Here is a 71,031-nt window from a genome sequence, read left to right on the forward strand (position 1 = left end):
ATTTCAGTCTGGCTGCACATCGTGATTCACACTCCATTCCAGTAGTTGGCGGTAATGCCCTTCCGGAAACAGAAGAAGAAGAACAACTCGAAATCGAAATCTTCTCCACGCAACATTTTAAATAATGGCATTCTAAATACTAACACGAAAGTACAGCAATAATAATCAAGCATAACTTTCTGTGACTGTTCTCCCTGCTGCCCTCTGGGAAGAGGCTTCACAGCATTCAATGCAGGACCAGCAGGTTCTGCAGCAGCTTCTTCCCCACCGCCTTCAGACTGTTGAACTGTTAAAGTCTAATCAAGACTCTGCATCACACTAAGAAACATATTTGAATTACATTGCTGATTTTTTTCATAATCCCTTCAATTAGAACTCTACTCAATATTCAACTGCATTTTGTACCATATTTATTTGCACTGCACTGAACCTGTCTATAATAATGCGCTGGTGAAGATTCTCAGTCATCCAGGTCATAGTCATTCCAAAAAAGTTAAAATCAATCCACTGGGTTTCCAAGTTTAAAGACATTTTTCTTTCCATCCAGGAAGCTTTTTCAATTTAAAATGTCAGAAATATAATAAAAAACAAAGCCTTGTTTTGAATTAGAAAACTTTCCATATCAATGTCTTTTTCACCATGACTTTAAAGTGGTTTGTCTCCTACAATGTTTTGATCACTGCTGCACTTTATAAATGGAAAGGTTCATTTCACTCTGTGTTTACCAGATCACAACGTTTGTTTAAGACAACAGAAACAGGACTCACAGTCAGAGAAAAAGAAGAGCAGGTCAGCAGATAGAGGAACCATCACAATTACAGACTACATCACAGAAGCAGACATAGAAAAAGAAGCATAGATACAAAAGGCAACTGTCAACCAGCTCCACAGGCGGCCCCGTCCAGGAAACACACAGCCAGGCAGACGAGCTCCGAGCCAGCTCCCATGTCAGAGGATGAAGAGAGCACATCCAGTTAGTCACAGTCAGAGAAACAGGACTACACTGGAAAACAGGCCAAGCTCCAACATCTATAAACAAAGGTGTTGATGGAAGCAGCACAGCTGATATTTCTCTCCAGGATGGAGTCACAGCCAAACAGGAACAGACCAGATGAAGCTACCTTGAGAAAAAGCAGAGAGAGCAGAACGTTAGAGATTGAACTAACAGATTCTGCAGAGTGGGAGAATAGAGATAGAATGAAGCAGAATGATGAAAAAGGGGTCCCTATGTCCTCCAGCAGTCTAAGCCTATAGCAGCAGAACTATAGAGATAGCTCAGGATAACCAAAGTATTTTGGATGAGGTATAAGAAAGGTAGAGCAAAGGAGAAATGTTTCCTTCATCAGAACTCATATAAAGTTCTAATAAAATACATACAAATCTAAAAGAATTTCTCATATACAAGAAGTGTTAACACTACGGGAATGGAGTGAGCTCAAAAGACTAAGACAAAAATGGAAAGAGTATCATTTGAGCTAACAATAGAGGCTCATTGCCAGCCACTGGAGTTTGGATCAGACCAAGAAAGTGTTAGCGTTGTTCCCAGAGCCGAAAGTAACTCTGAGACTTCAGCGAGTCTCTGAACATCTCTATTATTCAAAAGATACAAGAAACCCAATGAAAACATAAGATGTAATGTTGTTCTTATGGATGTGTGTGCGTGGCATGGTTCCCCTTCATCTCACAGCTCTCTAGAAAGCTTCATGTATTTAGTGTATAATTTAGCAGTGTTGCAGCTGTGCAGACTTTGGGATGGAATAATTGTTCAATGGAAATAACTGATGTGTAAGTAGTACATGTGCACCGATGTACTCTGGTTGTAAGCGACTTTTTTCCACAGTACCTGCCTTTATGACATGATCATCCGGGCCTGGGACACCTTTTCTGCTCTTTTCAATTATCATCATCAAAAATAGATTTTCAGACTTAAGCGTTATTTGGTTTATAGGTTATTAATCTAATGGTCCATTTATGGATATTGCTGGAAACAGACATCCTTTTTTAACATTTGTTTGCAAGTTCTGAAGATACCAGGACACAATAGCCTGTCCTAAAATGTGCCTTCTATAAATTCTTACATCTATACGGCCTACATGCAGAATTTAGGCGGGTGGGTGGGGAAGGTAAGTATTTCACTCAGTTGATCATGATATTCTTTTAGAAAGAATTTAATATTTTGTAGGAATTAAAGGAACAGCACTAGACTGGTTTAAATCTTACCTATCTGATCGATTTCAGATTGTTCATGTTAATGACAGATCTTCCTCATGCTCAAAGGTTACCTGTGGAGTACCACAGGGATCAGTGCTAGGACCAATTCTCTTTACTTTATACATGCTCCCAATTGGTAGAGTTATTAGACAGCATGGGATTAATTTCCACTGTTATGCTGATGATACCCAGCTATATCTGTCTATAAATCCAGATGAAGCTAACCCATTACATAGATTACAGGCATGTCTGAAGACATAAAAACCTGGATGACTCTTAACTTTCTGCTCCTGAATGCAGACAAAACAGAAGTTATAGTCTTTGGACCAGAGTCTCTGAAAAAGAAGCTGATTAGTCAGTCACTTCATTTGGATGGGATTAAACTGATTTCAGATAATAAAGTAAAAAATCTTGGTGCTGTTTTTGATCAGGACCTGTCATTTAAATCCCAGATCAAAGAGGTTTCTAGAATTTCCTTCTTTCATCTGAGGAATATTGATAAAATGAGCAATCTCCTGTCCAGGGGTGATGCTGAGAAACTAGTCCATGCATTTGTTACTTCAAGGCTGGACTATTGTAATTCTTTACTATCAGGAAGTCCACAAACTGTAGTTAAAAGCCTTCAGCTGATCCAAAATGCTGCAGCCAGAGTTCTGATGAAAATGAAAAAGAGAGATCATGTCTCTCCTATCCTGGCTTCTCTTCATTGGCTTCCTGTTAAATCCAGAATAGAATTTAAAATCCTCCTTCTCACATATAAAGCCTTAAATGGCCAAGCTCCATCTGATATCAGAGATCTGATTGTTCCTTATGTTCCTAACAGAGCACTTCGCTCTCAATCTGCAGGTTTACTAGTGGTTCCTAGAATTTCTAAAGTAGAATGGGAGGCAGATCTTTTAGTTATCAGGCTCCTCTCCTGTGGAACCAACTACCAGTTTTAGTCAGTGAGGCAGACACCCTGTCTACTTTTAAGGCTAGGCTTAAAACTTTCCTTTTTGAGAAAGCTTATAGTTAGAGTGGCTCAGGTTATCCTGAGCTATCTCTATAGTTCTGCTGCTATAGGCTTAGACTGCTGGAGGACATAGGGACCCCTCCTTCATTCTATATCTACTTGCCCACTCTGCAGTATTTGATTTGCAGACAGGCGTGGAGGCAGGCAGGCAGGTAGGTCAGTCACATTAGGTATAGTGGAGGATTTTTGCAAATTGTTGAAAATACCCACCCTCTCCACTTCAAAAAAAAAATTCACATGCACAACTCTATACCAGCTCCCGAGAGGGAACGACTATGTAGGGGAGTGTGGACCTAGTGGTTAGAGCAGTGTGCTTGTGTTCCGAAAAGGTTGCAAGTACTGGGTTCAATCCCCACAGCCTGAACTCTGGGTCCCTGAGCAGCTTAACCCCAGACTGCTCCCCGGGCGCCGCACAATGGCAACCCACTGCTCCCCACGGAGATGGGTTAAATACAGAGGTACATTAGTCGCTATATTTAGTGACTTTTCAGACCCCTCTAGCACTTTGATTTCTAAAAAGCTCCTAGCGCCAAATCTAGAGACTTTTTTCTGCTACTGGAGACTTTGGAGACAACATCTAAAAGCAGCGAACTCTGCTCTCCAGAGCGAGTAGATTGGTAACCCCGCCTCCTGCTCTCCTCTATCTTGTCTGCTGTCATGATTCATGCAGCTATTATTTCATCCAAATGCAAAATGGAGAACAGAGAAGCAGATCATGGCTTGTCTACAGTGAAAAGAAGGACTGGGTTATTTACTTTGGCCTTTTTGGAAACACAGGAAGGAGCAATCAGCTAAGTGAGCTTAGTGCTTGGAAAAAATCTTTCATTCCTTTAGAGACAGCATGAAAAGTCAGCTGAGTACAAAACATAGAGAGGAAAACAAGAAGAAAAGGGACAAGAAGAGAGGGACACAACCTAGAACAGATAATGGATGTCTATTCTATTAACATTTCTCTATCTGGAGAATGGGTCTGTTCTATGTGTTGTCTTCTCCATTGAGAGGGGCCCCCTCCCTGTCTTTGCCTAGGGCCCCACATTTGGTTATGATAGCATCATTACTGATAAAGGTGGAGTGCTTCCTCAGAGCAGGGGTTGGTCTTAGAGTCCTTCTATGGAGGATCTTGATCTGCATCTGCTGGAGGATAATGTGGCCACTGCTTCAGTCAGTGGTTTTGTTTTTAAATAATAACAACATTTGTATTTGTTTCTGCTGCATAACTGATATCCAGAAAGAAGAGGAGAAACAGATTCAGCTCGTCAGCTGCAGGCGGTCAGCTGCAGGCGGTCTGTTGAAGGCGGTCAGCTGCAGGCGGTCTGTTGAAGGCGGTCAGCTGCAGGCGGTCAGCTGCAGGCGGTCTGTTGCAGGCGGTCTGTTGCAGGCGGTCAGCTGCAGGCGGTCAGCTGCAGGCGGTCTGTTGCAGGCAGTCAGCTGCAGGCGGTCAGCTGCAGGCGGTCTGTTGAAGGCGGTCAGCTGCAGGCGGTCAGCTGCAGGCGGTCAGCTGCAGGCGGTCTGTTGCAGGCAGTCAGCTGCAGGCGGTCAGCTGCAGGCGGTCTGTTGAAGGCGGTCAGCTGCAGGCGGTCAGCTGCAGGCGGTCAGCTGCAGGCGGTCTGTTGCAGGCAGTCAGCTGCAGGCGGTCAGCTGCAGGCGGTCTGTTGCAGGCGGTCAGCTGCAGGCGGTCTGTTGCAGGCGGTCTGTTGCAGGCGGTCAGCTGCAGGCGGTCAGCTGCAGGCGGTCTGTTGCAGGCGGTCAGCTGCAGGCGGTCTGTTGAAGGCGGTCAGCTGCAGGCGGTCAGCTGCAGGCGGTCAGCTGCAGGCGGTCAGCTGCAGGCGGTCTGTTGCAGGCAGTCAGCTGCAGGCGGTCAGCTGCAGGCGGTCTGTTGCAGGCGGTCAGCTGCAGGCGGTCTGTTGCAGGCGGTCTGTTGCAGGCGGTCAGCTGCAGGCGGTCTGTTGCAGGCGGTCAGCTGCAGGCGGTCTGTTGCAGGCGGTCAGCTGCAGGCGGTCAGCTGCAGGCGGACTGTTGCAGGCAGTCAGCTGCAGGCGGTCAGCACCAGGCGGACTGTTGCAGGCGGTCAGCTGCAGGCAGTCAGCTGCAGGCAGTCAGCTGGAGGCGGTCAGCTTCAGGTGGTCTGTTTCGTTTCTCTGAGAGCTTCATGGCTGGTGGGAGCGATGATTCAGAGAGGGTGGCTAAGCGCCGGCCTCTGCTGGGCCCCTTCCATGATCCAGAGGTGTTCATCAGTTCATGCTGCTGCTGGTGAGGGATATCAGCGGAGGTAGATGATCATCTCCTCTGATTAGTCCAAGCCTCTGGTTCCTGGAGGAGGAGCTAGCTCCCTCAGGGGAACTCTGAAAGTTTTCCTTCCCATGAAGGCTCCTGTCAATCAGAAAACGTCCTCCTCATTAAAAACACAGAGTTAATCTCAATGCTGACAGTCCCAAACTAAACTAATGAACCGATTAAATAAAGTATTCTGACTGAGTCCTCAGCTTGATCAGACGTAGAGACAATAATCTGCTCGTCTCTGTTGTCCTGGTCCTGCTGTGTCTTCAGTTTTCCTCTTCCAGCGTTTTCCTCTTTCATCTGTCATTTCATGTTGGGCTCTTTACCTCCTGCTTCCGACCCTGTCAGCTATCACTTTGTGTGCGCCGGTCCAAACCACGCTTTTTCCACTCCCTTTGTTCATGTTGTTGTTGTCCTTTGTGTCCCTCCTCTGTTTGGTTTCTGGGGTTTTTTCTGTGCAGCGCAGGCAGATCAGCGGGTAGCTGTTCTAGTTTTCCAGCCCGGCTGCTAAATGCTTTCATTTTCAACTAAAAAAAGGACGTCTTTAGATTACATTCATTCTCTAATCCTAACGTATACCTTTCCGCCAATGTTTTAAAAAGAATAATCTATGGATTTATGAAGGTTGTGTTAATAAAGCTGCAGGTTCTGCTAGGTCCTGTTTGTAGAAGAGGATTAACTTGGCCTGACAGCAAAAAGGGGTCCATAGGGATGCCATTAGGTATTACCATCTGGCCGGCACATCCATGAGTGACTGTGAGTCAGAAATACACCAACCACAGATCAGCTTTGATAGCAACCAATCATCCTGTAAAAATAATCTTTAAAATGTTGCAAAGATGTTCATCAGGCACCAAAGGGAAATAAATGTCACACGCAGGGAGGATGTGGTAAAAAAGTAAGAGGGAAAGCAGTAAAAGGGCAGCAACACATCAAACATTTGTTTCTCTCAGCTTCACTCCTCTGTAATCATCTCTCCTTGTATGTTCCTCCATCAGCTGCAGGAGCAGAGAACATCCAACCCTTTGGTCTATATCTGCTCTCCCTGACAAACAGGTGGGTGGGTTTATTCTGCAGACCCTGAGATGTTTGGAGGCACAGAAAGCTGCTGTCGCAGATACCTCAGAGTATCAGAAGCAACTTCTGAGGAGAAAAATCCAAGGATCTCGCTGCTCTTTCTGACGTCGGTTTGTTTTCCTCCCCTGGGAGATCTTTTATGTGACTGCAGTAGGATTTCCAACTTTAATTATGCTTAGAAGAAAACAACAGGTGGAGCTGGAATTGCTCCATGTTGTTTTAGCTGCAAGTATTAATGCTTCATAAGTTTTGTTGGCTTTAAATATTGCAGGAGGATGCGTACAAGATTAAGCTTTTAAAATAAATAATAAAACTGGAGGATTCCATGCATAAACTCTGAGCTTCTGGAACCTTCTTCTCTCAAACCGTTTCTTCTCTTTTTATGCCGCCATGCATAAAATCAATTCTAATTTTAACCTGTGGTTTTTTTCATACATAAATCCCAACAGTTTTATCAGCCCAGTTTGTTCCTCTGTTCTTTCATCACAGCCTTTCATTTATTTTCTTTTGCTTTTCTATGATAAACCAACATAACATGTTCTATAGCTGTGCAGAGAAATTAGGATTTTAAGAGTTCAACTAGTTTCCTTTTTAAGCATTTATTGATATTCCGCCCCCTTTAATCAAATCAACAAAATAAAGATTAAAAAGACTCCCTGACTGCAGAGGTCCAGCAGTTCCAGTCCTCCCTGCTGTCAGGCGACCTCTCCATTCATCCACTAAGAGAGCAGCAGAACATGGCGCCGACCTAAAGCCGTAAGGGATGGAGGGAACAGCCATGACGCTATATATACAGATATATATACAAAGTTTGGGGTCACATTAAAATGTCCTTATTTTTGTACTACTTCCTTCAGAGGACAGTACAAACAGCCTACTGCAGGTGCTATTGAATGAAGATGCCAGTTGGGGACCTGTGAGGCGTCTGTTTCTCAAACTAGAGACTCTAATGTACTTATCTTCTTGCTCAGTTGTGCAACGCGGCCTCCCACTTCTTTTCCTACTCTGGTTAGAGCCTGTTTGTGCTGTCCTCTGAAGGGAGTAGTACACACCGTTGTAGGAAATCTTCAATTTCTTAGCAATTTCTTGCATGGAATAGCCTTCATTTCTAAGAACAAGAATAGACCGACGAGTTTCAGATGAAAGTTCTATTTTTCTGGCCATTTTGAGTGTTTAATTGACCCCACAAATGTGATGCTCCAGAAACTCAGTCTTCTCAAAGGAAGGTCAGTTTTGTAGCTTCTGTAACGAGCTAAACTGTTTTCAGATGTGTGAACATGATTGCACAAGGGTTTTCTAATCATCAATTAGCCTTCTGAGCCAATGAGCAAACACATTGCACCATTAGAACACTGGAGTGATAGTTGCTGGAAATGGGCCTCTATACATCTATGTAGATATTGCACCAAAAACCAGACATTTGCAGCTAGAATAGTCATTTACCACATTAGCAATGTATAGAGTGTATTTCTTTAAAGTTAAGACTAGTTTAAAGTTATCTTCATTGAAAAGTACATTGCTTTTCCTTCAAAAATAAGGACATTTCTATGTGACCCCAAACTTTTAAACGGTAGTGTATATAGATATATTTAAATCTATATCTATGTATAGATATAGATATATACCATATCTACCTACTGGGGACACTGATAAAATGGCCCCTCAGCTGACACTGATTCTCTGCTTTGGGTAAAAACTCATCAGTCCTGCATCACTGTCACATGACCGGCCCCTCCCCCCTGCTAAAATTAGCCAACTTTAACTAATCAGACTGATAAGTCGTGTAAAACAACTTGATAAAGTCTTTACTGGTGCCATATTTTAGGACAATCTTTCATTATCTGTGTCAGTGATGAGAGTTTTAGAGCGGCCATCAGGAAGCTGGGACCAATGTGGCCTGCAGAGCGACTCAGGAACAGCAAACTACTGTCAGCAGCAATGGGACCTGAAAAGGTTGAAGCATAGGTCAGTTCTATAAATTATAACTGATATAGAGAGATGGCTGACTTTGATGAATGTTAACGTATTCTGGCACTAATAAAAAGCATTTCCATAATCCCAGCAGATCTAAAACAGGTTTGTTTGATTAAATGTGACAGGAAAAACATCATGTGTAAATATCAGGTTTGAACTCCATACTGGTCAATCTTTTTATATTTCTGTACCTTTTAGGAACATATCATTTATAAACCTTTGCATATCTGCAGTTAGTCTGTCAAATAAAACAACTTTAGGTTCAAAGGGTTTAATACCTTTTCAAAGCAAGGTGAAAAACTAAAAACTCACCGATCTCAAGGATTGGAGAAAAGTACCTTGACCAGGAGTACACCAACCTACAACAACCGGAATCAAACCTACAACTTTCAAACTCCCACTGAGCCACCGTGGCCTTTAACAGACACTGGCTCTAATTACCTGATGCTACTTTATAAAAAACATTTCAGGATCCCAGCAGCAAACCAGGCTTCTGACCCGGATAGGAGGGGAGCTGCATCCTGGTTCACATCTTATTAGTTAGTAATGTGGAGCTGTCCAAAGTGTTCATGTTTATTCCTCCGGTATAAATCCTGCTGTTTAAAAACACTCTGTAGAAGTTAGACGATCAACTTCAGCTTTTTACTCCAGTAAAAGTGTAAAAGCAGCATTTTAAAAACTATTTAAAGTATAAAAGTAATGTAGGAAAAACAGTTTAGGCCAGAAGCTTTACTGCTCTCTCCTATTAAAGGAACATTTTTCTACAATTCTGGATGATAACTTCCTTAGACTTCATTTTATTAGTTTTATAACTAAAAGTAACAGAGTCACATTTAACTTTGCATCATCTTGATCATTTATTTGTTTTGGTTTGATGTGAGCAACCAGTTGGGGCAGCACCGAATCCAACCATAAAGAAATTAATTGTCTGGATGGAACTAATTATTTTGATGGTTAATTAAATAATGAAAAGGAGCTTAAATGAAACAAAACTAACAAGTCTATTTTTAAAATGTAAGGAGTAGAAAAAAAGTTGTCTATTAAAATAATTACTACAGTAAAGTATAGATACCCAACATTTCTACTTATATAAGGAAAAGAAGTATTTCTACTTTGTTATATAAAACCACTGAAATAATCAGGGGCGGATTTAGGAAATGTGGGGCCCTAGGCAAAGACTGGCAGGAGGCCGTCTGAAGATAGAAGACAACACATAGAACAGAACCATTCTCCAGATACAGAAATGTTAATAGAATAGACATCCATTATCTGTTCTAGGTTGTGTCCCTCTCTTCTTGTCCCTTTTCTTCTTGTTTTCCTCTCTATGTTTTGTACTCAGCTGACTTTTCATGCTGTCTCTAAAGGAATGAAAGATTTTTTCCAAGCACTAAGCTCACTTAGCTGATTGCTCCTTCCTGTGTTTCCAAAAAGGCCAAAGTAAATAACCCAGTCCTTCTTTTCACTGTAGACAAGCCATGATCTGCTGCATGATCTGTGCTGAGGCACATTCAATAAGCTTAGAACTGAGTTTATAAGCTTTCTGATAGCATTTTAGCCAAAGGATTAAATGGAGTTTTATGGGGCCCCCAGCAAGGTTTCATCTGCTGTGAAGCTCAGAACCGTTTTTATTGGTGGTTTGGGATTATTCTCTGTCTCTGCAGAGTTACAGCAGAACTCAGATGGGAAATGAAAAAAAGCTGAATGTAAGGGATGCATGTTCGACCGATCCGGCGTGATACGAACAGACTTAACAAGACAGAGCTTGTTGTTTCAAAGGGGACGAGGTAAGAGAGCGGTGGCGTGCATGTCAGGCCAGCGAGCCCTCCGTTTATGACAGACATGATTTACAGCCAGTAAAAAAAACAGGGTCAAGGAAGATTATATAAAGGTCTGTTTGCTGCATGGCTGCAGCGCCTGCTCCTCTACTTGCAGTTTGTTGCTTATACTTTCCTGCCAGTTAGACCATGTCCTACAGCAGGGGTTCCCAAAAGAAGGTTCAGGACCCCCACAGGGTCACAAGGCATCAAGTAGTTTTCACATTCACTGCGATGCGCTCTTTGAAATATAATAATATGAATGCCAATTAAATAAATTAAAATATCATGAAATATGGAGGGAATTTTGTTCCTTTATTGTTGCAAAGAAGACATTTTATAAATGAAACTTTGAAGAACTTGGTTTTCAAAAAAGGGTTTTGAGTTTGACATCTTTTTTCCAAACTCATTTTACAGATTTTATATTTTGAACTTTTATTTTTCAATAGTTTTTTTTTTTTTTTTTTTTTTAAGTTGCATTTAGGAGGCTTCCCTCTGGAGGGAGGGGCCAAGATGCATTTCTATTGGTCTGCTGGGTGTTAGCAAAGACATTTTGATTGGTCAAGAGCGAGCGATGACATGGGTTTGAAGGGAGGGAAGGAGCAATTTGAAAAGATATAAATAAAAAAAAAATAAAATCTTTAAAAATGAAAATAAATATTTGAAAGAATTTTTAAAAATAAAATCTGAGAAAACAGCCAGTTATCCTTAAAACATGCACATTTAAATTCCACAATTAAATCATAGAATTTCCGATGAAATAATTTAAAATGCATTTAATTTAATGAAGTCAATGGTGAAATGTCATTAAAAATGAATTCATTTAAAACATAATTGCTTCACTTTAAGGTGTTAGGTAATGCATTTGTATTTTTGGGGGTCTGCTTTCTGTTTCATTGTTATTTTTGGGGTCCCAGGCTGAAATGTTTGGGAATCTCTATCCTAAAGCACCAAGTACTGATTTTATATAAACCACAAGTCTGCCTGCCTCTTTTATTTCGACATTCATTTCTTACATTTCAAGATATTCTGTCCGTAAGCGTATTCAATAAGTTGCAGCTTAGAGCATTTTCTGCTTCTTCTCTGATGTTTTTTTGTTGAGGGATGAAGGTGTTAGAGGGAAAACAAATGGTGCAGAGATCCCAAGCTTTGCAGAAAGGAGCTGCTTTTCTAACAGATAAATCAGAAACACATGAAAAAGAGACGGACGGAGCAGCAAACCATGCACTGATGCACCAATGGGCATTCTGAAACTACTAGACCTTAGGAAGAAGGAGGAGTCCACTGAGAACCCAGAGGGTAAACAAAATTGCATTTGTATTGAGAGACGTTTGAGATTTATCAGCTTGACTTTTTATGTACCAGAATAAATAAAAATAATATGACCAGTAACAACAGACATAGACTCAACTTTATTCGAGTCCCTGTCAGAGACATAGACAGGTATGGGGCATTGCAGGCTAACAAAGAAGCCAAATGACCCCCATTCCAAAGGGGTGGACCCGTTCATCAGTTTCTATTAGCAAAAAACAAGTGTTGTTGGGTTACTGGATAAAACCTGGAACTCAGCACTATTTCTGACATTTTGAATTAAAAAGCTTCCTGGATGGAAGAGAAACGTCTTCAAACTTGGAAACAAAGTGGATTGTTTTTAAACTTTTTTGGATTATCAATCTGTTGTGTTGTTAAAAAAAAGATGAGAGCTTTGGAGAACATTGAAGCTCCTTCAATTTGAACCACCTGTTGGCAGCAGGGAGCTTCTTATTGGCTGTTTTTTTTTTCTGTTTAGCAGCTCTGCGCTTTCTGATTGGTTAACAGAAACATCATTGGACAAACTTTTCATATTCTATCAATCTGAAGGCTGCTGGTTCTAATCCCAGCCGCTGCCGTAGGGCCTCCCTCATGCTGTCATAAATTCCTGTCCCAGTGAGTGATGCTTGCGGGTAGCCATGGTAACCCCCCCTCCTCTCTCTCTCTCTGGCAGTGTTCCTATAGGTCTCTCTCCCCTCTGAAGCCGTCAGGCTACTTTGCGCATGTTCGTCCAGCCGCACAGAGCATTGCATCGACACCAAGATGGCGAAAACACGTCTGGCTTTCCTCCTCGCGCTCCTCTCCACTCACAGTAAGTCAAATCAAAGCTGCTGGTTCCGCGCGGCTCTCTGGCTGCCGGATAACATCACTTTTAATCCGCGGTTGGACCTGAGCGGGCCGCGGGTCACCGCGGAGCCACGCGGCGGAGGAGAGCCGCTTTCCTCCCAACTTTCTGCTGCTCCCCTGGCTTGTTTTCACCAGAACTCCGCGGCGGGTCCCCAGCCGGCCGGACCGGAGCCGGGCTGGCCGGCTGGGGCACGCTTGGCTGGCCGGTGTGTTTGTCCTGGTTCCGGAGGTCCGGAAAAGAAATAAACTTTGCTCAAGTTCGGTTAAAAAGGTCCGTTAATTGAAGTGGTGTCTGCGCGGTTTTGTGGCCGGCGCAGAAAGCGGCTCACCGCGGGGCGGCGGGGATGGAGAGATAACGGTCCTCCCCGCGGCGGCGGGCCGCGGGAGGAGCCGGGCGGGCCGGGACCACCTCCTCCCATCACCCGAACCGAACCTTCAAGCTTAGAACTGAGTTTCTGAACGACTGGAGGCGATTTTCCCCTAACAGTCCTGGTTCCTCCGCTGAACCGGCCACCTGTGAGATCAGCTCCGCGGGTCAGAGCCGAGCTCCGCTGCTTCTGGAACATTATTCCACCTTTCATTAATGAGGATGGGAGTTTCCAGGTTTCTATCGGTTGATCTGCTTAAAGAAAGCAGCTGAGGTTATTAAAACGATTCTAACAGAAACCAGCCCAGGGTCCAGGTGGCTCCATGTTCCGGGGCCCCTGACCCGCAGGATGGAGGGTTAATTAGTCAGGAGCCCAAATTCAGGAAGTTTGAGGAGAATCCCAGAAGGCAGCAGAGACCAGCAGCTGTCTGATCTAATTTACAAACTTTTTAAGCTTAATTCAAATCAGCTTCAATGATGTTTGTTCTTCTGTCAGTTCAAAGTGAGATCAGCTCAGCAGCGCCGCCTGCTGACCGGATTCACTTCTATATGTGTTTAATCTCACAGGTTCTGCTTTCTACCATAAACAGGGGGGGGATTTGCCATTAGGCAATACTGGGAGCTGCCTAGGGCCCCAAGTTTCAGGGGGCCCCATTAAACTCTGTTTATATGTATAGTTAAAACAACTATTCCTTATTTTTGTACATTAATTATGTTTTCTATGAAAATCCTTTATCTAAAATGCCATCAGAACGTTTATAATATTAAGTGTGTCTCAGCCCCCCCCTTCAGGGTCCACCATATTGGATCAGTCCATTTGCTGCACATGTTCAGAAAGGTCCAAACAGACAAAAAAGCTCCTAGCGCCAAATCTAGGGACTTTTTTTCTGCTACTGGAGACTTTGGAGACAACATCTAAAAGCAGCGAACTCTGCTCTCCAGAGCGAGTAGATTGGTAACCCAGCCTCCTGCTCTCCTCTATCTTTTCTGCTGTCATGATTCATGCAGCTATTATTTCATCCAAATGATGTCTATTCTATTAACATTTCTCTATCTGTATAATGGGTCTGTTTTATGGGTTGTCTTCTAAATCCGCCCCTGACCATAAACACAAACTTTGTTTAGTTGGTCGGTTTGGATGGTTCCAACTTTAAGAACATTAAGGAACATCTTTGTTTCGGTGGGCAGCAGGCCCCCAGCAGGAGGACCTGAGCTCAGCACCATCCGGGTCTTTGGTCATTAATTGTTGAACACAGGAAGTCTTTTATTAGTTAATTTGGTTCTCATGCTGTGGAAACAGTTCTGATCCAGATGAGGCTGCAGGTCGCTCCGCCGCCGCTCTCTCTGCTCTGGTCCGTTTCCTCTCTCTGATGATGAGCTCGTTTTCTCTGTTCTGGTCATCCTAATGCACCGGGTTGAACGGGACCGCCAGGGTTAGAACCACGTCCAGAAGGGGGTTCTGACCCGTGTGTCTCAGCTCTAGCAGGATCATTCATCATGTCATCCCTCAGAACCGGTTTGGACCGATCTTCATCAGAACAGATTAGATCAGGTTATTGTTTGGTGATTTCTTTGGATCGGTGGTCCATCAGAACCAGAGCCAGGGCCTCCGAATAGATAACAGCTGGAGGTTCTGTTGTGTCGGAGTCCATCTGAGGTGAGCGTAGAAATGTTCTGGTTCTGTCCATGTAGGTCAGTCACAGACGGCCTGACAGGCCCAGAGACCCCCATGACACTGCCTCTCTCCCTCCCCCGTTCAGGACCTACAAGCTACACCAACGTAGCATCTCCAGACCGTCACATTAATGCACATCCTGCTGTGTATATAGTATAAAGCTGTATACTATATATTGTATGAAGTGTATAGTATGTTTCATATTGTATTTAGCTGTAGATCCTGTATTCGGTATATATATATATAATTTGCCTGCATTATCAACACAAAGTTAAATTCCTCATAAAGTTCAAACCTACTTGGCAATAAACTTGATTCTGATTCAGTAAACGCTCAGAACCTCTGGGCCTCAGGCCGGACCCGCCCTGAGGAATGACCCGGAGCAGCTGAGCGGGGGTGGGCGGGTTGTTTTGAGCCGCGCTGCAGGCGTGACCAGAAATATCTGCTGAGTCCCTCCTAAAGCTGACGGTGCCGTGTTGGCAGATGCAGTGATCCAAATAGAAAACACATGGAGGCCCGCCGCTCCACAATCAGAACCACCTGTTTCCCTGAAGATGAAACCGCTCCCCCGCCGTCACGCCGGCTGAGCGAAGGGGGGGTGGGTCAGGGTGTGTCGATTCCAGAACCTGGAACCGGTTCTGGAATCAGAGACGAGCGGGAAAAAGTCATCAGTCAGACATGAGCTTCCTGACAAAGATACGACGATGATGACTGAGCAGGGCGGCGTGTCTGGGTCACACCCAGAGCTGGAACACAGAACATCGACCCGATTCAGCTTCTGGTTAACCAGAACCATGAGACCTCCTCAGGTAGAACCATTGGACCTCCTCAGGTAGAACCATGAGACCTCCTCAGGTAGAACCATGAGACCTCCTCAGGTAGAACTATTGGACCTCCTCAGGTAGAACTATTGGACCTCCTCAGGTAGAACCATGAGACCTCCTCAGGTAGAACCATGAGACCTCCTCAGGTAGAACCATTGGACCTCCTCAGGTAGAACCATTGGACCTCCTCAGGTAGAACCATTGGACCTCCTCAGGTAGAACCATGAGACCTCCTCAGGCAGAACCATGAGACCTCCTCAGGTAGAACCATGAGACCTCCTCAGGTAGAACCATTGGACCTCCTCAGGTAGAACCATGAGACCTCCTCAGGTAGAACCATGAGACCTCCTCAGGCAGAACCATGAGACCTCCTCAGGTAGAACCATGAGACCTCCTCAGGTAGAACCATTGCACCTCCTCAGGTAGAACCATGAGACCTCCTCAGGTAGAACCATGAGACCTCCTCAGGCAGAACCATGAGACCTCCTCAGGTAGAACCATGAGACCTCCTCAGGTAGAACCATGAGACCTCCTCAGGTAGAACCATTGGACCTCCTCAGGTAGAACCATGAGACCTCCTCAGGTAGAACTATTGGACCTCCTCAGGTAGAACTATTGGACCTCCTCAGGTAGAACCATGAGACCTCCTCAGGTAGAACCATGAGACCTCCTCAGGTAGAACCATTGGACCTCCTCAGGTAGAACCATGAGACCTCCTCAGGTAGAACCATTGGACCTCCTCAGGTAGAACCACGAGACCTCCTCAGGTAGAACCATGAGACCTCCTCAGGTAGAACCATTGGACCTCCTCAGGTAGAACCATGAGACCTCCTCAGGTAGAATCATTGGACCTCCTCAGGTAGAACCATTGGACCTCCTCAGGTAGAACCATGAGGCCTCCTCAGGTAGAACCATGAGACCTCCTCAGGTAGAACCATTGGACCTCCTCAGGTAGAACCATTGGACCTCCTCAGGTAGAACCATGAGACCTCCTCAGGTAGAACCATTGGACCTCCTCAGGTAGAACCATTGGACCTCCTCAGGTAGAACCATTGGACCTCCTCAGGTAGAACCATTGGACCTCCTCAGGTAGAACCATTGGACCTCCTCAGGTAGAACCATTGGACCACCTCAGGCAGAACCATTGGACCTCCTCAGGTAGAACCATTGGACCTCCTCAGGTAGAACCATGAGACCTCCTCAGGTAGAACCATGAGACCTCCTCAGGTAGAACCATGAGACCTCCTCAGGTAGAACCATTGGACCACCTCAGGCAGAACCATTGGACCACCTCAGGCAGAACCATTGGACCTCCTCAGGTAGAACCATTGGACCTCCTCAGGTAGAACCATTGGACCTCCTCAGGTAGAACCATTGGACCTCCTCAGGTAGAACCATTGGACCACCTCAGGCAGAACCATGAGACCTCCTCAGGTAGAACCATGAGACCTCCTCAGGTAGAACCATTGGACCTCCTCAGGTAGAACCATTGGACCTCCTCAGGTAGAACCATTGGACCACCTCAGGCAGAACCATTGGACCTCCTCAGGTAGAACCATGAGACCTCCTCAGGTAGAACCATGAGACCTCCTCAGGTAGAACCATGAGACCTCCTCAGGTAGAACCATTGGACCTCCTCAGGTAGAACCATGAGACCTCCTCGGGCAAAACTATTGGACCCCCTCAGGTAGAACCATTGGACCTCCTCAGGTAGAACCATTGGACCCCCTCAGGTAGAACCATTGGACCCCCTAGGGTAGAACCATTGGACCCCCTCAGGTAGAACCATGAGACCTCCTCAGGCAGAACCATTGGACCTCCTCAGGTAGAACCATGAGACCTCCTCAGGTAGAACCATGAGACCTCCTCAGGTAGAACCATTGGACCTCCTCAGGTAGAACCATGAGACCTCCTCGGGCAAAACTATTGGACCCCCTCAGGTAGAACCATTGGACCTCCTCAGGTAGAACCATTGGACCCCCTCAGGTAGAACCATTGGACCCCCTCAGGTAGAACCATTGGACCCCCTCAGGTAGAACCATGAGACCTCCTCGGGCAAAACTATTGGACCCCCTCAGGTAGAACCATTGGACCTCCTCAGGTAGAACCATTGGACCTCCTCAGGTAGAACCATTGGACCTCCTCAGGCAGAACCATGAGACCTCCTCAGGTAGAACCATGAGACCTCCTCAGGTAGAACCATTGGACCTCCTCAGGTAGAACCATTGGACCTCCTCAGGTAGAACCATTGGACCACCTCAGGCAGAACCATTGGACCTCCTCAGGTAGAACCATGAGACCTCCTCAGGTAGAACCATGAGACCTCCTCAGGTAGAACCATGAGACCTCCTCAGGTAGAACCATTGGACCTCCTCAGGTAGAACCATGAGACCTCCTCGGGCAAAACTATTGGACCCCCTCAGGTAGAACCATTGGACCTCCTCAGGTAGAACCATTGGACCCCCTCAGGTAGAACCATTGGACCCCCTAGGGTAGAACCATTGGACCCCCTCAGGTAGAACCATGAGACCTCCTCAGGCAGAACCATTGGACCTCCTCAGGTAGAACCATGAGACCTCCTCAGGTAGAACCATGAGACCTCCTCAGGTAGAACCATTGGACCTCCTCAGGTAGAACCATGAGACCTCCTCGGGCAAAACTATTGGACCCCCTCAGGTAGAACCATTGGACCTCCTCAGGTAGAACCATTGGACCCCCTCAGGTAGAACCATTGGACCCCCTCAGGTAGAACCATTGGACCCCCTCAGGTAGAACCATGAGACCTCCTCGGGCAAAACTATTGGACCCCCTCAGGTAGAACCATTGGACCTCCTCAGGTAGAACCATTGGACCTCCTCAGGTAGAACCATTGGACCCCCTCAGGTAGAACCATTGGACCCCCTCAGGTAGAACCATGAGACCTCCTCAGGCAGAACCATTGGACCTCCTCAGGTGTCTGAACCCGCTCTAGCATTGTGGTGATGGTGGTCATGTGACTCTGACATTAGCCTCCACCTCAGAGTGGACCCAACCGGGACATGGACTGGTCAGAACCAAGTTTTTGGAGCCAAAGATTCCTGTCTCTGGACAGGGTTGGAAGTTTCTTCCAGATGGGATTTTCTTTTCCAAGATTTTTTACTAGTTTTTTTTCCGGCCGGGACAAACAGTTTCTTCCAGAAGACACTTGGAAAGTGAAATTTACTGGAAAGTTTTGTTTCTTTTGGTGAATATTTCTCTTTAATCAGGCCAAGATCCAGTAATAACCTTCAGGTGAGGTTCAATATCTATAAACCAGGGAGGTTTAGGGGCAGGAAGGGCAGAAGAAATGAATCAAAAACCAGCTGGTGGAATCTGAGTATACTAGGAAGTTATTCATTCATCTAGATCTGTTTTACATACACTTTATAAATTCTATAAATTCTTAATTTGTGCCACTGTGTATATTCTCATAAAGATTTCTCTTTATGTAGCCTGGTGGATGAGTTGACTTTTCAATGGAACTAGTTCTCCAAAATCTGATTCATTACCAGGACTTTCTTCCAGTCAACCCTGTATCTGGATGTGACTGAAGGGCCCGATTGGGTCCAGAAAAAGAGCAGCAGCTTAAATTTAAACACAAATTTGTCTGCAGTCAGGAGATTAAAAACTAAAGGAAACCAGAATAAATCTGATTATTATGAAAACCACAGTTAGTTTGATCATATTAAGGGATTATTTTAGCAAATAATGGATAATCCAGTATTTTATGACCCAAAGTGACTTCCTGTCTTCCTGTGTGGTTTCCTCCTCCTGTCCTGAGCTTTCTGGACTAAAAGCGTTACGCCGTCTGTCTCTGAAACTTTAACAATCATCCACCAGCCGACAGTTTGCTTCTGTTCTGTGGCAGAAGGTGGCATCAGATGGATGAGCCAGATCCTCACAAAAAGATCGGCGAGTTATATCGCTGGAACAGCTGATCAACTGCAATTACAATAAAACTATATTATACAGTTTTTAAATGGATTATAAATAAACCTGAGGATCAACTAAAAACAGCGGTGTGGAAAAATGAGCCGATATTGCAAATAAAAGTTTGTGTCTATAAGGAGAAAGAAGGAATACTTTTAGAAAACCATACATGGAATAATTCAAAAAATGGCAAATAATTCAAACGTGACGTTTTATTCAGAACCCAGGAATCGTAGCAGCACTGAGCGGCTGGGAGAATGGCTGGCGTCAGCTGGAATGTTGCTTCTCCTGACGATGGAAATATGAAGGAGGGCTGAAGGGACGCAGCCGGTGGATCTGGATGATTTGGTGTCAGTTTGGGCAACAATTAATCCGATTAATCGATTATTGATATAATTGTCAACTAATTCAGTTATCGATTAATCATTAAATGTAAATGTATAAAGATTTAGCATTTAAGATAAAAAAAAAAAGATATTTTGTACGTCAATCTGCTCTTTCCAGATCTCCTCAAGTTGAAAATTTTGAGATTCACCTGGTTTAATATCCTTAAAAATCTTCTTTAAGGAACCTTTGGCTGTCCGATTATTAACCCCTTAAGCCCAGAGGGTCTTGGGGACAAATTCCACCTTAAATTACATTTGTGAATTAAATCAAGTCCAGCTCTCAAACTATAAATTGGAAATACATTTGTTTTTATTTGTGTAACAGAAAGGCATTGAGGAATAATTTTCAGGTGGAACCGTTATTTTAAATGTCCCCATGTCTGATTTATAGGAGATTAAACAAAGAAAAAATGAAAAATAGTAGCTTCACCCAATTATTTCCCAAAATAAACACTGCAAACACCATGAAAGCCCATTTGAAAGGATGAACCCTCAGACTCTATAGATACACATCTTGACTATAATTCAAGCTAATTTGGACTGAATCAGTTGAAGCATGTTTGTTTACAAAGGTTTTAGTGGGCAGTGTTCTTGGGGGAAATGGGATTTTTGCAGAATGCCAAAAGTGCAAAATGAATTTTCTCTGCTCATAAAAGGGAATCTGGTCAGACAAATATGCTGATTTCCATTATTGGAGACCTTCTGCTTAGGACAAACCCTTTGCTCCTTAGATTTAGCCGTTGTTCATTGAAATTTACCAATAATATCACCAAACTCAATAGAAAATAAGAATAACAGAGCAAGCTTATATAACGCATGCCTTGGAAAGGTCTGAGCATCTAGTTTCCAAAGATGGCGGCCAGTAGGGGGCGGGGCTAAAAGTGAATACCTGCTGTTGCATTACTCCCGCAGTCAGACATGTCAGTTGGAATTTTCAATCTCATTTTATTTGTTTACACGGCTGTAAACCAAAAAGTATTTGTGAGAAAATAATTTTGAAACATGTTAGAAATTTTAAAGCCCCATTTGAAAAGCGTGTGGATGAAACACCATGTGACTTTGTACACTAGAAAAATCGAAATCTAGATTAGTAATTTTTTCTTAAAATAAGTGTATTTGGTCTTGTATTGAGGAGGCAGAAGAGACATTTTGCCAATAGAGCAAGACAATTTACATTTGAAATAAGAAAACACAATTGCATTGTCTTGTTTCAAGTGCATGTTATCTAATTATCTTATTTTAAGAATAAAAATACTCATTCCATTGGCAAAGCATCTCATTTACCTACTCAAATTAAGGGTAAATACACTAGATTTGAGAAATTTTTACTTCTAGATCGTTTTTCCAGTGTAAATTTGCAAATCAATCGTTAGTTGCAGCCTTAGTGTCAGTTATCAGGCTGGGCACTAAGGTCAGACTGTATGTAGATCAGTGTATGTAGATCAGATAGGTATTCAGCCTAACAGTGTTTGATGGGCAGGGTGGGGGTGCAGCTTGGTATGTCAGTAACGGATTTCCAGTCACATGTTTCAGTCTGAGCCCAGACCGGCTGCTTTCTGGACAGGCGGCTGGTTGGTCACCTTTTTTAGTATGGAAGCGCCGAAACAAGGCGATGACAGCTGCTCTAGTTTCTACTCCATTTGTTCCTGCAGGAGTAAATATTTTCAGTCAGAATCCTCTTTCTTTTGGGAGCGGTTTCTTTTTCTTGTTTTACATTGCTAATGTATCGAGAGTGTCTGAAAAACAACCTGGTGCACTTTTAACATAGTTATTGTTTTGGTGAAAATGAATCATAAAATTAAACAACAGTTTATAAAAACTTAATTTCATTTTTGAAATCTTCATAGTCCTGATTCCCCGCACCCATAACCAGTATGACCAGTAAAACGCCTCCCATCCGGGCCCCAGTTCTGTCCAGGCAGATGGGCTGTTAAAGCCACTCTCTACATGAAATCACCCGCTAGCATCTGTTGCTTTGGCTAAAGCTACTGGTTACTTTAGTTAAACTACAGAAAATATAGGAGAGGAAGGAGGAAACAAGAGGAGAGAGGAAGAAACAATTAGTTGGGAGAAGGAAGCAATAAGAGGAGATCAGGTAGGAAATGATATAGGAGATGGAGAGGAAGGAGGAAATGATAAAGGAAATGGGGAAAACAGTTGGGAAAGAAAGGAATATAGGAGAATGAAGTAACAGCTTAGAAAAGAGAGAGGGACAAACAATAATTCAACTCAGTTTATTTCTATAGCTCCAATTCACATCATGTCATCTCAGGTCACTTTAAAGAGACAATTCAACCAGATCATCCAGTCAGATTGGTTCAAAGTTTTGTATCTAAGGAAAACCAGTTGATTACATCGACTCGTTGACTCTTCAGCAATCCCTCACACTAAGCATGCTTGTAGGGAGAGTGGAGAGGAAAAACTCCCTTTGAACAGGAAGAAACCTCCAGCAGAACCAGGCTCAGTGTGAGCGGCCATCTGCTGAGGCCCACTGGGGTTCAAGGAGACAGAAGCAGACGTAGAAAAAGAAGCATAGATACAAAAGGCAACTGTCAACCAGCTCCACAGGCGGCCCCGTCCAGGAAACACACAGCCAGGCAGACGAGCTCCGAGCCAGCTCCCATGTCAGAGGATGAAGAGAGCACATCCAGTTAGTCACAGTCAGAGAAACAGGACTACACTGGAAAACAGGCCAAGCTCCAACATCTAGAAACAAAGGTGTTGATGGCAGCAGCACAGCTGATATTTCTCTCCAGGATGGAGTCACAGCCAAACAGGAACAGACCAGATGAAGCTACTATGAGAAAAAGCAGAGAGAGCAGAACGTTAGAGATTGAACTAACAGATTCTGCAGAATAGGAGAATAGAGATAGAATGAAGCAGAATGATGAAAAAGGGGTCCCTATGTCCTCCAGCAGTCCATATAAGGTTTTTCAACAGAGGATCCAAAATTCAGATGACAAACAGTGAAATATGTTTAAAAGTGTATTTAACCAATGGACTGTGGCGTCTATTACAGGAACATCTATAAGAGAGAAACACAGGTTAGTGACCAAGATAATCTGATGTAGGATGATTACGAACGCAAGAGTCACTAACCTAGTTTGACAGTTCAGTCCGTGCCCAGAAAATGAGGATGATTCAAGCTGGTCGGTTGATGAGCAGCAGCGGACGCTGATACAGAGTTCCAGATGCTGAAGGACTAGAAGGCCACAGAGCTAACAAGTCAGATTCCAGCTGACGAAGGAAGGCAGGATAATCCATAGGGTGAAATCAAGAGGCAGATCTAGTTTACGCCCACAGAAGAATCTAACAGGACTACGAAGACAGGTCAGGCAAACAGATCAGCCATGGGCAGGCAGGCTCAAAGGTCCGAATACAGAAACTGATCAGGATCAGGAAATCAGAACACTATAGAAACATTAGAGAACTCTCATCACCAAAGGATCGAGAATAATATGGCACTGATGGCTGGGACTAAGTTTAAATAGAAGCAGGTGGATCAGATAAGCAGCGATGAGAAAACAGAGCAGGGCTGGACAGGTGAATGAAACGAGCAATCAAGTAAGCCATCAGCACCAAGATCATGACAGTCTAAGCCTATAGCAGAATAACTGCAGAGATAATTCAGGATAACCTGAGCCACTCTAACTATAAGCTTTATTGAAAAGGACAGTTTAAGCCTAGCCTTAAGAATAGGGAAGGAAGGTGAAAACAACTTGATAAAGAGATGCTGGAGGGACAGTAAGGGAGAGGAAGGAGGAAACAATATAGGATGGGAGAGGAAACAATAAAGGAGACTGGGGAGGAAATGATATAGGAGGGGGGGACAAATACGGGGGAGGGAAGAGGAAACAATTCTGTGCAGAGATGGTAATCGTGCTGTAGAGCCATGGCACCCAGTCTGTTTAAAAAACAAATAAATACTGAGACCAGTTCAGATTGGCTGAACTCAGACTGGGCTCTGATTTCTGATATTCCTCTGGTTATACCAAAATCTCTCTAACACATCTGTATTTCTGTACGAAATATTATTAAATATTGTAATATGTAATTCTAAATATTTTTAGTAAAAAAGTATTACTACATTATTGGCAGGTGTTTCTGTTGGTCTGTGTTTGGCAAAGAGGAGGTCTCATAGTGCTGAGGGAGCATGACCAATATCTTGATTGATTGATTAACCTGTCAGTATTTAATAGATTCTTATTGTAAAGTAAATGTTGCTGTGAAACAGTTCTGAGTTTGGATTCGATCATTTTCTAAAGTTTGATGCAAAAGGAAGTCATAAAAAGGAGATTTATGCTCAACATCCAGTCATCTGGAGGCTTCTGGCACCATCTCAGGTTCATCCTAAAATAATGCAGGATGCTTCGGCCTGCTAAAATAAATCATTACTCCGCTCGCTGTCATGTTTAAAATGTCTCGCAGGTCTGATGTCACTTTGACCGGGAGAAAGGCAACATTAAGACATTTTGCTCTTACAGACTTTTATTTTATCCCCTGAACTTCCCACATGGAAAACATGGAAGCTTGATAAACAGGATGAGTTCAGTCTGTTTCCTTAAAGCTTTCTTATCCACATTTTCTACCAAACCCAAATTCTTTATTTCGGTTTGTCTCAAAGCAGGACTTTTGTCGCCTAGCAACTGCTCCCAGCATAGATATGGTTTGGCATCTCAGCCCTAGAAAAATGTCAGGTTATAAATATGCTGGTGAAGATTCTCTGTCCTCCACTTCATAGTCATTCCAAAAAAGCAAAAAAAAAAAAAAAATCCACGGATGAACGGGTCCACCCCTTTTGCAAGGGGGTCGTTTGGCCTCTTTGTTAACCTGCAATGCTCCATACCTGTCCATGTCTCTTAAAGTGGGGTCATTAAGTGGGTTGGGAAGATGATCATCGCGACCCCAACCCATTTACTGGGAACAGCAGACCTCGGCTATTCAGCCAGGCCAACAATTCCCTTAAACGACCCCCATTCCAAAGGGGTGGACCCGTTCATCCGTTTCTATTTGGATGTTTTCTAAACTAAAACCAGACTTTGTTGGGCTGCTGGATAAAACCTGGAACTAAACGCTATTTCTGACATTTTGAACTGAAAAAGCTTCCTGAATGGAAGAGAAACGTCTTCAAACTTGGAAATAAATTCCAGTAGATTGTTTTGAACTTTTTTGGAAAGTCAGGTTCTAAAGGATCCAGCCGGTAAAGCTATGGACCTCAGATGTTCTTTCTAGTGTTGCTTCCTGTTCTCTCTGAGCTCATCTGCTGGTTCAGTTGGATTTTCCATCATCATGACTTCATCCACCAGAATAAGAGATAAAAATAATGCAGCATTTCACTGCCGCTGCTCCTCTGTTTAACTACAAAGTTAGGGAGAAGCTGCTGGGGTTTGATCTGTGGATGGACTCGGCTGTGGCTGTAGAAGTTCAGGCCGAGTGAGAGGAGGCAGATCATCTGATCCTGTGGTAACGGGACCCTCAGGCCCGCTTCCTGCTGAGTCATGATTGAATGTTCAGTAAACGTTCTCTTGTCTGATTGCACGGATTGCGTAAAGTTGTTCTTGGATGAGGGGCTTGTTGAGTTGGGATGAATCACGAGGAGAGGCCACATGGTCCACGCCTTCTACGCTGTGACTCCTGCTCAGAGTGGGGGCTGCAGCCATGTGTGTGTGTGAGAGGGCAAACTCTGGGTATGTGAGCGTGCCTCAGCTATTTGTCAGGATGCCAGACATAGGTGAGGAGTTTGCAACAGTGTGGCCAGTTCCTGTCTGAGCTCCATCAGCAGAGCCGACCATGAGCAGTTCTGCACACAGACAGGAAGAAGCAGGGCCTAATTTGGTGAGATCTCTTCCTCGATAGTCCCTCCTTCCTCTGTCCTGAATTACTGAACGTCCCACAGCAGATCACAATCAGCAGTAACAGAGTGAGACTTCAACAGCAAGGCTGTGGAGAAACAGCTGAGAGGGTTTAGAGGATGTGGATCCTTCACACCCAGCCTCTACTCTGGAGTTAGTTTAGTAATGCTACGTTCATAATGCTACGTTCATAATGCTACGTTCATAATGCTACGTTCATAATGCTACCTTCATAATGCTACGTTCATAATGCTATGTTCATAATGCTACGTTCTCAAAGCATACGCTTTGTACAGCAGAAGCAGCTGGTTTACATGCAGTCAATGGTTGACATGCATCAAGGCGCAGCAAAAGCTCCACATGAGCATCTGAGGCGCGTGACGCGCTTCACAAGCAGCAGCAGCTGGAAATATTTAAGCTTTAGCTGCTGGACGCGCCGCATCAACCAATCAGAGAAGCTGATCTGTGAGCTGGCAGGGAGACTATGATCACTCCTCTGAAACAGTTTATTAACGCCTAAATTAACTCAAAATGTAGAACTCTGAAAAACGCTAACATCTACTTCCAGCCGCCACCAACAGTAGGGGAAAAACCCCAAGACAACCCCAAGGCAGCTGCTGCTGGGGATTCCCAGTGACAGCGCAGCGCCGGTATGTGGGGGTCTGAGCGGCTCCCACAGAGAAATAATCTTTGAAGGCAGGATGGTAATCTGGATGAACTGACTGCACAGACCATGTTTTCAGGAGGACTTTCTCACTACAACATAGATTCTAACTACTTTCTACCCGCTGATCACAGCTAATAAAGAAGCATCAGACTCATCTGGACTCACTTTACTGGACGTCTGACCTTAATGTGGACAAACATCAAAGGTTGAAGCAGCAGGAGCTTTTTTGCTGCCAAAATCACGCCCTGTGTGAACGTAGCATAACTGAACTAACTGTCAGTTTGTCAACAATAAAACTCCTATAATGAACCCCGGCAGTTATTCCAAATGGACCTGAAAGATCTGCTGGGAAGTTTCCTGTCCTGCTTGGCTCAGATCTTTAAGCGCTGCTTTTTGTTTGGGACTAAAATCCACACCCAGATACTGTAGATAAAACAAACCAATCACAGAAAGCAAAGTTCTCCTGGAATCAGGGGTTTTTGTGTTTTGGTTTGTTTGTTACATTGGTTGTGTGTAGAAAGCTCATCCACTGTATGCAGGATGCTGTGCTTCCTCTATGCTATGGACCTTTAGGCTCCAGAACTACTCTGAAGGAGCTCGGTAGACCCTGATCCTAGAAAACACCAACCAGAGTTTGGTCATTTTTTCACTAAAGCCTCAGTTTCATCAGACTTCAGAGAACAAAGATGTTTCTCATTTATTTTCTCCTCACCCTAAAAAGCTCTGAGCACAGATAGGTGGTCCCTGAAATATTCAGCATACAAAAGCAAAAAGCCACAAATAATTTATTGTAAATTGTTCATAAAAACAACAACAGAGTAGAACAAAAGCCATTTAGCTGTTAGTGGACAAAAGAAAGACGCTGTTCATTCAACCACTACCCCTACAGTCCTTTAAAAGGCTGACCCGCTTCTTCTGGCCTTCTCTGCTTAGAAGAGAAAACAGAGGTTGGGTTTCATAATGGCTTCCACCTCGAGCCCCAACAGATTCTGCATCTTTCTGGCGTTATAAGGCATAGTCAGTCTCCAGATCCGGCCAGTCCTCTGTGCTTAGAAATAACATCTCGCACTCAGAACCAACCTCAGATCATCTGTGGGCCGAGGCTGAATACTTCGTGCTTCTCTGCTTCTCCCTTTTCCCAAGATTTAGGCCTGGTTTTTGTGCCTGGTTTTGAGTCTGGGTTTTGGCTCTTTTGGGCCAAGCTTTTGGCCTGGTTTTGGGACTGTTTTTTGGTGTTTTTGGCCTGTTTTTCCCCCCAGTGTTTAGCCCAGCTTTTGGGCCTGGTTTTGAGACATTTTTAGTCATGCCTCATCAGCGCAGGGCACAATCCACTCGATCTAGTCCACAAATAGGTGGAGTGAGAGGTCTTCTCACTCACTGGCTCTTACTGGTCCAGCCTTTAAAACTTTTGCCAATAGGTTTCTTGAATAGAACTGAATCATACTGGTTCAGGTCTTTGGCCTGTTCTTTGGCGGTGTTTGACCAAGCTTTAAGCATGGTTTTGGTTCTGACTTTGGTGGTCTTTTACCGTCTCAGTCTTGCAGACTTAAACTTTGGATCATAGATTTCATGATCCAAAGTTCAGAGAACTGAATCAGTGTGGTTTGGGTCTAAATTTTGTTGGTATGGGGCCTGGTTTTGGATCTGTTTTTTGGTGGTTTAGGTCTAAATTTTGGTGGTTTGGGTCTGTGTTTTGGTGGTTTGGGTCTGAATTTCGGTGGTTTGGGCCCTGTGTTTTGTTGGTTTGGGTCTGTTTTGTTGGTTTGGGTCTGTTTTGTTGGTTTGGGTCTTAATTTTGGTGGTTGTGTTCTGAATTTTGGTGGTTTGGGGTCTGTGTTTTAGTGGTTTGGGTCTGTGTTTTGGTAGTTTGGGTCTGTGTTTTGGTGGTATGGGTCTGTGTTTTGGTGGTTTGGGTCTGTGTTTTAGTGGTTTGGGCCTGTGTTTTGGTGGTTTGGGCCTATGTTTTGGTGGTTTGGGTCTGTGTTTTGGTGGTTTGGGTCTGTGTTTTGGTGGTTTTGGCCTATGTTTTGGTGGTTTGGGTCTGTGTTTTGGTGGTTTGGGCCTGTGTTTTGGTGGTTTGGGTCTGTGTTTTGGGCCTATGTTTTGGTGGTTTAGGTCTGAATTTTGGTGGTGTGGGCAACTTTTTTTTTTACCTAGTGTTTAGCCCAGCATTGGGCCTGGTTTTGGTGGTTTGGGTCTGCATTTTGGTGGTTTGGGTCTGTGTTTTGTTGGTTTGGGTCTTAATTTTGTTGGTTTTGGTCTGAATTTTCGTGGTTTGGGTCTGTGTTTTGTTGGTTTGGGTCTTAATTTTGTTGGTTTTGGTCTGAATTTTCGTGGTTTGGGTCTGTGTTTTATTGGTTTGGGTCTTAATTTTGTTGGTTTTGGTCTGAATTTTCGTGGTTTGGGTCTGTGTTTTGTTGGTTTGGGTCTTAATTTTGGTGGTTTGGGCCTATGTTTTGGTGGTTTGGGTCTGTGTTTTGGTGGTTTGGGTCAGTGTTTTGGTGGTTTGGGCCTGTGTTTTGGTGGTTTGGGTCTGTGTTTTGGGCCTATGTTTTGGTGGTTTAGGTCTGAATTTTGGTGGTGTGGGCAACTTTTTTTTACCTAGTGTTTAGCCCAGCATTGGGCCTGGTTTTGGTGGTTTGGGTCTGAATTTTGGTGGTTTGGGTCTGTGTTTTGTTGGTTTGGGTCTTAATTTTGTTGGTTTTGGTCTGAATTTTCGTGGTTTGGGTCTGTGTTTTGTTGGTTTGGGTCTTAATTTTGGTGGTTTGGGCCTATGTTTTGGTCTGAATTTTGGTGATTTGGGTCTGTGTTTTGTTGGTTTGGGTCTTAATTTTGGTGGTTTTGGTCTGAATTTTGGTGGTTTGGGGCCTGTGTTTTGGTGGTTTGGGTCTTAATTTTGGTGGTTTGGGTCTTAATTTTGGTGGTTTGGGCCTATGTTTTGGTCTGAATTTTGGTGATTTGGGCCCTGTGTTTTGGTGGTTTGGGTCTGTGTTTTGTTGGTTTGGGTCTTAATTTTGTTGGTTTTGGTCTGAATTTTCGTGGTTTGGGTCTGTGTTTTGTTGGTTTGGGTCTTAATTTTGGTAGTTTGGGCCTATGTTTTGGTCTGAATTTTGGTGATTTGGGTCTGTGTTTTGTTGGTTTGGGTCTTAATTTTGGTGGTTTTGGTCTGAATTTTGGTGGTTTGGGGCCTGTGTTTTGGTGGTTTGGGTCTTAATTTTGGTGGTTTGGGTCTGTGTTTTGGTGGTTTGGGTCTGAATTTCGGTGGTTTGGGCCCTGTGTTTTGTTGGTTTGGGTCTGTTTTGTTGGTTTGGGTCTTAATTTTGGTGGTTGTGTTCTGAATTTTGGTGGTTTGGGGTCTGTGTTTTAGTGGTTTGGGTCTGTGTTTTGGTAGTTTGGGTCTGTGTTTTGGTGGTATGGGTCTGTGTTTTGGTGGTTTGGGTCTGTGTTTTAGTGGTTTGGGCCTGTGTTTTGGTGGTTTGGGCCTATGTTTTGGTGGTTTGGGTCTGTGTTTTGGTGGTTTGGGTCTGTGTTTTTGGTGGTTTGGGTCTGTGTTTTGGTGGTTTGGGTCTGTGTTTTTGGTGGTTTGGGCCTGTGTTTAGGTGGTTTGGGTCTTAATTTTGGTGGTTTGGGCCTGTGTTTTGGTGGTTTGGGTCTTAATTTTGGTGGTTTGTGTCTGAATTTTGGTGGTTTGGGTCTGTGGTTTGGGTCTGTGTTTTGGTGGTTTGGGTCTGTGTTTTGGTGGTTTGGGTCTTAATTTTGGTGGTTTTGGTCTGAATTTTGGTGGTTTGGGTCTGTGGTTTGGGTCTATGTTTTGGTGGTTTTGGTCTGTGTTTTGGTGGTTTGGGGTCTGTGTTTTGGTGGTTTGGGTCTTAATTTTGGTGGTTTGGGTCTGTGTTTTGGTGGTTTCGGTCTTAATTTTGGTGGTTTTGGTCTGAATTTTGGTGGTTTGGGTCTGTGGTTTGGGTCTATGTTTTGGTGGTTTTGGTCTGTGTTTTGGTGGTTTGGGGTCTGTGTTTTGGTGGTTTGGGTCTTAATTTTGGTGGTTTTGGTCTGAATTTTGGTGGTTTGGGTCTGAATATTGGTGGTTTGGGTCTGTGTTTTGGTGGTTTGGGTCTTAATTTAGGTGGTTTTGGTCTGAATATTGGTGGTTTGGGTCTGTGTTTTGGGTCTGTGTTTGGTGGTTTAGGTCTGAATTTTGGTGGTGTGGGCAATTTATTATTTTTTTTACCTAGTGTTTAGCCCAGCATTTGGCCTGGTTTTGGTGGTTTGGGTCTGTGTTTGGTGGTTAAGGTCTGAATTTTGGTGGTGTGGGCATTTTTTTTTTTTTTTACCTAGTGTTTAGCCCAGCATTTGGCCTGGTTTTGGTGGTTTGGGTCTGAATTGTGGTTTGGGCCCTGTGGTTTGGTGGTTTGGGTCTGTGTTTTGGTGGTGTGGGCAATTTTTTTTTTTTTAACCTAGTAATTAGCCCAGCATTGGGCCTGGTTTTGGATCTGTTTTTTGGCGGGTTGGGGCCTGGTTCTTACCCAGTGTCTGGCCCAGCTTTGGATCTTGTTTTTGGTGGTTTTGGTGGTCTCACTCACTGGCTCTTACAGCCTGGTCCAGCCTTTAAAACGTTTGCCTATAGCTTTCATTAAGAGAACTAAATCATACTGGTTTGGGTCTGGTTTTTTGTGGCCTGGTTTTTACCCAGAGTTTAGCCCTGCTGTGGGGCTGCTTTTGGATCTGTCTTTAGTCATGCCTTATCAGGGCAGGGCACAATCCGCTCAATCTAGTCCACAAATAGGTGGAGTGAGAGGTCTTCTCACTCACTGGCTCTTACAGACTGGTCCAGCCTTTAAAACGTCTGCTCATAGCTTTCATGAATAGAATTAAATCATACTGGTTTAGGTCTGGAGTTGATGAATTTCCTGCTGTAAAGGTGAGCAGCTGGTCATATACTCAGATCTTATTCTGATCTGAAGTTCTTCTGGGTCACATTAACTATATGCTTATCTGCAGACATGAGGGGCCTAGGTTGGCTCCTCCCTCTGTCAACGAGCTGCTTGGTTGTCTGGGAAGTTCTGGGAATGGTCTTCTTCCTGTAGCGCATAAACATGCTAATCTCTCTAATGGATTCAATTAGAAACAGTTTCAATAATTTTGTCTTTGATAAAAACAGTAACATCCTGTTTTACAGTAACTCCTTTCTCAGAGGCAGCGTGATGTCACTGGTGTTCCTGAAATGAGCCATGATGGCCGCTCATAGCAGGACGCGCTTTTTTAGATTCTGTTTGGGATCCGGTTCGGCCCAAATCGTCCAGATGAAGATGAACACGAACCAGATATCGAGGCTCTCTCTGCTGAGGCCTGAGCTCGTATTTTAGCGACCAGGTGATTATTATAAAAACTAGCTAGTGGAACTGAAGCATGTCAAATAGCTTCTTTAGTTGGACCCAAGCAAAGAAAGCTGATGGCAGAGTAACCGATGGCTTTCTGCATTCACCATGGAAGCCCTGTGGACGTCTAACACCGCTCAGATAGAAAGCAGTCTCCCAGTAGGGAGCAGTTCTCCTTACTGGGATACTGGGAGAGGCGGGCTCCAGTAGGCGGGGGAGCAGGAGGAACCGCAGATGGTTGCTTCTGCAGCATTTCCTCTGTGCGGCTTGTAAACTCCTGGAGTCTGGTTGTTCAGTCATACCACCTGGTTTTCTGCTGGTCTGGAGGTTCTGGCCCAGTTAGCTCTCTCTGATGTCCCAGTAGTTTTTCTCAAGGCGCCTCCACAATCAGCAGGATCCTGAAACGATCTGCATTCATTCCCACCCGTGTCTCCGGCTGCATGCAAAGCCTCCGTCTCATCAGAGGAGACCTTAACTACAAGCTGTGGGTCAACATTTGTCTTTTGTCTTTTTGGTCAAATCTCTCGAGAGTTCTTTTTTTTTTTTTTTTTTTTTTTGATCCTTTTTAACCATTAATCTCAAAGTCACCTACAGGCAAATATTTGACGGAATTATTCCTTTAGCACTAAGATTATAAATTTTTTACAACCCTGAAGAAAAAAGACTCGCCTTCAAAGGGAAGCTGACCATTTCATCTTTTCTGTGGTGCTGATTTACCTCTAAATCCCACATCCTCTACCTCTGCTCACATACGTCCTGCTGAGTCATGTTAATCAGTGAAAGCTGTCCCACATCCACGGGTCACTGTCACCGTACGTCTTCTCCGTCCTAAAATATAGAGCCCAGCTGTTTTTTACTCCTTTCCGCGGAGTAAAATATGTTAAAGATTAGGGCTGCAACTATCGATTATTTTACTAATCGAATTTTTGGATTAATCGATTGATAATCGGACAGCAAAAGGTTTTTTTAAAAGATATTTTACTTTATGAAATTAAATCAGGTGAAACTAAAACCTTTCCTGGATGGAGCAGATTGACAGAAAAAGTTGTTTTTATCATAAATGCGAAATTTGTATATTTCTTTTTGCAATTTTGGTATAATTACTGTCCTGGTGGGTCGCTCTGTCAGCTAAAGGCATGTTTTAGAGTCTCTATATTCCAGTTAACGATTAATATATTACTGAATTAGTTGATGATTATTTCAATCATCGATTAATCCCATTAACTGTTTTAGCCCTAGTAACGATTGCATCCAATCAAACTGCATTCTTAAATGCTAACTATTGGTACTTCAGAATATCAGGAAGCAGATTGGTAATTTCCATCATATTTATCTTACGCTGAGAGGCTTAAAAGTTTAATCCAGTCCAGTAGCACAAACGTCCAAGAGCGCATCCCACATCTTCAAAAGAAACTTCATATTGCAGGCTTGGATGGAGAGATGCTGAGTTTGGACGTAGAGAACAAACCAATTTTATGTGATCCTAGTTTTCCTTATTACAAATACCCACAATAGACATCAGCACCGCTCGCGACCTCACTCTGGATAAAGCGTGTCAGATAATGGATGGATAATTTATTAGGGATGCACGATATAATCTGCCCCCTATCGGTATCGGCCTTAAAACTGAATATCTGACATCGGCCACCCCACCGATATTTAACCTGATATTTGATCAGCTTCTGAGTTTCTAAAGTCTAAAAATAAAAAAATACTACTTCTTCTTCTTCCTCAAAAACTTCTTTTTTACAGACTTAAAAACTTCTAAAGACGAGGGAAAAAATATTGATACATTAAAATATCACAATATCTTCATATGCTGATATATTGCCATTTAAAAACACCATATCAATCTCTGTTACTAATGAAATATTGCTATATGTCATCGTTATGCTACGAAATCCCCCGAAAATTCACGAAATTTTGCCATATTTTTATATGTTGATATATTGACGCGGTATCGATCTATTTTACTAACAAAATCTCACAAGAATTTCCAAAATATTAGAGCCTATTAATAACAGGAGGTGAAATGCAGCTCTAGACGAGCCGGGCGTGCGGTGATGTCATCAGTACGCTTCTGTTCCAATTGAGCCAGATTTATCCGGCGTGCTCCCGTTCTCCCCGAGTCCAGACTTTCCTGTGTTCTTCTTAAGAACATACTTGGCGAGGACACGAGTCCGTACTCACGTTCTAGTGAATTGAGAAAAGGCCCGGGTCCCGTCCCCTATCAGCAGAGACTCCACCTTTCCTCTCCTCAGGCCACCACCTGATGTGACGTCTGGTGAATAAGAAATCCTGCTAGAAATGGTGATTCTGTTGGAATGAGACTACCAGTAGCAGGGTTCAGTTTCTTCTCCAAGAAACTGGAAGAAAGTCCTGCTACCTAGTGTTGACCTGATGCAAATTTTTGGCACCGGTACCCGATACCATCTGTTTGACATGGTGTGTGTATCTATGAAGAACTGCAGACTACTTGCATGTAAAATAAGTGCCATCATGGCTTTGTCAAGCTGCTGCCTACCTTTGAGAAGCAGGAAAAAGACTAAAACAAAGTGAATCCAGTAGAACTTTTTATTATGGTATTGGTGCCCTATTGGTTGGTACTCGCCGATACCGATACCACCATTTTAGTGCTAAATCGGGGTCCTGCCCTATACTGGTATCAGTGCAACACTACTGCTAATAGATCATATTTTGAGAACTGGGATTGTTTCATTAAATGGTCGACTCACTGTTTCCACTTTTATGAGAATAAACACAGAGACACAAATTAAGAATTTAAATAATAGAGGAAAAAAAACCCTGAGAAAACCCATCAGGGAATTTACATATTTAATACAGCAGTGATTAAATGATTAACAAAAGAATTTACTAATAGTCTATAAATAATAGGAAAACTTTTTCTTGTGTACTCAGATTCCACCAGTTGGTTTTCTTTTTTTTCTTCTGCCAGGGCTTTTTCCACATTGGATGCCTACATAATAAAACATGGAAAAATCCTGGAAAAAAGATGTAATCTGGAAGAAATTATCTATCAGGTCAGGGTCGGTTTGATTCATCTTTGCAGAAATCGCTGGTAGCTCCACAGATCTGACCTCAGACTGTGAAACGAAGCACAACGACTTTGAGCTGATAGCATCTTGGTGACGGAGCTGAATGAAACCACCCGCCTCCATCTTCTTCACGCCATGACGTCGATGGGTTGATGGATGTGCTGCCAGAGGAAGCGCTGATCTACCTGGATCTAAACAGTCTCTGTTTCAGTCAAACCCAGAGCTTTCAGAAAGCGATGCACAGTAAACCTCGTGGACCTGCTGGCTCATCATGTCTCCTCTGTGGACTTATTGTTCTGTTGTCAGCGGAGCTTTAGCTCGTGGCGGTCCGATCGGCCCTCCATCCACAAACTCAACAATGTGGGCTAATCCAGCAGGCCGAGTGGCCTGCTCCCCCTCGTCTCTCCAAATAGAGAATCATTACTACCAACAGGGTATTATCCCAGCTTGCTGCCTCCATATGCTTCCAGATCTTCTCAGTCCTTCATCAACAAGTTACCAATCATTAAATGAACCTTAGTTTGGTTATTGATCTGTAAAGTTACGGTTGTACAGTGATAGCACTCAGAAAGACAGTAGAGGGACGGCTGGTTGTAAAGTGGCGCTGTGTGGAGATGGGATCCCTAATGAGGATTAAGGAAAAGCCTTGGCTTCAGTTGAAGCTTTTGCATGGAGCGTCTCTGGTGCCATCTGTGCAAAGACAGCCAGGAGCTAATTCAGCCGCTAAATCCGTTCTGATTTCACAAAGATTTGGTGGCTGTGGTTTATCTTCAGCGACGGCGCTTGGCTCTGCGCCCTGAAGCGTTTCAGAAAGAACTCGCCCCGTAACCCTCAGAGCCGACGCCACAGAGCTCCCCGATTCATTTGGACACGCAGCATGTGTAGCATGTCAGATTCTCCGCATTGCAGAGACACAGCGCCAGAAGAAGCCTTCTCAGATTCTTCCCTCAGAATGTGGATGTGTTGTGACAGAGGCTTCATGCCGTGGCTGACCCACGTCATAAAGCGCTCGGGTTGATGGGAAGAGCCACGGCCTACCTGGGAGGCATGCTGGGGGTCTTCCTGTGACAGCCCCTATAAATAGCACCCATCCATTATCACTATATGTCTTACCAGCTCATACATGCAGAAATACCGTCTCACTTCATGTCACACAATCATCTGCTTCAGATCGTCTCATTTCCACAAGTTTTGACTCCACAGATTTAGAAAGTTTAGGTTTCGCTCCCTAAAACCGAGCGGCGGCTAAAGGAAGAAGCTCAGAGAGAAACACAGACTGGAAGAAGCTCTTATTTTACCACTAAGACGACTGACTGGATACCAGCTACAGGAGTCTCCATCTTTATTTTCATCTGTTAATGCGGTCAGTGATCCATCAGTGGATGAAAGCAAAAACAATCCAGCTGCTTTCCTTTGCCTTTGGTTTGAAAACACGATTATTTCACGTCAGGGTTGGAAGTTTCTTCAGGATGATGTTTTTTTTTTCCAGGATTTTTCGCGGGGGGCTCTGAAGAAATAAAAGAAAAACAAAACCAGCTTTAATGACCCCCCTTTTAGAGACATAGACAGTTCTAAAGGGGGGAACCCGTTCATCCGTTTCTATTTGCATGTTTTCTAAACTAAAACAAGGCTTTGTTGGGCTGCTGGATAAAACCTGGAACTCAACGCTATTTCTGATATTTTGAATTGAAAAAGTTTCATGGATGGAAGAGAAACGTCTTCAAACTTGGAAACAAAGTCCAGTGGATTGATTTTAACTTTTTTGGAAAGCCAGCTGGTGGAATCTGAGTAAACAAAGTGTTTTCCTACCATTTAAAGAATATTAGTAAATTCTTTAGTAAATTATTGAACCACTTCTGTATTAAACATGTAATTACCTGATAGGTTTTCTCTGGAGTTTTTTTCCCCATTATATAAACTCTTAATTTGTGTCACTGTGTTTATTCTCCTCATAGAAACAGTGAGTCGACGTTTCAATGGAACGATCCCAGTTCTCCATAATCTGATCTATTAGCAGGAAATTCTTCCAGTTTCTTGCAGAAGAAACTCAGCCCTGATTTAAGTTTACCATTATTACAACCAATCACCTTTAAAGGATGATGGGCCCCTGTTGTCCAGAGCAACAGGGGCCCTTTGGAGCGTTTAGACTGAAGGCTGGTTTATAGTCAGAAACCAGGTTGTCTGCGTGTGCGTCGCAGTTAACGCAGATACGCCCCGCCCATTTACTCATTGTCTCTTTTCTTAAAGGAGAAGTTCGGTCCTCAAGGAATAATCAATGGATCATTATTTATACCTAAAACTAATACGTTTGCTGTGATTTAATGATTTTAGTGTTAATCAGTAACACAATAAAAAACAATAATTTTCATGCAATCACTGAGTCTGGGAGCGGCCATTTTAGCCCAAATATAGTAGCCCCTCCCTCCTGCCATCTTCCGGCAGTGACGTCACGGTGCGGTAAGCCTAGCGCCATTCTCCCCGCTTTACAAGCTAAATCAATGGGAACTACTAGACACATCTGCAATCAGCAACAATTATTGAAGATTGCCAGAGGACTTCACCATTGAAATTCACCAGAGCTATAGTGAAACTGACAATGCCCACGTGCATGGCAGCTGGATGCTGGAATACATCGGGTAAAAGTGAAAAAAAGTTATTTATATCAAATCAGACATATTTCATTTTCTCCCGACCGTCGTGGGCAAATTGCTCAAACAAGGATTCCTCTTCTTCTTCTTCCGCTCAGAGGAAAAACCAGAAGCATGGCGGGGGTGCAATGAGTGGCTACAGACCGTAGTAGCCACGTTTGCTCAGCAATGTCTTTTTTCAAAAACATTGTCGCCTTTTATTTTTAGGGCTTTCAGCACAAAATTCCCCAAATAGCCAATGCAGCGCGTTTCACTCTTTGAGCTTCATGTTCCTCTGCTACTGGTTTGGCTTCCAGATAGACGAGTCCCAGTAGCGCCATCTCACTGCGGAGCTGAGTCCCACCTGGTTTTTAGACGTAGAGTGTGAGCAGGTAGATCGCATCAGTGTCAGGGTGAACATGCATCATGAGCTGTGACCTCGGACGGTACGATGAAACCCTGCAGTTCCTTTAGCTGCGTGCAACGATTGAAAAAATCGCACAGTGTTCGCCCAGCTTGAGGCAGGAGGCTGTAGGGATGAGTCCACAGCTCGTTGGATAATGAGAAAACGAGGCTCCAGCAGATTTAGCGTCTTAATGAAACTAATGAGACCGTAGATCAGCTTCTTCTGCCTGGTTTCCACCTGCAGCTGTCTGATCAGATCATAGATCTTCTACGGACCTATTCAGTGAAAATGCTGGTCAAAGAGGAGGAGGAGGAGGAGGAGGAGGAAGGGTCACAGTGTTTCAGAGGAGGCTGAATTACACTGCATTGCAAATATAACTCGGCGGCGGATCATGTTTTCCATGAAGATCTCTGTGCTAGATTTCTCCCTCAGATTTAGGTCTCTGTCTTTTTGTCTGTGAGTTTAAGGCTCATGGTTGATTTAAGTCCGACACACTGTCACTATTGTTCTGTTTAATTAAGCCTGCATTGAGTCTGGGAGCCTGAGTGGGTCTGCATCGGCATGCCGGGCCGCTGAGGCCATGAGGAGAGGCAGTTCCTCACCAAATAACTGGACTATTTTTACGCAACAACAATCTGATGATCTGAGAGCCCAGATGCTTCACATGGTTTAACGAAGGTCTGATGTCATCCATGAGTCGATGGTTTCAGCAGCGGGAACCATGACGGTCGGTTTGCCTCTGCTCTGGTCGATGATTCCTCCTTTTTTAGACGCTTTAATGACTGAGAAATACAAACATTCTGAGTTAAATTGATGAAAACAGAGGAAGGTGGGAAAGTGTTCTGGTCCTGTGAGCCGGTCACACTTTGCTCCTGGTTAAAGGCAGAGATGCTGACTCAAAGCGACAGGTTCCCAGGCATTCAGTGACACCATCCAGCCCTCGTCAGCCCGGGCCGAGTGTTTGACCTCGCTGGATCAGAGGCCGCAACGGCGACGCGGCCCGCGGCTAGCTCCCAGATAACGGCCTGCAGACGCCTGCTATTCAAATGCTGAATAAACACAGAGAGCTGCTGCTGCCAAAGCAAACTATGGTTGATCACCTGGATGAGATGTGAGGCGTCAGGATCAGGGTTCAGTTTCTACCAGAATAAAACCTGCTTCTTCTGGACAACTGGAAGAAAGTCTTGCTAATAGATCAGATTATGGAGAACTGGGATCGTTCCATTGAAGTCAACTCACTACATCCACCGTGATACAGGAGCAGAAACCTTTATGAAATGAAACCTGTTAATCCAGCTTTTTATATTTTCCAGATTTCCTAGATTGTATTTTGTTAATATTGTTTCATAGATTAAACAAATTTTCATTAGTTCTATGTTCAATTTCTGGGTTTTATACTTCAGGTCATTTTTTGTGTTAGTTAAGAGAAGAGTAAAGTAATAAAACTAAAGAGAAATATCTTTTGGTTTTAAACAAATTTATTCCAGCTGACTTTAACTGACTTTAAAAAAAAAAAACAATAAATTATACAAATAATTTATAAAAAATTGATTAGCAGAAATCAGAATAAATGTATAAAGCTTTATAAACAAACAATAGAGTTCATTTTTACCTGTTTATTACAGTTTTAATTCTCATTTAACAAAATGTTTACCGTTTCATTCGTTTTAACTATAATAAGCTGTTTTACTTTTTGCCACATATTCAAAAAAATCTTTTTTTTAACACAATTTCAGTTAAAGACTTTTAACTTCTCCTCTAAATCAAGTCGACAAATCAGTTTCCTCTGCTTCTATCGGCCCTTCTGATTTTAGCCCAACATCAGTTTGATTAGTTTTTATCCTTTTCATTTCAGTTAAACAGACACTGAACTCAACCTGCTGCTGTGAAGCAGGATTCTCCACCATGAACAGAATCAACAATTAATGTGGATCCAGGCTCAAAATAAGGTCCTTGATATGTGCTTGAGAATGGCTTAGTCTCCATTCAAACCCAGGTTTAAAGCCTTGCAGGGCAGCCTAAAGCCCACTGCCAACATTAAGACAGAAAAAAAGAAAGAAAATAACAAACGCTCAGTTCAGGTGAATTAATTGTCTATTTCCCAAACTGAAGGATTGTTGTTCTCTACTTCAAAAAACACTTTAGATTTAAGAATGGAAAAATTTCTTTTTTTATTTTTATTTTTTATAGTTTTTTTAATTTAAAAAGTCAATGTATAACATGGATGCATAAACACCTAATTTTTATTTCAGCGTTAAATTCTGTTTAAAGTAACAGATTATAATTAAAAATGTCTGCGGACCTTTACTGGTTGATGATTTTCTTTATTCGAACCCCGCTGATTTTTAAAATAAAGCACTCAGTGAATTACTTTTAAAATCAACGGTGTTTCTAGAATCCAGAATTATACCTTATTAAATTTATAACATTCAAGAAATGTGGATATTTTGATGCCAAAAATGAATGTCAGTGTAATAATAAGAAGAAGATGCCACTTGTCCTAAAATATTAAGAAAGTTCTTCAATGAGAAATTTATGAAAAACCCTCAGTGTTTTATAACTTAACCTTAAAGTATAGAATGCTGATACAGGCACTTATATTTTTTCCTTTAGTTACTTAGCTTTTTACCTTTTTTTCTTAACTTATCTCTGTTTAACCTAATGAACAGTAGGTGCTAAATCACTGAAGGCTGATAAATATAAACGGGAAGCAGCGTGTCGGGTCTATTTCTGTAAAGCCCTTCATGGAGCGAAAACCAGCTCCGATTTCTCCTCTGATGGATTCGAGCGTGAAAATGTGAGCGTGTTCCTTCCACCACCATGTTGACTGTTTGTTACAGATTTCAGAAGTTTAATCTGAACTCAGAGATCAGCCTGCTGACAGGGAGGCCTCTCTGTAGCCGGACGTCCCGCCTCCACCTGGCTTTGCTCAGCCATCAGCTGCTGACATCTTTTCCACCGCCATTATTTACATGAACACAGGAGTGGCTGGCTGGTTAGGAGGAATCCCTGAGAACCAAGTTCTCGCCGACTGCTGTTCCAGACCTCGGACCGAGGGAACGGCTCCACCCGTGGCCAGAATGTGATTCATTTATATGAAGGTTTAATATAGCTGCATATTTAGAATTCACTGAGGTTTCCAGGCTCTTGGAGAGGAACGCTGCTCTGGATTCATGGCATTTGCTTAGCAGCTGAAGGAACATCTGACACTGTTGTTGCTCTCTATTAGCCATATGCCGGGTTTAACCCCCCCACCCACCTGCACACATTCTCTTATGAAGGTTGTGCATTTTTTATTTCCTGTCTGGATGTGTGGCCGTCCTTACATGATCAACAGACGCTGTTTGATGAGAGAAGCCAGATGTTTTATGTTCTGCTTGTTTCTCAATAGTTTCTGTTCTCCAGCTCCTCATTAGTGACTCAGAACCGGCTTTTAAATCCATTTCACCTCCATTCCAGAGGACAGCTTTCCTCACAGAGACACAAACCCTGCATGTCTGAAAATGTAATGCCTGTCATCAAGCTGAACTCTTGAAGCATGAAGGGATCAGATACCCTTTTATTTCAGGTCCCTGGATCATAAATGATCAGCGTGTCGTTTATTTAAATCAGTGTTTGTGATCCATGTGGTCCCGCTGAACATCCTGCCTGGGTGACCCCAGCTGTGACGATCCCACCCGGGGTCGTTCTCAGTGCCAGCTCAGCGCTGAAGCCTTCCTCCGTCATCGCCGTCGTCACGGCACAAGTTGACCGTTTCTGTGAAGGAGCCGCTCTGGGCCAGTTAGTCAGGTTCTCCCTCCGCCACTGCAGCAGGTGGGAGCTGCTCTGTCATCCCTGTTAGGATGCTTTCTATAGAGAGCTTCCCTTGTTTCTATGGAAACTGGAGCATCTCGCTGTGTTTCAGAGAGAAGCTCATGCTTCTGACGGGAGACACTTTGCCTCCGCTGACCATATCCTTTCAGAGGTTAACTGTAACCTCCACACACCATGTCCTGAACTGCAGCGTTAGCCGGTCGCTGCAGGAAGCACCATGCAACATGGTGGAGGCGTTCCACGGGGGCCAGTAGGTGGTACCAGTTTGATCCGGTTTGATCCTCCCTACTCCACAGGCAGGACCTTCAATAAATATCTCTGATAAACGGTCAATAACAACTCTATCGGGTTGTGACCCAGTGACACAAATTAACTCCAAATCATAGCTCTAGACCAGACAGACGAGACACACTGACCCATTTGATGCGTTATTTTCTTTCTTTTTTTTCACTAATCTTTAGGTTTTCCTTCCTGACTGACACCAAACTGATGTGAAATAATAACCCGTACCGGACAGACGATGCAGACCGTTTTCTATTCACCTTTTTTATAATGAAAAAGAAACATTTCTTTTAATTTCCCATGAAATAAGATCAGTTATCATCAGTCAGAGTGGACTTCCTGACCTAAGTCATCAACCTGGTGATGTCACATCCCTGCATAACCAATAGCAAACATCAGATGCAGTAATCCCTTTTCGACCTGAGGAGGGCGCCACACATGCAGTTTTAGACACATAAGCAGGATTTCATTAAATGTGCAGAAATTGGTGAAATAATCCCTGGGACGTGTAAACATCTGTTTAATCTGTTGATTTAGGGGTGAGTCGTCCTTTAATGATTTTAATCACACTCATCTACTATGGGCGTTTCTCCTTTCACAAGAATGCAAGTATGGGCTCGTGTCCTCCCAAGTCCGTTCTTGACTAGAACCCAGGAAAGTCTGGACTATGTGAGTACGGGAGCACGCAGAATAAATCTGGGTCAACTGGAACAGAAGCGTCACCACATTCAAAGCTAGTCTGGTGCTGCATTTCTCCTCCTGTTATTAAGAGTTTCTAGATAATAATAAATTGTGACTTTTTTTCTTTTAGTGGAGGAATAATAATGAACACAGTCAGATAAACACAACTCAAATGAACGTTAGCCCTGGCCGCCTCAGACGGGCTAACGTTAGCCCTGGCAACTGCAGACAGGCTAACGTTAGCCCTTGGTGCTGCAGACAGGCTAACGTTAGCCCTGGCCACTGCAGACTAGCTAACGTTATGAGAAATCCTCTCATCATCATTTAAATTACACATTAAATGGGCCATAAAGTGAAGCTTAAAGTATAATGTTCTCACCTCAAATTATCTCAAAATTTACTTTTATTTAACGACAACAGAAAAGAGAATTTAATACTCTGAGCTCTGTGAGCGCTAACCTGCAAGCCGCTGCTGCTGCAGTGCATGCTGGGACAGCTGTCAGTCTGGAGAACGGACAAGTCTGCTCTGATGCATGCTGGGTAAATAGGGAGGGGCCAGAACAACATGCGGGGACTTTGTCCGATCTCGGTCTGCTGTTCTGGTGATTTTGAACAGTGCTAGGGCTGAGGATGATGATGTTTCACGAGCACACGAGGACACACAAGTACACATAGTGAGAACCGGGCTGAGTGTCATGCAGTGGGACTGGCTTCAGACTCACCAAGCACAGCGATTCCTAAAAGCATCGTTAAAGGTCCTGCTGACCTGTTAGAAGCAGTAGTTCCCCCTGCTGGGGACTGATGGCACATCAGTGAGTTTATAAAGAAGAAATCCTCACAGTGGGAAGTTTTAATGGATTGAACTGGAAGTATTGGGAAAGGAGGCTATGCTAGCACGCTGCTGCTGGTGAGACGGATCTCCTCATCCTTTCCAAAATCTGGCTCCTCTGATCACTTTCATTTTAAAAAGGAGCTAAAAGCAACTAATCGTCCGTCGTCATGTCAACCACCGCTTGTTAGGATGTCACCTTCCTGTAGACTGACTGAGATGGATGTGAAGGTCGTAGAACCTCTGAAACAGAACCGTCGATCAAAAGCCTCTGGAAGTTAGAAACGTTAATTATTCACGTTTTTCTGCCTGATTCAGTTTTTTTTTTTTATGAAGATTGACTCTTTTTTTAAGCAGCTGAATAATTTCATTTGAAACCAGTAAGAAGCAAAATGTTTCAGTAGTTTGTCTCAAACCTTCTGCGGAACTTTTTGCATTGTTTACAATTAGGTTGAGTATATCTACGCTGTGATGATCAGCTGGTTGGTCTCTGTTATAAAACATGGATATGATTTGATTTCTGTTTTCTGCAGAGATGCAGGTTGAATAATAAAGCAGATATCCCAGAGGAGTCTTCCTCAGCCAGTCTCCCACAGCGGCTCAGTTTGCTGGGATGGAAACAGGAAAACCAGGAGCTGAATATGAATCAGGGATATGTAGGCCATGTTGTCCAGGTAACGGGAGCGCTGAGCATCTTCTGGTCCCGGGGGCTGATGCCCGGTCTGCCCGCAGCGAGCAGAGCAGCCGCTGGTTCACCGAATGACCGGTGGGAGCAGGAAGGGATGGAGAGAAATCATAGAGCTATGGGAACAGATTGGGTTTACCTCCACATGTCTGAACCAGCTCAGTGTGACACCCTCCAGAATATAAGGATGATTTATGAAGTAGAAAGGGGTCCTGATTGGAGCCTGCTGAAAGGAAGTGACACGATTGAAGCTCCTCCATCAGCGTGATGCCGGTAGCTTCACTGAGCCGTTCTATTTCTGATGCTGGGATGTTCTCTGGGTTTTCTGAGCAGCGTCTCTCGGGACGCCACCAAACACGGAGCGGCTCATTACGCAGCAGCAGCTTCCAGAACCGCCCGCTATTATTCAGGGATGTAAAAGCCAGAGTGGGTTATGAAGGCATTACACCAAGATTACAGAGGATAGTCTGAGCCGCCAGAGAGTGAGCAAGGAAGATTAGAATAAAAAACCTGGATGCAGATTTACAGATTAAAAAACTCACATCTGTAGCATCCAAGAAGGAGAAGCTGCATGTAGGTCAGCGAGCACCTGCTGGATTCACGAGCCATCCATCGGTAGCGGGACCAGCAGTCCTCCTGCTGAGAGCCACAGGATGCACTGGTTCTACTGGGTCAGCCCCATAAACTGGAACCTGCAATCAATCTGATGACCAGCAGCGTCTATGACTGAAGATGGATGATTATAGAAATGCAGCTGGTTAATAAATACTCTAAATGAACCGTCCTGTGAGCGACGGCAGGATCGTTGTGTCTTTAAAGCAGATCCCAAACAGAGACCTTCTAATCGGGGCAGTTTGCCATCAGCCAGGCTGGCTTAATGGGATTTCCTGGACAGCTGTTTCCAAGATGGCTTTTTCATCTCCAGCTTACTAAGCTTTAATAATCTGCTTTAATAACCGACCAGATGAAGGAGGAGAACCTCCAGTAGATCAGCAGGACCACCAGAGAGGAGCTCATAGATCGACCAGCAAGCATCTACTACAGAGACGTGCTGAGCTAGGAGAGGAGTCTGAGCAGAAAGTCAGGCTCTGGGCGTCTGGAGGCGTAGAGAAAGACATGGCGGTGGCAGAATCAGCCGTTTGAGGGGAACGTTTGCCGCGTTACTGATGTTTGTCTGCAGTTTAAGCCAAAAACCAGACCAGAAAAAGCCTGAAATCTGTTTTATCAAGTTTTTCTGATGCAACGATTTAAAGACATGGAAACTTCCAGGCAATAACCAATGATCACTGAGGGCAGAAAGCAGATAGGCTCCAGAACCTCTGGATCCATCTACACTGTTCCAACAGGAACCAGAACAACATCCATGTTTTCTAAATAAAGACTAACTTTACTTTCCTTCAGCCTTTGCTAACAAACAGACGCAAATGTTTAAACATCCATGCTGTCTAAATTAAAGGTTAAATTCTTTCAACTTTTAGTTCTGGGGCGAACATCTTATTCATCATCTTTACATACCTTCTTTTATCAATAATCACTCTGCAAAAAATATTTACCTGTACTAATATCTACATTAAATTGATTACTTATTATTAAAATAGTTATTTATCTCAGAGGAAGACTCAGAGATACAGACACATCATTTTCTCTTTACTCCACATTAGACAAAATCTAGTTCTGAAAAGAGCAGGAATTTTTTATTTATAATCTTTAAAGTTAGTATATTGATGAGCATAATTAACCACAGGGTTTTTGTTGTCAAGTAATTGTTAATATATGAAGAATCAAAATGTTGAATGAGTTAGAACATTAAACTTGTAACAGTATTGCTGCTGCCACTGTCTGTATTAGAGGAAAGAAATGATAGAGGTGGCCACAGGGGGGGCCAACGATTGGCCATGGCCACCCCTGGCCCCCCATCTACCTCCGCCCAGATGGGGGGGGGGGGGCATCCTCAAAAGGTCAGGAATCAGTAGTACTCTGAGCTCCAGTCTGGTTCCCAGCCACTGGTTTAACTGGTTGTGAACTGTTCCGTGTTTCTGTCAGCAGAGACTCAGCTGATAACTTTGCTTCCCTGTCAGCCTGAGGCGGTTGGTCTCCCAGCAGCAGGTCCTCCTTCCTTTTTCATATAAGGCTCTTCCTCCGCCCTCCTCTTCCTACGGCTTCACCTCCACCAATTAGGAGAGCAGCCTCCAGGAAAAGAACTACAGAAAAACGATGCTCCCCAAATGAAGCTCTCTGTTAAAAAGCATTGGCCTAGTGGTTAGAGCAGAGCGCTGTGCTCTGAGAAGGTTGAAAGTAGCCGGTTCGATCCCCACAGCCTCCACTCTGGGTCCCTGAGTAAGACCCTTAACCCCACACTGCTCACCGGGCGCCGCACGATGGCGGCCCACTGCTCCTCAAGGGGAGGGGTGGAATTCAGAGGTGGATTTCTCCAATAAAGTTCAATCGAAACATCTGAAGGTGTTAGCATTAGCATTAGCACACAGAGAACAGGGAGGGAGTCATGGATTTCTGTTAAACTCCGAGGTGTGCTGTGTCCATACGGCTTTCCCATCAGTTCGTGTTGCATCGGCCAATCAGGGCCTGGATGTAGGCTGGAGCAGCGCAGCGGAGAGGAAGGAGAGCGGGAGCCATGAGGTCTGGATGCTTTTTAACTGTTCAGTCAAAACAGGACCGTCCCCGTCTTTGCTCCGCCTTCCAGGCGGTCCGTCCCTGGAGTAGGATCAGCATCCTGGACAGCTCCTGGAGGCGGGAGCATCTCTGGTGGCGCCGGTGTTCGACTCTCCACATTAAACCCAGCTTCGCCATGAGGAGCTGCACAGATAGCAGGCTAGCAGCGCACTGATGACCTGTGACCTGTTGGCCTGGGGTCAGGTGGTCCTCAGCAGCCAATGAGAGCAAAGAACTGGCCTTGCTGCAGGATAGATATTCATGAAAATGTTGAAAACCATAAACCACATCAGACTAAAGTGGGCGTCTGAAGGCCCCCCCCCCCAGTGCTGGTGTTGTGAAGCAGGGCTCAGTCTAAGCTTCTATCTTGTTCTGATCTGTAGGAAGCTGAGCTAATCAGCTCAGGCTGTCTGCTGAGGTCACTTTATCCTGGTTGAGCTGCTGCCTTTGAAACGCCTCCAAGTTGATCTAAATGTTGACGTCTAACTGGACGGCCTCCCGTATAGGTGCCTGATCGGCCTGATGCTCCTGTCTCCGCTGCTCCTCCATGTTAGACAGACTTCCACTCCTTCCATCTCAGAGCTCATTTCTTCTCCCTGGGTTTCATTCAGTGGAAGACTTTTCTTCTCTTTTAGATATTGTTTGTTTTGTTTTTCAGTTTGTGCAACAATTTGGTGAAACGCAGTTATTGTAAAATGTTTTAAAAAGACAACAAACCTGCTCTGAGTTCTACACTGCAAAAAAAAGAAATCTAAATAAGTAATTTTTCTTCTTGAATTTGAGGAAATAAAGTGAGACACTTTGCCAGACAATTTACATTTAAAATAAGAAAAAACGATTGCATTGTCTTATTTCAAATGCATATTATCTAATGACCTTATTTTAAGAGTAAAAATACTCAATCTACCTGCCCAAATTGAGGCTAAATAAACTTGATTTAAGAAGTCTTAGATCGTTTTTTGCAGTGTGTTACTCAGGTCCATCTGAACTGCTGAGTTTATCAAACCTTGGGCGGCTCTGAGAGCAGCATGCTGCTGCTGCTGATGATGATGATGAGGAGGAAGTTCAGTAGAAACTGGCTGAATGCTGCAGCCCATCCAGCGCTGATGAGCTTCTCTGCTTCACACTCATGCAGAAATGATTTGCATGAATTAGTTTCAGACCAGAGGCTGTCAGGATGATTCACCAGAGCCCCCACCCCCCATACCCCCTGTCCCATTACGTCTTCCTGGGGTGTTTTGGTATTAGTCCTGCATGGGCAGTAGCATCAGGCCCACAAAAGTGGGGGGGTCTGCCACATGCCTCCCTGCACAATTATTCAGTGTGCATAGAAACAACAGCCCCTCCCCCACCCATGCTGGACGCCAGCAGAGCAAACAGAAACACTTCTGATTGTTCCACAGATTTAGACTTCCATGATGTTTGCGCCGTGCATGATTGAAGCGTGGAAGCAGAGGTTGTGGAACATCAGATCCTCATCATCACTTTGATCTTTTCTTTCAGGTTTGCTTAGCGTGTCAGCAGTGGTGTTAAAGACCGACAACCATTCCCCATCCACTGATGAATTTAACAGTAAGTTCAGACACGATGAAAACTGGAAAGCAGCTTCCTCTCCTGACCGGCTGCTTCTTTTCCTTCGCAGAGGTGGAGCTATCATGTTTGATCGAGACCATCTCCACAGCGAACCCCCGGATCGAATGGAAGAAGTTTACAGACGGGAAACCGAGCTACGTTTACTTCGACAAGAGGATTTCAGGTAAGCTGTCCCGACCTCTGCTCTGCTGCTTCTGTCTGAACCTCTGCTTCTGTCTGAACCTCTGCTCCGCTGCTTCTGTCTGAACCTCTGCTCCGCTGCTTCTGTCTGAACCTCTGCTTCTGTCTGAACCTCTGCTCCGCTGCTTCTGTCTGAACCTCTGCTTCTGTCTGAACCTCTGCTCCGCTGCTTCTGTCTGAACCTCTGCTCCGCTGCTTCTGTCTGAACCTCTGCTTCTGTCTGAACCTCTGCTCCGCTGCTTCTGTCTGAACCTCTGCTTCTGTCTGAACCTCTGCTCCGCTGCTTCTGTCTGAACCTCTGCTCCGCTGCTTCTGTCTGAACCTCTGCTTCTGTCTGAACCTCTGCTCCGCTGCTTCTGTCTGAACCTCTGCTTCTGTCTGAACCTCTGCTCTGCTGCTTCTGTCTGAACCTCTGCTCCGCTGCTTCTGTCTGAACCTCTGCTTCTGTCTGAACCTCTGCTCCGCTGCTTCTGTCTGAACCTCTGCTTCTGTCTGAACCTCTGCTCCGCTGCTTCTGTCTGAACCTCTGCTCCGCTGCTTCTGTCTGAACCTCTGCTTCTGTCTGAACCTCTGCTCCGCTGCTTCTGTCTGAACCTCTGCTTCTGTCTGAACCTCTGCTCCGCTGCTTCTGTCTGAACCTCTGCTCCGCTGCTTCTGTCTGAACCTCTGCTCCGCTGCTTCTGTCTGAACCTCTGCTTCTGTCTGAACCTCTGCTCCGCTGCTTCTGTCTGAACCTCTGCTCCGCTGCTTCTGTCTGAACCTCTGCTCCGCTGCTTCTGTCTGAACCTCTGCTCCGCTGCTTCTGTCTGAACCTCTGCTCCGCTGCTTCTGTCTGAACCTCTGCTCTGCTGCTTCTGTCTGAACCTCTGTCTGAACCTCTGCTCCGCTGCTTCTGTCTGAACCTCTGCTTCTGTCTGAACCTCTGCTTCTGTCTGAACCTCTGCTCCGCTGCTTCTGTCTGAACCTCTGCTCCGCTGCTTCTGTCTGAACCTCTGCTCCGCTGCTTCTGTCTGAACCTCTGCTCCGCTGCTTCTGTCTGAACCTCTGCTTCTGTCTGAACCTCTGCTCCGCTGCTTCTGTCTGAACCTCTGCTCCGCTGCTTCTGTCTGAACCTCTGCTCCGCTGCTTCTGTCTGAACCTCTGCTCTGCTGCTTCTGTCTGAACCTCTGCTCCGCTGCTTCTGTCTGAACCTCTGCTCTGCTGCTTCTGTCTGAACCTCTGCTCCGCTGCTTCTGTCTGAACCTCTGCTCTGCTGCTTCTGTCTGAACCTCTGCTTCTGTCTGAACCTCTGCTTCTGTCTGAACCTCTGCTCCGCTGCTTCTGTCTGAACCTCTGCTCCGCTGCTTCTGTCTGAACCTCTGCTCCGCTGCTTCTGTCTGAACCTCTGCTCCGCTGCTTCTGTCTGAACCTCTGCTCCGCTGCTTCTGTCCTAACCTCTGCTCTGCTGCTTCTGTCTGAACCTCTGCTCCGCTGCTTCTGTCTGAACTTCTGCTTTCTTTGTGAACCTCTGCTCCGCTGCTTCTGTCTGAACCTCTGCTCCGCTGCTTCTGTCTGAACCTCTGCTTTCTTTGTGAACCTCTGCTCCGCTGCTTCTGTCTGAACCTCTGCTCCGCTGCTTCTGTCTGAACCTCTGCTCTGCTGCTTCTGTCTGAACCTCTGCTCCGCTGCTTCTGTCTGAACCTCTGCTCCGCTGCTTCTGTCTGAACCTCTGCTCCGCTGCTTCTGTCTGAACCTCTGCTCTGCTGCTTCTGTCTGAACCTCTGCTCCGCTGCTTCTGTCTGAACCTCTGCTCCGCTGCTTCTGTCTGAACCTCTGCTCCGCTGCTTCTGTCTGAACCTCTGCTCCGCTGCTTCTGTCTGAACCTCTGCTTCTGTCTGAACCTCTGCTCTGCTGCTTCTGTCTGAACCTCTGCTTCTGTCTGAACCTCTGCTTCTGTCTGAACCTCTGCTCCGCTGCTTCTGTCTGAACCTCTGCTCCGCTGCTTCTGTCTGAACCTCTGCTTCTGTCTGAACCTCTGCTTCTGTCTGAACCTCTGCTCCGCTGCTTCTGTCTGAACCTCTGCTTCTGTCTGAACCTCTGCTCCGCTGCTTCTGTCTGAACCTCTGCTCCGCTGCTTCTGTCTGAACCTCTGCTCTGCTGCTTCTGTCTGAACCTCTGCTTCTGTCTGAACCTCTGCTGTCCTGACAGGTGACCTGGAGAGCCGAGCTGTGATCCGAGAGCCCGCCACACTCGTCATAACCAACGCCACCAGGTCAGACACAGCCAAGTACCGCTGCGAGGTCACGGCTGCTGCTGATGTACGGACCTTCGATGAGATCGAGATCAACCTGGTGGTCAGAGGTATCCAGACGTTTTGTTCTCACCCTAAAAGGCAGAGCTGAGTGGCTGTAAAGTGACACCGTGCTCCGGGTCGCGCCGACCTCACTAGGATGGGTTCTGACCAGAACTGCCTGGCTGCAAAGGCGTGTTCTGGGCTATAAGAGGAAGGCTCTGAAACTGCATCTGTTCTGAGCTGCTGTGCTAAAGAAAGCAGGTGCTGCATGTTCTGGCACGGCCTGGAAACCGGGTTCAGTCCAGTGATCCAAAGGGTTTTGGTCTTTTTAAAGCTGCGGCCTGAACTTCAGGCCCAGTGATGCTCTCAGACTCTGCTCTGCTCTGACTCCTTCCATGTGTCGCTGCAGTGAAGCCGGTGGTGCCAAAGTGCAGCGTTCCGAAGTCGGTGCCTTTTGGGAAGTCGGCCGAGCTCAGCTGCGTGGAGGAGGAGGGCTTCCCCAAGTCTCAGTACCAGTGGTTCAAGAACGGCGAGGAGATTCCAGACGACCCCAAGACCAGCCTCAAATTCTTCAACTCCTCCTACACGCTCAACGCAGGAACAGGAACTCTGGTCAGTATGCATGGGGGGCGGGGCAGCGGGGGAGGGGCAGATATTTTAGGGACACAGTGGAGACGGGAATCTGCTGTCCTCTGTGGCGCATTCCTCATTTCTGGGTTCGCTTCCAGCTTCATCCACGAGGTGAGACGGCAGCACAGGGAGCGGCTCTGCTCCGAGAACCGCAGACCAACCCGCCGCTCCTTCAGCTGAGACGCAGCGCTCTGTCCTGAGCTCTACGCTGACGGTCAGCAGAGCTCTGCTGGCCGCTCTGAAGCTGTTTTTACTTCAGGTTCTGCTGGTTCTGTCCGTTTGCTCATAGAATCAGAACCCCACGTCCACCGCTTCCTGTTTCTGCTCATCATCACTTCATTCCTTCAAGCCAAATGTTTCAGAATTAGATAAAAAAAGTAGGAAAATATTCAAACCCTGTTTTTTAAATTCACAATTTTTCTACAGTAAGGATATTTCTGGATAGGAGCAAAACAATCCAGGTGATGACACACCGGTCTTACCGTCGACCAATAGAACGGCTTGAATCAATATGAATTAAATACAAAGGTAAAGAAAAGGTGGTAAAATAAAAACACGAAACACATTTTTTGGTACATTTATAGTTTATTTATTGGTCAAGTTGTATATTTCCACTTTTATTTCTAATTCTGTCAGTTTTCAGCCTCCGTAGATTCAGAGCAGCTTTAGTCAAACATGCCTTCCTGAAAGGTAGCCGATCACAGGCGCCTTCAGACTCGTATATGTTTGACATCAGGAAGAGTTAATGAGCGTCTGTATGAAGTAAAGCTGCTTATAGGAGGATATATTGCGTGTGTGAACTTTGTCTCATCAGTCGGAACGACTGGAAAAGAGGAAACTGTTCCCACTGGAGGAAACGTTTTTCAGAAGAAAAGCATCTTTTCCTTATTGGGTTTTGGCAGGGAGTACCTGGGCCTTCAGTGGGCTTCCTCAGCTCAATCTACTTATCCCTCGATGTACAAATAAATATACACATTATTTGTTCTGGCCATATATATTTTTTTTAGTCCAGATCAGAGGTCACGGACTAGTGGACCGCGGTCCAGATCCGGATCCACCTGCTGGCTCATCCGGACCCAACCTGATTTAAAACATTTATAAATGACCTTATTTTGTACAATGGCAGTGTCTTTATTTCACTTGTACCGCTTCTCCTGTTTGTACAGTAACGCCCTCCGGCTACAGGCTGCACGTGATCCAGATTAGCCAATGAGTTGTCAGTCTGGGTTGCTGCTGCTGCTACTTTTAGACACAGCAGGCAAACCTGTGGCAAGCCGGGCGATGGGAAAGAAGGAGAAGACGATGAGAAAAAGAGAGCAGAGAAAGGGTGGACTGCTGGAAGAACTGCGGTGAACTGGTGAAAGAAAAGTGAAATGGCGTGCTCAAAGATGACCCTGCACATTTAGAGGATGTTTGGCTCAACCTGCTGCTGTGAAGCAGGATTCTCCACCATGAACAGAATCAACAATAAATCTGGATCCAGGCTCAAAATGAGCTCCTTGATATGTGCTTGAGAATGGCTTAGTCTCCATTCAAAGCCAGGTTTAAAGCCTTGCAGGGCAGCCTAAAGCCCACTGCCAACATTAAGACAGAAAAAAGAAAGAAAATAACAAACGATCAGTTCAGGTGTTTGAGAAATTATGGGAATGAGGAAATAGTCTATAAACCAAACTGAAAGATTGTTTTCTACCTCAAAACAAACACTTCAGATTTTAAAATGGAAAAGTGTTCTATTTTTAACTGGTGACCCCTGCTCTAGATGAATCTCACTGTAATCTTGGAATTAATCCAGATTAAAATTGCTCAAATGAATTCTGCCAAAGGCATTCATGATATGTGTGTGTGCTACCTAATTAATAAGTCAAAGTAAGTCTTTGAACAGGTTTCTTAAGCCAGGTGGTGCGTTGGAGCAGGGGTTCATCTCCTGTTCCCAAAATGCATCACAAACTGCTCAGACTTGGACAACTTTTATTGTCATTTTGTATAAACAGAGTGTATACCTAACAAAACACACTTTCAGACAGTAAATAAGCAGCAGCTTATCAGTGAAATTAACATTTCTGTTCATTAAAGTGCAGCAGTGATCAAATATAAACAGTTTGGGAGGAAAAAAAACATGGTTTAAAACAAAAAACCCGCATGAGAGATGATTTAGAGATTTCTCAACATTCATCAGTGTGATGGCGGTGGGGAAGAAGCTGCTGCAGAACCTGCTGGTCCTGCATTGAATGCTGTGAAGCCTCTTCCCAGAGGGCAGCAGGGAGAACAGTCCATGGTGGGGGGGTGAGGGGTCATTGATGATGGTACGGGCTCGGGACACGCAGCGCTGGGATGAGATGTCTTTAATGGAGGGAAGAGGAGCCCCCATGATCCTCTCTGCTGTTCTCACCTTCTTCCAGTCTGAGGCGCTGCAGCCTCCACACCACACAGTGAGACAGCTGCTCAGAACGCTCTCTATGGAGCTTCTGGAGAAGGTGGGGAGGATGGGGGGGCAGGTGGGCTCTCCTCATCCTCTGCAGGAAGTCCAAGCGCTCCTGTCCCCTTTGGACCAGTGAGGCTGTGTTTCCAGTCCAGGTGAGGGTGTCTCTGATGAATGTGGTGCTGCTGACCACCTCTACAGCTGAGCTGATGATGAGCAGTGGAGCGTGGTTAGGACGGTTCTTCCTGAAGTCCACCATTATCTCCTTGGTCTTCTGCACCTTCAGGATCAGGCTGTTATCTCTGCTCCACCAGCTGCTCCACCTCCTCTCTGTAGTCCAGGTCGTTGTCGTCTCTGATGAGGCCCACCACCGTGGTGTCGTCTGCAAACTTCACCATGTGATTGGTGGTGAACCTGGGGACGCAGTCGTGCATTTAAAGCTGAACTGAAGTCCAGGAACAGCATCTGCAGCATCTGTGGCTGTTCTTCTCCTCCAGGTGTGCCAGGCTCAGGTGGAGAGCAGCAGAGATGGCGTCCTCAGTAGAGTGGTTCCATCAGTAGGCGAACTGGAACGGGTGGAATGTTGCCGGCAGACTGGAGACGATGTGTTCTTTAAGCAGCCTTTGGAAGCACTTCATCCTGATGGGAGTCACTAGTCACTGAGTGAGGTGACCTGAGGCTTCTTTGGAACCAGAATAATGGTGGCAGACTTAAAGCATGCTGGCACTATGGATCGGTCCAGCCAGGTGTTAAAAATGTCTGTGCTTCAGAAAGCTTTTCTAAAATGACTGGTGATGAAATACAATAGGTCATGATGAACTGTTTACAGTCAGCAGCTTTTTGTCAGTTGCTCCAAGCTCTATTTCTCTTTTTTCCACCAGTCGCTCAGGACTTTAGGATAATACTAAAATCTGTCTTTAAAATGTCTCTTGATGTGAAGGAGGTGAGGTTTTTAAAAATGTATCATGGCTCTAGCTGTAGAAATGAAACAGGCTCTTAACAAAAACCACAGAAGCTACATTTTTAAAAAGCGTCCCACTTTTCCCGCCTTCACCAGAGCTCAGATTTCCCTCCTCTTCTGCAGAGATTCAGCGCCGTCAGGAAAGAAGATGCCGGAGAATATTTCTGCCGGGCCAAGAACGACGCGGGACACGCCCAGTGCCCCCCCCAGAAGATGGAAGTGTGTAAGTGTCTCCTCCGTCAGCAGCTCTCAGCTCAGCAGGCGTTGATCTTCTGACCGCTGGCTCTGCCCTGCAGATGACATAGACGTGGTGGGGATCGTACTGGGAGTGCTGGTGGTGGTGGTGGTGCTCCTTTGCATAACGGTGGGAATCTGCTGCGCCTACAAACAGGGATACTTCTCCAGCCAGAAACAGCCAGGAAGCAGGTAGGAAACCAGTCTGCCTCCCAGTAAGGCCCACAGAGCCGCACTGGAATAACTCTGCTCTCTGTTCCCAGTTACAAAGTTCCCTCCAAAGGAGACGGAGTGGACTACGTCCGGACCGAGGACGAGGTCAGTACTGCCTCATGGGACCTCACAGTTCGCTGTAGCCGGTCTGAGTTTCAGAACAGCAGCTGGTTCTGGTCTGGGTGACCCGTTAGGAGCTGATGATGAACCCACAGAACCGTTTAGTGAAGCAGAGGTTCTGGCTCAGAACATGACGAGTCCTGTCCTCTCTGCAGGGGGATTTCCGACACAAATCATCGTTTGTGATCTGATGACGGAGCGAGGACGGCGAGCCCGACCCGACCCGGTCCGACCCGCCGCGCTGCTGGACCTCAGAGTTCACAGCAGGACTCAAACCCAAACACTCAAACTTGCCAAAGGTGACGGACAAGATGTACACCGAGGTTCACCTGCTTTGCTTGGTTCTGATCCGTTTCTCAGCCTGCTGGTTCTGGTCGGTTCCTCAGCCTGCTGGTTCTGATCCGTTCCTCAGCCTGCTGGTTCTGATCCGTTTCTCAGCCTGCTGGTTCTGGTCGGTTCCTCAGCCTGCTGGTTCTGATCCGTTCCTCAGCCTACTGGTTCTGGAAGAGGTGGATCTCTGTCCTCTTTCTCCTGGAAACTCAGCTTTGCTCGTTTCTTTGTTTTCTACGGTTGAATACTATTTTTGATGGAAAATATTTTAATGCTTTTAGATCAAAGTTTACTTTTTTAAATATTTGTAAAATACTAACATGTTTAGTTTAGTTTTGGTTTGATCAGTTTTCCCCTTTTAGTAGAAACGGACTGAAAGCGGTTCTGTTCAGAAGTGTCCTTCTCGGCCTCCTGGTTTCTCAGTTAACCTTCCGGAACCGGTCGACCCGGTCGGCTCACTGGGTCCTGGTTCTGTAGCAGGAACGGAGCAGCCCGCTGTGACCCGATGGGGTCTGGAAGGATAACGACTGTAAATAGATGTTTGATTCTTTCTTCTTCTTCGTGCTCCAGATGATGTAAAGCAGAGCGGCGTGTTTGAGGCAGCATGAAACTCTTTCCATTAGTGAGGCTGAGCAGGAAGACGTTTCCTCTGACCTTAAAGGATCAGACTGAGCTGATCTTCTGCTGCAGATCAGAGAACCAGCAGCGTGTAGAGATGTAGAGCCAGCTTCAGTCATGGTAGAGCCGATGTGCCCACAGGTCTGCAGCCCCTGCTTCCTCTGGAGTCCTTCCTTCCCTTCCTTGTTTCCTCTGTGACCTTCCATACCTCCTTGTTTCATTCGTGATCTTCCATGCTTCCTGAGTGTCTTTGTGACCTTCCTTCCCTCCCAGGTTCCTCTGTGTCCTTCCATACCTCCTTGTTTCATTTGTGACCTTCCTTGCCTCCTCATGTCTTTTTTTGCCTCCTCGTTTCCTCCGTGTCCTTCCTTGTTTCCTGGGTTCCTTTGTGTCCTTCCTTGCCTCCTTGTTTCCTCCGTGTCCTTCCTTGTTTCCTGGGTTCCTCCGCGACCTTCCATGCCTCCTTGCTTCCTCTGTGCCCTTCCTTCCCTCCTGGGTTTCTTCGTGTCCTTCCTTCCTTGTTTCCTCTATGTCCTTCCTTGCCTCCTTGTTTCCTTTGTGCCCTTCCTTCCCTCCTGGGTTTCTTTGTGTCCTTCCTTCCCTCCTGGGTTTCTTCGTGTCCTTCCTTCCTTGTTTCCTCTATGTCCTTCCTTGCCTCCTTGTTTCCTTTGTGCCCTTCCTTCCCTCCTTGCTTCCTCTGTGCCCTTCCTTCCCTCCTGGGTTTCTTCGTGTCCTTCCTTCCTTGTTTCCTCTATGTCCTTCCTTGCCTCCTTGTTTCCTTTGTGCCCTTCCTTCCCTCCTGGGTTTCTTTGTGTCCTTCCTTCCCTCCTGGGTTTCTTCGTGTCCTTCCTTCCTTGTTTCCTCTATGTCCTTCCTTGCCTCCTTGTTTCCTTTGTGCCCTTCCTTCCCTCCTGGGTTTCTTTGTGTCCTTCCTTCCCTCCTGGGTTTCTTCGTGTCCTTCCTTCCTTGTTTCCTCTATGTCCTTCCTTGCCTCCTTGTTTCCTTTGTGCCCTTCCTTCCCTCCTTGCTTCCTCTGTGCCCTTCCTTCCCTCCTGGGTTTCTTCGTGTCCTTCCTTCCTTGTTTCCTCTATGTCCTTCCTTGCCTCCTTGTTTCCTTTGTGCCCTTCCTTCCCTCCTGGGTTTCTTTGTGTCCTTCCTTCCCTCCTGGGTTTCTTCGTGTCCTTCCTTCCCTCCTGGGTTTCTTCGTGTCCTTCCTTCCTTGTTTCCTCTATGTCCTTCCTTGCCTCCTTGTTTCCTTTGTGCCCTTCCTTCCCTCCTTGCTTCCTCTGTGCCCTTCCTTCCCTCCTGGGTTTCTTCGTGTCCTTCCTTCCTTGTTTCCTCTATGTCCTTCCTTGCCATCTCGCTTCCTTCGTACCCTTCCTTGCCTCCTCGCTTCCTTCGTACCCTTCCTTCCCTCCTTGTTTCCTAGGTTCCTTGCTCAGTAGAAATGTCTCCATCGCTTCCTGCTCTTCAGCGTTTGTTGTTTTCTGAGGAAGGTCAAAGATGGCGACCTTTGGCTGGTTGATACTCAGAGGTTCTGGAATCTTCAGAGGTTGAAGGACAGATGAATCTTTGGGATGCTTGGTGCAGACCTCTTCTCTCCATTTGTAAAAAGTTCATTCCTCTTAAGTGCCTTCTGGTCTCAGAGGACACCAGTGAAGGTGTCTCCAGAGGCTCCTCCCCCAGTTCTCCCCCCACAAACATGGCGTTTGAGAGGAATGATATTTCTGATCATCTCTGTCCTCCTCTTTACATATCTGATCATTTGTAAATATGTTTTCATAGGTTGGCAGATATAGAACTGTTCAAGTAGAAGTTGAGTGATGTTAGTGCCTCCATCTATCTACCTATCTATCTAGTAGGACGTGTTTTTGGTGATGACACTTAAAGCAGAGACTCTGGTTGAGCTCCAGCAGAGCGCCTCCATCCCTGCAGCCATGAAGCAGCTGCAGTTTTCAGATGGTGGAGGAGCTTTTCTGGAAGAGGAGCTGCTGGGTCGCTTTGTTCATTTTAGAGCAAACTGTTTGTGTTGAATAAAACTGACTCCTTCTGAACATCTGCATGGCTCGGACTCTCCTTCCTTCACCTTTAACCCACCAGAGCATGATGCTGCCACTGCCGTGTTTATCATGGGAGCTTTTCCTCAGAGGGTGGATGGGTCTGCTTCATCATCTCTGCAGACTACAGGAATTATTTCCTATTTGAGATGTTGTGGATTTATATTCATAACTAATTCCCATCCAGGTTGGATGCCACATTAATGTTATATAATTACTGTTATATTCTATTCCCAGCCATCTGGGAATTTATATTTCTGATACTTTAAGATGTTAATTGCCCTCCCCAGTGGGGTGGGGGAGGGAGCTAAATATATTATTTAATCAGATATTATTTCGGCTGTTATATACTGTTTATGACACACAGTCCTACTAACTGTGTGTTAGAACAATAAATGAAAGAGTGATTCGAGATAAGATTTTATTAACAAAAATCATTCAGCTCCAAGTCAAACATATTTTAGTTAAAAACTCTTGACTAAAACTATTGAAACTCAACTAAACTAAACTAACTACTATGTACAAAGAGGAAGGGGAACATGGTTGAAAACCATATTACAGTTTAAGATGGATTTTGTGTTTGAAACCAAAGTTTATCTGGATTTTGGGATATGATCAAATTAGCTTTTCACTCATTTAGAGAAATTGGAATGTTTTCAGACCAATTCACAATGCAAATCCATGAGGTGAATAAAACATTATTTGGCCAAATAATGTTTTATTGAATGATTTGCTTAATCAAGAACCAATAACCTTTAGTTAATGATTATTTACTCTCTTTGAAATAGCTAGCAGCGAATAGACATCAGGATTCCACTAAATGACTCTTGGTCATACTTGCTAATGGAAATGTAATGAGCATCAGAGGAACACATGAACACTAATGTTATATCAGTGTTTAACCCTTAGTGAAATAAAGCTTGTCCAAGCTGCAACAACAGCTCAACACATATTACTGTAGCATAGCATAGCATGCAGTCCATCCTGTTAGCTTTGTCTTTACTCATCAGTAAACATATGAAATGTTCAACATCATCAAAGGATATTGTTTGTTCTGTCCCTAATCATGCCACACCAGCAAACCTTTTTGTCCATGTCCATTGGAAGGCTTGGGTTTCATCCAGCAGCAGCTCAGCAGTCAGGCTATAGCAAGGCAGAGGTTGCTTTGTCTCAGTGGCTCACACCAGGGAGATGCTTAGGAGGCCTTCTCATCCAGTCTGGCTCTGTAAGTTCTGAAACTCAAGAGAAATGTGGTGCAAAAGGTCTGTTTTGCATAAGTTTGGTTCTGAAAGGTAACTATGATGACTTGTCCTTGATCTTGGTCTTTTTGCCTGGATCTCCATTTTTGCTGCCTCTTCTGACCTGCACCGAGGGATGGGAATCGAAAACCAGTTCCTGTTCAGAACCGGTTCTGTGTGTTCCAATTCCATGGTACCGTTTGGAAGCCCGCATAACGATTCTCTTAACGATTCTAGGAAGCACCAGAGCTACTCTGGGCAGCACAACTTGCGTCACGTTTTTTAAGCATGTTATGCACACGGCATTCAGTAAGCAAATACAGGCGTAAGTCTACAAAAGTGGTTAAAGCAATCGAAAATTTTGGCTTCATTTTAAGGAAGTGAAAGATGGCAACAAGGCGCTTTGTAATCATTGCAAAGTGGCAATTACATCCCCCGGAGGAAATACATCAAACATGCAGAAACACCTGCAAACACAACATGGCATACATTTTAACGAATGTCGTGTTTTTGATGCTTCCAGACAGAAACTAAAGTTACGACCAGCATGGAAGGCAACTCTGGTGGTAAGTAGCTAGTTTTATATCACTGGCTGTGCTTAAGGTGGTTCCTAGTAAATCAGATGCAATTTCTGGACATAAACCAATTTCCTAGCTCTCTTTGGGGTTATTAAACAGTTCAGGAAGCGAAAGAAAAGAGGAGAGGAGTTTATGTCCCGAAATTGTACAGTAATGCTTTTTCATTAAACGGATGCCTTTTCCTCTAGATTTACAGGTGCTGGTCATAAAATTAGAATATCATGAAAAAGTAGATTGATTTCAGTAATTCCATTTAAAAAGTGAAACTTGTATATTATATTCATACATTACATACAAACTCATATATTTCAGATGTTTATTTTGTTTAATTTTGATGATTACAAATGACAACAAATGAAAATCTCAAATTCATCATATCAGAAAATTAGAATATTGTGAAAAGGTTCAAAATTGATGGCCCCTGGTGCCACACTCTAATCAGCTAATTAACTCAAACCACCTGCAAAAGCCTTTAAATTGTCTTTCAGTCTAGTTCTATAGGCTACACAATCATGGGGAAGACTGCTGACTTGACAGTTGTCCAAAAGACGACCATCGACACCTTGCACAAGGAGGGCAAGACACAAAAGGTCATCGCTAAAGAGGCTGGCTGTTCACAGAGCTCAGTGTCCAAGCACATTAATAGAGAGGCGAAGGGAAGGAAAAGATGTGGTCGAAAAAAGTGTACAAGCAAGAGAGATAACCGCACCCTGGAGAGGATTGTGAAACAAAACCCATTCAAAAATGTGGGGGAGATTCACAAAGAGTGGACTGCAGCTGGAGTGAGTGCTTCAAGAACCACCACACACAGACGTATGAAAGACATGGGTTTCTGCTGTCGCATTCCTTGTGTCAAGCCACTCTTGAACCACAGACAGCGTCAGAAGCGTCTTGCCTGGGCTAAAGAGAAACAGGACTGGACTGCTGGTGAGTGGTCCAAAGTCATGTTCTCTGATGAAAGTAAATTTTGCATTTCCTTTGGAAATCAAGGTCCCAGAGTCTGGAGGAAAAGAAGAGAGGCACTTCATCCACGTTGCTTGAAGTCCAGTGTAAAGTTTCCACAGTCAGTGATGGTTTGGGGTGCCATGTCATCTGCTGGTGTTGGTCCATTGTGTTTTCTGAGGTCCAGGGTCAACGCAGCCACATACCAGGAAGTTTTAGAGCACTTCATGCTTCCTGCAGCTGACCAACTTTTTGGAGATGCAGATTTCATTTTCCAACAGGACTTGGCACCTGCACACAGTGCCAAAGCTACCAGTACCTGGTTGAAGGACCATGGTATCCCTGTTCTTAATTGGCCAGCAAACTCTCCTGACCTTAACCCCATAGAAAATCTATGGGGTATTGTGAAGAAGAAGATGCAATACACCAGACCCAACAATTCAGAAGAGCTAAAAGCCACTATTAGAGCAACCTGGGCTATCATAACACCTGAGCAGTGCCACAGACTGATCGACTCCATGCCACGCCGCATTGCTGCAGTAATGCAGGCCAAAGGAGGCCCAACTAAATACTGAGTGCTGTACATGCTCATACTTTTCATGTTCATACTTTTCAGTTGGCCAACATTTCTATAAATCCTTTGTTTTTATTGGTCTTCAGTAATATTCTAATTTTCTGATATGATGAATTTGAGATTTTCATTTGTTGTCATTTGTAATCATCAAAATTAAACAAAATAAACATCTGAAATATATGAGTTTGTATGTAATGTATGAATATAATATACAAGTTTCACTTTTTAAATGGAATTACTGAAATCAATCTACTTTTTCATGATATTCTAATTTTATGACCAGCACCTGTAGATGACTGTGACGGGATGGGTATCATGGCTGGCTCAGAGGCTGGCAGCTCCCATAGAATGTCCCAGGCGAAGGTAGACGAATGTCACCGTGCACTTACCAAGCTCATTGTTTCACAGAATCGATAAGGAATCAAATCGTTTCACAGAATTGATAAGGGAATCAGAATTGTGAAAATCTTCTAAATTCACAACCCTACCCGCACCCCAGACAGCTTCATGGGAAAGAGAGAAAAAAAATCCTGTATGTTCTGTAGTTTTCACTGTCCTCACACAGAGGGGGCTGGCAATCACTCCTCTGTGGGAGGTGCTTTTGAGGCAGTTGGCTGAAATGGGGGGGGTTGCAGAGGTCTTACAGCTGTATATTCACCAAAACTGTATTTTTTTCCTTGAGACTCTCCTGACGTGCCTCGATACACAAATGCATTTTTTTAAATGGGATAGTGTGCAACCAATCACAGAGCTCCACTGTATAAGCAAATCACAAGAAAGTAATCAACGTTGGAAGACTGACCTCCAGATTCCACATCCTCAGTCAGAGCTCCGCTCCAGACCACCTGAACAAAGCCAAGCCGTCTTGCTAGGGCGACAGTGGCATTGGATGTAGGAGTTTGCCCTGAAATCGAAGGATTGACGGTTCAAGCCCCGACTCCGACTTTCAGTGTCGTTGTGTCCTTGGGCAAGACACTTCACCTGCATTGTCTACTGATGGTGATTAGAGGGCCCGGTGACGCCAGTGTACGGCAGCCCTGCTTCAGTCAGTGAGCCCCAGGGCAGCTGTGGCTACAATGTAGCTTGCCACCATCAGTGTGTGAGTGTGTGCGTGAATGGGTGAATGAATGTAGTGTAAAGCGCTTTGGTGAAGTCTCCTAACTTGAATAAAGGCGCTATATAAGTACATTCCATTTTACCATTTGCTCCACTCTGACTTCCCTGGAGCTCGAGGAGAGCATACGCTATATTGTTTAATTCATAGGAGAAAAACATGCAGAAATGAACGCCAAGTTTAATATGACATATTAAAACTCACCATCAGTATCAATCACATTTTTCTGCCCAAACATAATTTTTTTGTTGAGCAAATAGTATTTCCATTTCTTGTGATTGACTTATACAAGGGAGCTCTGTGATTGGTTGCAAACCATCCCGTTTAAAAAAATGCATTTGTGTATCGAGGCACGTCAGGAAAGTCTAAAATCCACACACAAATGCAGTGAAGTTTAAAGGCCACTAGTACTTTGTAATTTAATGTATAATTGTTTATGGTCCAGAAATACACTATATTGCCAAAAGTATTTGCTCACCCATCCAAATTATTGGAATCAGGTGTTCCAATCACTTCCATGGCCACAGGTGTATAAATTCAAGCACCTAGGCATGCAGACTGTTTTTACAAACATTTGTGAAAGAATGGGTCGCTCTCAGGAGCTCAGTGAATTCCAGCGTGGAACTGTGATAGGATGCCACCTGTGCAACAAATCCAGTCGTGAAATTTCCTCGCTCCTAAATATTCCACAGTCAACTGTCAGCTGTATTATAAGAAAATGGAAGTGTTTGGGAACGACAGCAACTCAGCCACGAAGTGGTAGGCCACGTAAACTGACGGAGCGGGGTCAGCGGATGCTGACGCGCATAGTGCGAAGAGGTCGCCAACTTTCTGCAGAGTCAATCACTACAGACCTCCAAACTTCATGTGGCCTTCAGATTAGCTCAAGAACAGTGCGCAGAGAGCTTCATGGAATGGGTTTCCATGGTCGAGCAGCTGCATCCAAGCCATACATCACCAAGTGCAATGCAAAGCGTCGGATGCGGTGGTGTAAAGCACGCCGCCACTGGACTCTAGAGCAGTGGAGACGCGTTCTCTGGAGTGACGAATCGCGCTTCTCCATCTGGCAATCTGATGGACGGGTCTGGGTTTGGCGGTTGCCAGGAGAACGGTACTTGTCTGACTGCATTGTGCCAAGTGTAAAGTTTGGTGGAGGGGGGATTATAGTGTGGGGTTGTTTTTCAGGAGCTGGGCTTGGCCCTTTAGTTCCAGTGAAAGGAACTCTGAATGCTTCAGCATACCAAGACATTTTGGACAATTCCATGCTCCCAACTTTGTGGGAACAGTTTGGAGCTGGCCCCTTCCTCTTCCAACATGACTGTGCACCAGTGCACAAAGCAAGGTCCATAAAGACATGGATGACAGAGTCTGGTGTGGATGAACTTGACTGGCCTGCACAGAGTCCTGACCTCAACCCGATAGAACACCTTTGGGATGAATTAGAGCGGAGACTGAGAGCCAGGCCTTCTCGTCCAACATCAGTGTGCGACCTCACAAATGCGCTTCTGGAAGAATGGTCAAAAATTCCCATAAACACACTCCTAAACCTTGTGGACAGCCTTCCCAGAAGAGTTGAAGCTGTTCTAGCTGCAAAGGGTGGACCGACGTCATATTGAACCCTATGGATTAGGAACGGGATGTCACTTAAGCTCATATGTGAGTCAAGGCAGGTGAGCACTTTTGGCAATATAGTGTACTTTGGCAAATCATGTGGAGCTTGTATGCTTGTGTGAATCGTGCTGTGTGTGGAGCATGTATGATTGTGTGAATCGTGCTGTGCGTGTGGATCTTGTATGCTTGTGTGAATCGTGCTGTGCGTGTGTGGAGCTTGTATGCTTGTGTGAATCGTGGTTTGTGTGTGTGGAGCTTGTAGGCTTGTGTGAATCGTGCTGTGTGTGAGTGGATCTTGTATGCTTGTGTGAATCGTGCTGTGCGTGTGGATCTTGTATGCTTGTGTGAATCGTGCTGTGCGTGTGGATCTTGTATGCTTGTGTGAATCGTCCTGTGCGTGTGTGGAGCTTGTATGCTTGTGTGAATCGTGGTTTGTGTGTGTGGAGCTTGTAGGCTTGTGTGAATCGTGCTGTGTGTGAGTGGATCTTGTATGCTTGTGTGAATCGTGCTGTGCGTGTGTGGAGCTTGTATGCTTGTGTGAATCGTGCTGTGCGTGTGGAGCTTGTATGCTTGTGTGAATCGTGCTGTGGGCGTGTGGAGCTTGTATGCTTGTGTGAATCGTGCTGTGGGCGTGTGGAGCTTGTATGCTTGTGTGAATCGTGCTGTGGGCGTGTGGAGCTTGTAGGCTTGTGTGAATCGTGCTGTGCGTGTGGATCTTGTATGCTTGTGTGAATCGTGCTGTGCGTGTGTGGAGCTTGTATGCTTGTGTGAATCGTGCTGTGCGTGTGTGGAGCTTGTAAGCTTGTGTGAATCGTGCTGTGTGTGTGTGGAGCTTGTATGCTTGTATGAATCGTGCTGTGCGTGTGGAGCTAGTATGCTTGTGTGAATCGTGCTGTGGGCGTGTGGAGCTTGTATGCTTGTATGAATCGTGCTGTGCGTGTGGAGCTAGTATGCTTGTATGAATCGTGCTGTGTGTGTGTGGAGCTTGTATGCTTGTATGAATCGTGCTGTGCGTGTGGAGCTAGTATGCTTGTGTGAATCGTGCTGTGCGTGTGTGGAGCTTGTATGCTTGTGTGAATCGTGCTGTGCGTGTGTGGAGCTTGTATGCTTGTGTGAATCGTGCTGTGCGTGTGTGGAGCTTGTATGCTTGTGTGAATCGTGCTGTGCGCGTGTGGAGCTTGTAGGCTTGTGTGAATCGTGCTGTGTGTGTGGAGCTTGTAAGCTTGTGTGAATCGTGCTGTGCGTGTGTGGAGCTTGTATGCTTGTGTGAATCGTGCTGTGCGTGTGTGGAGCTTTTAGGCTTGTGTGAATCGTGGTTTGTGTGTGTGGAGCTTGTAGGCTTGTGTGAATCGTGGTTTGTGTGTGTGGAGCTTGTATGCTTGTGTGAATCGTGCTGTGCGTGTGTGGAGCTTGTATGCTTGTGTGAATCGTGCTGTGCGTGTGTGGAGCTTTTAGGCTTGTGTGAATCGTGGTTTGTGTGTGTGGAGCTTGTATGCTTGTGTGAATCGTGCTGTGTGTGTGTGGAGCTTGTATGCATGTGTGAATCGTGCTGTGCGTGTGGAGCTTGTATGCTTGTGTGAATCGTGCTGTGCGTGTGGAGCTTGTATGCTTGTGTGAATCGTGCTGTGTGCGTGTGGAGCTTGTATGCTTGTGTGAATCGTGCTGTGCGTGTGTGGAGCTTGTATGCTTGTGTGAATCGTGCTGTGCGTGTGTGGAGCTTGTATGCTTGTGTGAATCGTGCTGTGCGTGTGGAGCTTGTATGCTTGTGTGAATCGTGCTGTGCGTGTGTGGAGCTTGTATGCTTGTGTGAATCGTGCTGTGGCGTGTGGAGCTTGTATGCTTGTGTGAATCGTGCTGTGCGTGTGGAGCTTGTATGCTTGTGTGAATCGTGCTGTGCGTGTGTGGAGCTTGTATGCTTGTGTGAATCGTGCTGTGCGTGTGTGGAGCTTGTATGCTTGTGTGAATCGTGCTGTGGGCGTGTGGAGCTTGTAGGCTTGTGTGAATCGTGCTGTGTGTGTGTGGAGCTTGTAAGCTTGTGTGAATCGTGCTGTGCGTGTGTGGAGCTTGTATGCTTGTGTGAATCGTGCTGTGCGTGTGTGGAGCTTGTATGCTTGTGTGAATCGTGCTGTGCGTGTGGAGCTTGTATGCTTGTGTGAACCGTGCTGTGCGTGTGGAGCTTGTATGCTTGTGTGAATCGTGCTGTGCGTGTGTGGAGCTTGTATGCTTGTGTGAATCGTGCTGTGCGTGTGTGGAGCTTGTATGCTTGTGTGAATCGTGCTGTGCGTGTGTGGAGCTTGTAGGCTTGTGTGAATCGTGCTGTGTGTGTGTGGAGCTTGTATGCTTGTGTGAATCGTGCTGTGTGTGTGTGGAGCTTGTATGCTTGTGTGAATCGTGCTGTGCGTGTGTGGAGCTTGTATGCTTGTGTGAATCGTGCTGTGCGTGTGGAGCTTGTATGCTTGTGTGAATCGTGCTGTGTGTGTGTGGAGCTTGTATGCTTGTGTGAATCGTGCTGTGTCGTGTGTGGAGCTTGTATGCTTGTGTGAATCGTGCTGTGCGTGTGTGGAGCTTGTATGCTTGTGTGAATCGTGCTGTGCGTGTGTGGAGCTTGTATGCTTGTGTGAATCGTGCTGTGCGTGTGTGGAGCTTGTATGCTTGTGTGAATCGTGCTGTGCGTGTGTGGAGCTTGTATGCTTGTGTGACTCGTGCTGTGCTGTGTGTGGAGCTTGTATGCTTGTGTGAATCGTGCTGTGCGTGTGTGGAGCTTGTATGCTTGTGTGAATCGTGCTGTGTGCGTGTGGAGCTTGTATGCTTGTGTGAATCGTGCTGTGCGTGTGTGGAGCTTGTATGCTTGTGTGAATCGTGCTGTGTGTGTGGAGCTTGTAGGCTTGTGTGAATCGTGGTTTGTGTGTGTGGAGCTTGTAGGCTTGTGTGAATCGTGGTTTGTGTGTGTGGAGCTTGTAGGCTTGTGTGAATCGTGCTGTGCGTGTGTGGAGCTTGTATGCTTGTGTGAATCGTGCTGTGCGTGTGTGGAGCTTGTATGCTTGTGTGAATCGTGCTGTGCGTGTGTGGAGCTTGTAGGCTTGTGTGAATCGTGCTGTGGCGTGTGGAGCTTGTAGGCTTGTGTGAATCGTGCTGTGCTGTGTGGAGCTTGTATGCTTGTGTGAATCGTGCTGTGCGTGTGTGGAGCTTGTAGGCTTGTGTGAATCGTGCTGTGCGTGTGTGGAGCTTGTATGCTTGTGTGAATCGTGCTGTGCGTGTGTGGAGCTTGTATGCTTGTGTGAATCGTGCTGTGCGTGTGTGGAGCTTGTATGCTTGTGTGAATCGTGCTGTGCGTGTGTGGAGCTTGTATGCTTGTGTGAATCGTGCTGTGCGTGTGTGGAGCTTGTATGCTTGTGTGAATCGTGCTGTGCGTGTGGAGCTTGTATGCTTGTGTGAATCGTGCTGTGGCGTGTGGAGCTTGTAGGCTTGTGTGAATCGTGCTGTGTGTGTGGATCTTGTATGCTTGTGTGAATCGTGCTGTGCGTGTGTGGAGCTTGTATGCTTGTGTGAATCGTGCTGTGCGTGTGTGGAGCTTGTAGGCTTGTGTGAATCGTGCTGTGCGTGTGGAGCTTGTATGCTTGTGTGAATCGTGCTGTGTGTGTGTGGAGCTTGTAGGCTTGTGTGAATCGTGCTGTGCGTGTGTGGATCTTGTATGCTTGTGTGAATCGTGCTGTGCGTGTGTGGAGCTTGTATGCTTGTGTGAATCGTGCTGTGTGCGTGTGGAGCTTGTATGCTTGTGTGAATCGTGCTGTGCGTGTGTGGAGCTTGTATGCTTGTGTGAATCGTGCTGTGTGTGTGTGGAGCTTGTAGGCTTGTGTGAATCGTGCTGTGTGTGTGTGGAGCTTGTATGCTTGTGTGAATCGTGCTGTGCGTGTGTGGAGCTTGTAGGCTTGTGTGAATCGTGCTGTGTGTGTGTGGAGCTTGTATGCTTGTGTGAATCGTGCTGTGCGTGTGTGGAGCTTGTATGCTTGTGTGAATCGTGCTGTGTGTGTGTGGAGCTTGTATGCTTGTGTGAATCGTGCTGTGCGTGTGGAGCTTGTATGCTTGTGTGAATCGTGCTGTGCGTGTGGAGCTTGTAGGCTTGTGTGAATCGTGCTGTGCGTGTGTGGAGCTTGTATGCTTGTGTGAATCGTGCTGTGCGTGTGTGGAGCTTGTAGGCTTGTGTGAATCGTGCTGTGTGCGTGTGGAGCTTGTATGCTTGTGTGAATCGTGCTGTGTGTGTGTGGAGCTTGTATGCTTGTGTGAATCGTGCTGTGTGTGTGTGGAGCTTGTAGGCTTGTGTGAATCGTGCTTGTGCGTGTGGAGCTTGTATGCTTGTGTGAATCGTGCTGTGCGTGTGTGGAGCTTGTAGGCTTGTGTGAATCGTGCTGTGCGTGTGTGGAGCTTGTATGCTTGTGTGAATCGTGCTGTGCGTGTGTGGAGCTTGTATGCTTGTGTGAATCGTGCTGTGCGTGTGTGGAGCTTGTATGCTTGTGTGAATCGTGCTGTGTGCGTGTGGAGCTTGTATGCTTGTGTGAATCGTGCTGTGCGTGTGGAGCTTGTATGCTTGTGTGAATCGTGCTGTGCGTGTGTGGAGCTTGTAGGCTTGTGTGAATCGTGCTGTGCGTGTGTGGAGCTTGTATGCTTGTGTGAATCGTGGTTTGTGTGTGTGGAGCTTGTAGGCTTGTGTGAATCGTGCTGTGTGTGTGTGGAGCTTGTATGCTTGTGTGAATCGTGCTGTGCGTGTGTGGAGCTTGTATGCTTGTGTGAATCGTGCTGTGCGTGTGTGGAGCTTGTAGGCTTGTGTGAATCGTGCTGTGAGTGTGTGGAGCTTGTATGCTTGTGTGAATCGTGCTGTGCGTGTGGAGCTTGTAGGCTTGTGTGAATCGTGCTGTGCGTGTGGATCTTGTAGGCTTGTGTGAATCGTGCTGTGCGTGTGTGGAGCTTGTATGCTTGTGTGAATCGTGCTGTGCGTGTGTGGAGCTTGTAGGCTTGTGTGAATCGTGGTTTGTGTGTGTGGAGCTTGTATGCTTGTGTGAATCGTGCTGTGCGTGTGTGGAGCTTGTATGCTTGTGTGAATCGTGCTGTGCGTGTGGAGCTTGTATGCTTGTGTGAATCGTGCTGTGCGTGTGGAGCTTGTAGGCTTGTGTGAATCGTGCTGTGTGTGTGTGGAGCTTGTAAGCTTGTGTGAATCGTGCTGTGCGTGTGTGGAGCTTGTATGCTTGTGTGAATCGTGCTGTGCGTGTGTGGAGCTTTTATGCTTGTGTGAATCGTGGTTTGTGTGTGTGGAGCTTGTATGCTTGTGTGAATCGTGCTGTGTGTGTGTGGAGCTTGTATGCTTGTGTGAATCGTGCTGTGCGTGTGTGGAGCTTGTATGCTTGTGTGAATCGTGCTGTGCGTGTGTGGAGCTTTTAGGCTTGTCTGAATCGTGGTGTGTGTGTGTGGAGCTTGTATGCTTGTGTGAATCGTGCTGTGCGTGTGGAGCTTGTATGCCTGTGTGAATCGTGCTGTGCGTGTGGAGCTTGTATGCTTGTGTGAATCGTGCTGTGCGTGTGGAGCTTGTATGCTTGTGTGAATCGTGCTGTGTGTGTGGAGCTTGTATGCTTGTGTGAATCGTGCTGTGTGTGGAGCTTGTATGCTTGTGTGAATCGTGCTGTGCGTGTGGAGCTTGTATGCTTGTGTAAATCGTGCTGTGTGCGTGTGGAGCTTGTATGCTTGTGTGAATCGTGGTTTGTGTGTGTGGAGCTTGTATGCTTGTGTGAATCGTGGTTTGTGTGTGTGGAGCTTGTATGCTTGTGTGAATCGTGGTTTGTGTGTGTGGAGCTTGTAGGCTTGTGTGAATCGTGCTTGTGTGTGTGGAGCTTGTATGCTTGTGTGAATCGTGCTGTGTGTGTGTGGAGCTTGTATGCTTGTGTGAATCGTGCTGTGCGTGTGTGGAGCTTGTAGGCTTGTGTGAATCGTGCTGTGTGTGTGTGGAGCTTGTATGCTTGTGTGAATCGTGCTGTGCGTGTGTGCAGCTTGTAGGCTTGTGTGAATCGTGCTGTGTGCGTGTGGAGCTTGTATGCTTGTGTGAATCGTGCTGTGTGTGTGGATCTTGTATGCTTGTGTGAATCGTGCTGTGCGTGTGTGGAGCTTGTATGCTTGTGTGAATCGTGCTGTGCGTGTGGAGCTTGTATGCTTGTGTGAATCGTGCTGTGCGTGTGGAGCTTGTATGCTTGTGTGAATCGTGCTGTGCGTGTGGAGCTTGTATGCTTGTGTGAATCGTGCTGTGCGTGTGGAGCTTGTATGCTTGTGTGAATCGTGGTTTGTGTGTGTGGAGCTTGTAGGCTTGTGTGAATCGTGCTGTGCGTGTGTGGAGCTTGTAGGCTTGTGTGAATCGTGGTTTGTGTGTGTGGAGCTTGTAGGCTTGTGTGAATCGTGCTCTGTGTGTGTGCAGCTTGTAGGCTTGTGTGAATCGTGCTGTGTGCGTGTGGAGCTTGTATGCTTGTGTGAATCGTGCTGTGTGTGTGGAGCTTGTATGCTTGTGTGAATCGTGCTGTGCGTGTGTGGAGCTTGTATGCTTGTGTGAATCGTGCTGTGCGTGTGGAGCTTGTATGCTTGTGTGAATCGTGCTGTGCGTGTGGAGCTTGTATGCTTGTGTGAATCGTGCTGTGCGTGTGGAGCT

At 45.3% G+C, this 71,031-nt stretch overlaps 1 protein-coding gene across 1 annotated transcript; it reads left to right on the forward strand.

Annotated features, from left to right (window-relative positions):
• Positions 1 to 10,515: 10,515 nt before the first annotated feature.
• Positions 10,516 to 56,630, forward strand: jam3b (junctional adhesion molecule 3b). The gene is made up of 10 exons (XM_038297820.1): positions 10,516 to 10,578; positions 12,361 to 12,487; positions 48,169 to 48,237; positions 48,308 to 48,421; positions 50,626 to 50,778; positions 51,120 to 51,322; positions 54,844 to 54,943; positions 55,017 to 55,146; positions 55,218 to 55,272; positions 55,443 to 56,630. Exons 1-10 carry the CDS (start codon positions 10,516 to 10,518, stop codon positions 55,476 to 55,478), a joined length of 1,050 nt encoding a protein of 349 aa, XP_038153748.1. The 3' UTR covers positions 55,479 to 56,630.
• Positions 56,631 to 71,031: the final 14,401 nt, after the last annotated feature.

This window comes from Cyprinodon tularosa, unplaced genomic scaffold (genome assembly GCF_016077235.1).
Source record: "Cyprinodon tularosa strain WSP-4 unplaced genomic scaffold, ASM1607723v1 ctg399, whole genome shotgun sequence".
In the NCBI taxonomy this organism is placed as follows: Eukaryota; Metazoa; Chordata; class Actinopteri; order Cyprinodontiformes; family Cyprinodontidae; genus Cyprinodon; species Cyprinodon tularosa.

Bases quoted from the DNA above. Each gene is read 5' to 3' on its own strand.
- jam3b (XM_038297820.1), top strand. From the start codon at position 10,516: ATGTCCTACAGCAGGGGTTCCCAAAAGAAGGTTCAGGACCCCCACAGG. The intron at 48,422-50,625 runs GTAAGCTGTCCC...CTGTCCTGACAG, and splicing joins CTTCGACAAGAGGATTTCAG to GTGACCTGGAGAGCCGAGCT. The intron at 51,323-54,843 runs GTCAGTATGCAT...CCTCTTCTGCAG, and splicing joins ACGCAGGAACAGGAACTCTG to AGATTCAGCGCCGTCAGGAA.